The sequence below is a fragment of the Barbus barbus genome (genome assembly GCF_936440315.1).
Source record: "Barbus barbus genome assembly, chromosome: 17".
In the NCBI taxonomy this organism is placed as follows: domain Eukaryota; kingdom Metazoa; phylum Chordata; class Actinopteri; order Cypriniformes; family Cyprinidae; genus Barbus; species Barbus barbus.
The window spans coordinates 11514047-11586135 of NC_136745.1; the positions used below are offsets into that span (position 1 = coordinate 11514047).

The 72089-nt window shown below is 35.8% G+C and overlaps 2 protein-coding genes across 4 annotated transcripts; both read right to left on the reverse strand.

Moving 5' to 3' along the window:
- Nucleotides 1–2578: 2578 nt before the first annotated feature.
- Nucleotides 2579–37139, reverse strand: LOC306883239 (nucleophosmin-like). Its single transcript, XM_079438363.1, has 11 exons — nt 37034–37139; nt 36578–36660; nt 35816–35935; nt 32528–32621; nt 32005–32102; nt 30796–30881; nt 30630–30687; nt 26656–26739; nt 12631–12738; nt 9288–9362; nt 2579–4715 (listed from the first exon to the last, which is right to left on the reverse strand). The coding sequence occupies exons 1-11, from the start codon at nt 37080–37082 to the stop codon at nt 4671–4673; spliced, it is 900 nt and encodes a 299-aa protein (XP_079294489.1). The 5' UTR covers nt 37083–37139; the 3' UTR covers nt 2579–4670.
- Nucleotides 37140–40821: 3682 nt separating this feature from the next.
- On the reverse strand, nt 40822–52509 carry LOC306883006 (T-cell leukemia homeobox protein 3-like; the record flags this gene model as incomplete). Of its 3 annotated transcripts, XM_079438053.1 has the most annotated exons (5): nt 51735–52509; nt 51503–51617; nt 45295–45532; nt 42750–42930; nt 40822–42255 (listed from the first exon to the last, which is right to left on the reverse strand). In XM_079438053.1, the coding sequence occupies exons 1-5, from the start codon at nt 51981–51983 to the stop codon at nt 42244–42246; spliced, it is 795 nt and encodes a 264-aa protein (XP_079294179.1). In that variant the 5' UTR covers nt 51984–52509. The 3 variants fall into 3 exon arrangements, with proteins under 3 accessions (XP_079294179.1, XP_079294178.1, XP_079294177.1); XM_079438052.1 differs by having other exon boundaries at nt 51503–52509; XM_079438051.1 differs by lacking the exon at nt 40822–42255 and having other exon boundaries at nt 42714–42930; nt 51503–52509.
- Between the last annotated feature and the right edge of the window lie 19580 nt (nt 52510–72089).

The window sequence follows — 72089 nt, forward strand, 5'->3', positions numbered from 1 at the left end:
AGTATTTTAGAAGTTAGGATATTTGTACTGCATGACCTTTGCACCTAAAGCATGCCAGAATAATAAAAATTGCGATGCATATTCGCCAGTCATACATAAATGAAACAGGACATATTTGCTCAATAAAAGCAAGGTTTATTTGCACTGAAAAAAAAATCATGGATTATTATTAACTATATGCATATCTTTAAGTTTATTTTAAATAATCATATATTCAAAATGCATACATTTGTTCAAATAATTACATTTATTCAGGTAAAATGTAAGAAAATGCAAATATATACCAGCAATATTCAATTAGGTAAATTGTATGGGATTGAACAAATTTGATTTATAGGTGAGAAATATATAAACCTGGTTAATGTGTATTTGAAATTTACACAAATCTTATTTGTGACTAAAAATGCTTCATATTAGGTTTATTAGTTTAGGTTAATGTGTAATCCAAATGGATGGAAAATTTATATGCAATTCAAATACACAAATCTTTCATTTAGGCCCTTTTTGTGTATGTGTGATGTGTATGATGCCTACAAAAGCAGCTTGCTAGGTTTTGGAAGAGATGGGAGCCCATTGAGGAAGGGACTAAACTGGTTCCACTGCACCTGTAACCATAAAAGAAACTAGTATGCCAAAGTATGCTATATGCAACCATAAACATTTCAAACAGCAGCACACTACATTGATTTCACATGACTCATTATGTTGCATGCTTAATTCAGTTGCCATCTCAGAAGTTAATACTGATATTTTGCGATTTTTAATCCAATTTTGTGCAAAAATATCCTTATTTTTGGCATCCTGATCAAATAATGAGTCAAGAAGGAGACATTAAAGATGACGGATGACATCACTTCCAGTTCATTCATCTCAATGGATGGAAGGTCAAGTTGAGCGCATTGCATTGTGACACAGTCTTCCCATGCAACTCTGATTGTATATTGCACATCAGAGTATTACATACATACAAAAAATCTGCATGATGTTCAGAGTTCTCACACCGCTTTCTTTCAAGGAAATCTCAAGAAAATCTCATTTCTACACTTGATTTTCTTACCTGTATGCGGGAGGATCATGCACTAATTTTACTACAAGGCGGCACCAGTGGCAGTCAATGCCTAAATAAGAAAAGACAAAACCAAAGAACAAAAACACTTCATCATTCCTTTCATAAGAATTAGGTGGATTGAACTAAAAATATAATTTAAAATCATAGGAGTTTCAAATGACAAGAGGATTGGGGGTGATTTCTCTAAACCCACTCATAAACATGCACCTGAAAGTTCAAAGATACAAATATTTTTAAGGAAATTTGCATTCAAAGTCCACTGAGCTTAAAAAAATAATCTCAGGGGCCTTTGAAATCTCGAATAGGCCTATATTGAAAATGTAGAGTAGGATTTACTTGAAAAAAAGCTAGGAAAAAAATTACACTTATAGAAACTTCTAATAAGCTTCACAATTATTTACAAAGAAATGGCCATTTCTTACAGTCTATACATCCTAAAATGCACAAAACCATAATAGGCTAAGATCATGCAAGGAAAAGGGTCTGATAAATCCTTCTGATACATGTTCTAGTGAACACAGAGATGGTAAAGAGCTGACGTTTGCACAGTTAAACACTAATGTGCAACAAGGACAGCTGCATCTGTCCCATTATTAAATGGGATCAAAATGATTTCTGTTCCCAACATGATTTTGCTGACACTGTTGTTTGCGCAGTCATGACTGGACACTTCAGTCAGACAGCTGAATCAGAAAAATATTTCTTAATTCTTATTAACCGCTGATTGGAATAGCTTCAGGTGGAATTTCTGTAAGTTCTCCTTCATCCCTGATTCTGCCTGGAGTGTGTGCTGATCTGGAATTCCTCACACTTGGGAAACGGGGAATTCCACACAGTAATACTTCAAGTCTTGCCCCCCCCCTCCTCCTCCTCCTCCTCCTCCCTCACACACACCCTGTCTGCTGAGCTCACTTCCTGCTGACTCTGACAACAGGAAGTAGAGAAGTGTCAGCAGGCATAATGAAGGGGCGTCATCCAGGTGAGAGGCTGATTAATTGTCCCTTACAGTATAGAGGGAAGGAACTTTCCATAAATCAAAATACACTGTCATCATAAGCCATTATCGCCACCCTGTGGTGAATGCATGAAGAATAATTTCATAACTAGCAAAGCAACTTCACGACAGAACTTACAAGGAAGGATCAAACAAAACCGTATACAAAGACATTAAGAATAATACAACTAAAAAAAAATCAAGTAAAAGTACCTTGCTTTTGGAGACTTTGTGACGGATCTCTTCATTTTAGACACTCTGCTGATGAATGTAACGTTCTTCTCTTCTAAACAGAAAGCATCTGAAAAATGAGAGCTGTAAAATAATCAAGTGGTATGTATATTTTATGGCAACTAATAGCATATGTTCCAGAGACATCATCATAATGGCCACGAACTGGACCAGGTTCCAGAGTTTAGGAAACATGTTGATAAACACTTGCATTTTCCCACAAATCGCTGCAGACATTGAGAAAAAAAGAAGAAAGCGCAGAAAGAAAATGCAACAGTATGTTTCAGCTGACACTTTATTCTTTTTGTTACAGACAATGATAGAACAGAAAACTCTTGTTTCTTGAAACAAGCCAATCAGGTGAACACATCTGGTGGACAACTAGGTTGGAGACTTTCAGGAGCAGGAGAAATGACTGCTGAGGTCGAACAAAACCGTAAATTGGTGCTCTGTAAGGTCTTTGTTGGCGAGTGTAACGAGAATTTAGAGCATCAGTATCTAACATTTGCTTCATCAGAGCTGCTTTTGATTCAATGTTCAGAGGTTATGCAGGTGTAATAATCAATTAAATAATTAAATCAATTCACACCTGTTCTTTGTAAATGAAATGATTATAGCTGGACACAAAAATTAAGATACATACGAATGAGGCATTGCACTGAACATTTTCAGATTAGAAAGGTGCACAATATACTTTTTTTTTGTGTTAGTCTAGCCCGATGTCTTGTTCTGGAAACTTTATGTGGTAAGAACATGATCTCGCATCCGACCTTTGATGTTAGCAGTCACAACAACACCTTATCGGTGCACTTGGTTACCTTCATCCAAAGGTGGAATATAGGCAACTTCACAATTCACAGACAACAATTTGTTATGCAGTATTTATTTCACAGATTAACTAAAGCTGGATTACTTCCATTTCCATCCAATAAAGGAAACCAATATAACATCGCAAGCAAGCAGAACGATGCAACACAATTAAATTGCTATCAATGAAATCAACATCAACAAACAAGCAGCACTGTGCGACTGCATTATAAACCATTTTGTTGATCATAATGGAACAATATAGTTTTTTTCTTTAAATGCACTGCTTGTTTGCAGCACATGAATCGTGTGGGAAAAAACCATGCCAATTTCACAAAACAAAACTAATTAAAACAGCTCAAGGACTGATTCTTCTGCTTTCAAAAAAACACCTACATATATTTAAGGGTTTTATCTAGTAGCGCTAACAAATTAAAATGGCTTAGTGAAAAAATAAAAACAACTGATATGAAAAAAACATAAAATAGCGAAAGCATGATTTTAAAGTTTTAAATCAACTAAACATCTTTTTTTATATATTTAATGACCTAAACCATGGACTAACATTCATCTTTTTAACAAGGTATAATATTCTGGCCATGCTTCTCAAGAGGATTTTTACGGGAGAGTCTATAGCACTTAAGATAATTGTAAAGTTTAAACGTTGAAGGCCATTGGAATTGCTGCAAGACAGAATCCTGAGGGCTGCACGGAATACTGTGAACTAGACTAAATCTTCAATCAGACGAACACTCAGAATGCGACTGAATCTTCAACATTATTATACTTCAGCTGCCATCTTCATATGAAGAAATTAAGGGGACGATTTACAGTGATTATGGTTTCAAATATACACAAGAAGCAAATTGGTCTTGGGCTGGTAGTGAAAAAACTATTTCGCTTAAGATAATGTTCAAGTGTTGTTGTCTCTTTTCTTTTTTAAATGGCCTCATAGCAAAAAAAAAAAAAATTTTAATAAACCAGCACCATTGGTTTTATATTTAAGTGATGCTCACAAAAACACCCAGGATCAAATTTTACCCAAAAAGCAAAAGAAAATAGAGGAAACTATATTTTGCATTAAAAAAACAAAGCCTATTTAATGATGCATTACCCCCCCCCCATTACTTTTTTTGTGCATTATGATAACTGCGGGAAATGTTGAAAAATCCTAATGAAAAACATTTGTTTAGTCCAAAACAGGCTTAATTTACTTCATGCAAAATACAATTTCTTTAGAATTGTGAGATGAAATATGACCTGCACAAGTTCTTGATAAGATTTAAAGAGATTCACCCTTAGTTTGCTTTTAAAATTATAACTGCCTTAGCACAACATCTCATTAATTGTTCTTCTAAGAAACCACTGTGGACTTGACAAAAAAATAAAAAATCCATAATTAAAAATAACATATACAAATGCCAATGCTGAGGTTCCTTCTGCTCTTTCCATCTTTAAAGTGAGAGAAGAGCAGGCAGATCGCGTTCAGACTGCACAGCTGAAGTGCCGTTACTGGCTCAGCCCAGACTTCTGCTGCACCGGGACGGGAAGGGGAGCGCAGAGCAGCCATTACTTTTTTAGTGATTGTAAAAAGTTCCAAAGGTCTTTGATCACCTGCAAGAAAACAAATGGGGGGAGAGAGAAAGAGAGAGAGGAGGGGGAAAAGAATGAGTTGGTGAAGCTGGAACAGAGTTTCTCTGATGTAGCGACTCATTTGGATGCTTAATAATTAGAGCCGTGTGAGTCAGTTTGGACGAAAAGCTCCACATTAGTGGTGCGTCTGGGGTATAACTACAGCGCCGAGACCAGAGGAAGGGGGTGCAGTCGTTGTACATACCAGAGGGTATGACTAGTGCCTCTCTCTGACAAAGACATGTCTCACACCTCTTTGCCTGCTGTGCTCCCAAAGCCATTTTTGCTTGAAAACACACTCTCACACACACATGCTCCACCCGTTGTACATCTGAGAGGACACCTGCGCTGCAAAGTCTGACACGCTTCAGCCTTTTTTCTAGAACAGACTCACAGAGTGCAATGCATCAAATACACAAAAACATCTAAACTCTGTTCCAAATCCTAGTGAGCTGCCTTGCTGCATACTTTCCAAGGCAGCATCCCAACTGAAATGGGACCTCAGAAGTGATCTGGAACATAGGCAGCAACACATATACATAGTGCTCCTCGAGTGAAGTGCACAGGAGACTTTACTCAGTTCATTTGCTAGCAGTATAAAAAATAAGAAACACAAAAATTGCATATAAAACGTTGAGATAGTTGAGTCTTGATTTGTGGAAAATACTACAGTATAATAGGATTACAGAATCAAGAAGTTGTTATGTAAAGCATAAATCTGTCTATTGTACATGTATTATTTTTTCAAACAGATTTCTTATTACGTTTGTTTCCTAATTAAAATAAATATAGAAACTGTTATGGGTGTGTAATTTACTATCTTTATAGTGTGACTTCCAATGATATTGATATTGGCTATCAAAAAAAAATCCATAGCGGTCGACAACTATTTACAATACTTTTTAAAATGCTGTCTATATATGCAGCTCACTAGGTTTTGGAACAGCAAATACTGGGACCATTAAGCAGGAGAATGTAAATGCGAAAGAAAACCAATTTTCACAGCTGTAATGCCATAAAACAAATAATGGCATGATGTAGTACTTGTATAACATACAAACTGATTTTTAGGGCTAAAAAGGGTCACGTGTTTTAATGTGCGTTCCAGCAGCTCAAAAAGCAGACACCAAAGACATGGGTTTGATTCCCCAGAAACTGAGAAATACATAAACCTTGAATTTAAGTCGCTTTGAATAAAAGCGTCTGGCAAATAAATGAACTTAAATTTAAAATATGTTTAAATGGATAAAAATAAGATCACAAAGAAAACATATTAGGGTACAATGAGACCTGGATGTGTTTTTGTAAGATCCACCCTGTTGGTACCACTAACAAACACAGACATTTGGACTCTCTCGTGTGTAATTCATCCTGACAAAAGAGGAGCTACAGCAGACATGATAGTGCGCTTTAGTTAAAAGAGATATTTTTCTCTTTTGACCCAAACGTGGCCATTTGTGAGGGCTGCTTTAGACTACTGCAATATTTCAGGTCAACACCCAGCCTGACACATAAGAATGCAAAAAAAGCTCTAGACTAAAAGAGACAGCGAGAGAGGAATGAGTGAAGGAGGCCTAAAATATACTCCAATTGAATGTACCCTCTAAAAAAATGGTGCTATATAGCACCAAAAGTGGTTCCCCTATGATTACGATCCAATAACCACTTTTAATGCTATATAACCACTTTAGTGCCTTTGTCAAATGGTGCTATGTAGAACCATAAGAGGTGCCATAATGCATTGTATTTCTTCAACAAAAATGATGATAAACAGCACCAACAGTGGATCTTTGGCTCGTAAAGAACCTTTAAAGGGGCTTAACAGGTTCTTTGTATGGCAGTGGTGCTATAGCACCTTAAATCACCCCAAAAGAACCACTGAAGAACCATACAGGAGCTTAACAGGTTCTGTATATGGTAGCGGTGCTATATAGCACCTCAGTCATGCCAAAGAACCGGTGAAGAACTGCTGAAGAACCACTGAAGCACCAAGATGTGGTGCTATGCAGCACCAAAAGTGGTTCCCCTATAATTACGAGCCAAAGAACCACTTTTAGTGCTATATAGCACCATGAGTGAAGATGGGATTATTTCACTTGTTTTTTTAACTAGTAACCTGAATAATAACATCTATATTGGCACAAATATTTCAAGGTAACTCTATCGCCCTCTTAAGGTAGGGTTATTATAAGTAACTGATGGTATATTTACATGACAACGATGTTGAAAAACTTTACAAAGTTTTTCGTTTGCATTGTTACAACACAAACGAAACAACGCCCATTCACATGCTTGCATAGACCTACAGCCAAAACACATAATATGTATGTGCATGACGTCAACATTTTCACAAATTAGCATTTTTGTAGTTTACATGGAGACAATAAGAGCATCAATTTAAAAAACTTATATTTTGAAACCCGTTTTCAAGAGTTTGCATTTTCAGGTCACCAAAACGCCATTGTTGTGTAAATAAGCAGTCAAAACGCTGAAAAAAAGTTTTAGTGGCCACTAAACCTAAAACCATGAAAACTAAATTTCCGTTACTTGAAATAATAAAGTCAACTAAAATAAAAAAATAAAAAATAAACAAACTTATTTTTATATTTTATGTTTTATTTAGTTTAATTTGATGTACTAAAATGAATAAAACTGAAATAACAATTAATAAAAAAAACTGTATTGACAATTTAAACTAATAAAAATGATTAAAGGCAAAACTAAATGACTAAAAATGTTACTAAAAATTAAATATTAAATAATATTTACTAATTCCTGAAATAAAATAAAACATAAAAATGTAATGTATTTTATTTTAGCTAGTTGTTAACATTTCCTTTTTGCATTTAGTTGATCTTGATGTACTCAAATAACTAACACTGAAAAAACAACAACATAAAAACTATACCAACATATTGCGAAAAAAATATTATATAAACAACAAAAATCACAAACTTACTTAACATGAAAAACAAAAAAAATTTAACTAATTCAAAATATTAATAAAATCTATATTAGTATTTCAGTGGCACTAAAATAACACTGCCTTGAGGTTTGTTACTTTCCAGTAATGCAAGAATAAAAACTAATTCAAAATATTAAAGGGGTCCTATTATGCTTTTTCGCTTTTTGAATTTTAGTCAGTGTGTGTGTGTTTAGGCATAACACGATCTACAAAGTTACAAATCTCAAAGTCCACTCCAAAGGGAGATATTTCATTTTTAAAAAATCCCCTACAACGAACGGCTCGTTTGGACTACGAAGTTGTTTTCTTGTATTTGTGACATCACAAATTGTAAATCCCGCCTACGGAAATTTGAATGGTTGGGGGGTGGGGAGAACGTTTGGTTGAGCTCTGCACGTTTCAAAATCGAAACCCAAGTGCGGGTGTTTTTATATCACTGTATTTCTGATGGAAACCAACTGTTTTCAGAAAATTTTGGATGTAATTTTCATATCATCTTGCATGTAATGTCTGATAAAGCAGCGTTTGTGAGCGGAGGTCTGCTTTGTGTACAGCGTTACCGGGGAAACCTCGAGCTCTCCTGCTCCAACAGCACCTCCTGCTGGCAGAGAATTAATTTGCATATATATGCCACCACAAATCGTGTAAATCTGTGGGACTATGGTATAAATAAATTCAACTGTATAACAGTTTCAGTGCAATTAATTTTATAATGTTAGAATTAAAGAATAATAAACATAATACATATTACCGTTGCACTTATCTGTACATAGTCATTGCAGTTATTTTAATCTGTTGTTGACATCCTATCTAAAACATGATTAAGGCAAAAAAAACAAAACAACAATAACATTACCACTTTACTATGTCTTGCAATATCCGTACATGCAAAGGTTCTCTTGTTCAATATTCTCAAGGTCTGAATTCATATGGAAATATTGACGAACTTGCTGTTCTGGCAAGGGGCGGGGCAATACTGAAACGCCGTCTTAGCTGTTCGCCAATCACATTCACAATGCACTGGGACAGCTAACCAATCAAAACACAATTTGTTTTTTTGGAAAGCAGCCTTCATCAAACCCGGAACTAATCGAGCCGTTTGTGTCAGGCTGGGGAGAAAGAGAATAATGTAAATTATGTGAAAAATAATGCGATTTTCGAACCACCAAGCATGAGAGCATGTTCTAGTACACCCACAAAACAAAATCAAGACTTTGTAAAAGAGCATAATAGGACCCCTTTAATAAAAACTATATTAGTATTTCAGTGACACTAAAATAACACTGCCTTGAGGTTTGTTACTTTCCAGTAATGCAAGAACGCATATAACTATGTTGAACTGGACATAGTTAAGTTTCCCTTTGCATAATAGAGTACATTTCAAGCCTGATGCTTCTGTATCTCTTCACCGGCTGAGGAATGTCTCATCTTCTGAGCTGAAGCGTCTTTCCTACATTTCCTACATAAAAGACGTCTTAGAAGTGTTGATAAATTTTGTCAGGGCCATACATGCTTTTTACACAACGTGTGAACACTAGAAATAGTCCAGCCAGAGGGTGACAGTGCTTTATGAAAGCAGCGATACTCACTTGTTTATCGGAGATCCTGAAACAGCTTCTAGCGTAGTTCTCAAACTTCTGTTCCGTCTTTGGAAGTGGCCTCCCCTGTTTCAGAGAAACATATTTTTGTAGAAATGAAATGACCCTTTGTAATCACTTGTGTCTCTCTGCTAAGTGTTGAGATCATCCTGACTCGAAGCCAGAGCACTGCTGCCGTGATGAACAGGGTGAGTCGTTGGGTGTTGGACGCACTTCAGTGAACTCACATTTTTTGTGGCCTTTACAGTAATTCCAGTTCCCCTTATCTACAGCAGACCGAATGAAATCACACGGACACAAATCATCATATCTGCTCAACACAATCCATCCATTGTATCCTTCCAGTTTTAAACTAGATATTACGGCACAACATACTATTCATCTCGCTCTTCTGTTTCTGCCATTTTTAAGAAGTGTACAACTAGCGTAAAGATGTCTATAAGGAATGTTAAGGGTTTTTTCAACCTGCTGTTGATTGTAGATATTGAATATGTAGATATTGTTGACTAGTCCCTCAGTATGTGCACTACCATTCAAAAGTTGGAGGTCAGTAAGAAATTAATACTTCCATTCAGCAAGGATGCATTAAATCGAGCAAAAGTGACAGTAAAGACATTTAGAATGTTACCAAGATATCTACACTGACATTCAACATTTTGGGATCAGATTAGAGTCTCTTATGCTCATCAAGGCTGTGTTTAATTGATCAAAAATACTGAAATAAAACTGTAATATTTTGTGAAACATTTATTGCAATTTCTAATATTGGTTTCCTCTTTTAATATACTTTTAATATAATTTATTTATGTGAGACAGAGCTGAATTTTCACATGTCACATGATCCTTCAGAAATCATTCTAATATGCTGATTTATTATCAGTGTTGAAACTGTTGTGCTGCTTAATATTTTTTTGGAACCTGTGCTAATTTTTCTATAATTCTTTGACAAATAAAAATGTTACATTTATTCAAGCATTTCTTAAAAATAGAAACTATCACTTATTATCCATTTAACACATCCTTGCTGAAAAAAAGTATTAATTTCTTAAAAAAAAAAAAAAAAAAAAAAAAAGGGAAGAAATTTGCTGACCCCTTGTCTATTTTGAATAAACACTGTTCTTTTTAAACTTTTTATTTATCAAAGCATCACAGATAAAAAAAAAAAAAAAAAAAAAAATCCAACACATTATAAATCAGCATATTAGAATGATTTCTGAAGGATCATGTGACACTGAAGACTGGAGGAATGATGCTGAAAATGTAGCTTTGCTTCACAGGAATAAATTATATATTAAAGTATATTAAAATAGAAAAACTGTTATTTTAAATTGCAATAATAATTCACAAAATAAAAAAAAAAATCTATATTTTTATCAAATAGATACAGCCTTGATGAGCAGAAGAAACTTATTTAAAAAAAAAAAAATCTTTGATCCCAAACTTTTAAACGCCAGTGTATTTTAAATAAATGCTCTTCTTTCGATCATTCTATTCAAAGAATTCTGAAAAATTTTCAGAATCAATAATCATAGTTTCCACAAAAAAGATTAAGCAGCAACATTCTTTTTTTATTAAGCACTCTTTTCAACATTGATAATAATAAAAAATGCTTCTGAGCAGAAACTGGCATATTAGAATAATTTCTGAAGGATTATGTGACACTGGAAGACTGGAGGAATGATGCTGAAAATTCAGCTGTGCATCACAGAATTCAATTTCATTTTAAAATATATTCAAATAGAAATTAGATTTTTTTTACATTTTAATAATTTAGAAATATTACGTTTTACAGTATTTCTAACTAAATAAATGCAGCCTTATGCCAAGTTCACACTGCACGATTTTAGCCTGATTTTTCACTATTTCACCATCGCGCAGTGTGAATTATCAAATCACCGATGCTCTGCCGACGCCAGTGAAATATTTGGTATGCTAAATATCTGGAGCTGTCAGCGATTCACAATCCTGCTGTGTGAATGAGTTCTAACTGAAAAATACATCGGAGATGACCTACAGCCAATGAGAGAGCAAGATAAAGGGCAGCGCTAAGTTCGGGGAGGGCTTTTTTTTTTTTTTTTTTTTTTTTTACAAAGCGATTAACGATAACGCCATTTACAAACAACGTGCCTACATTTTTGCATTATACAGAACAGGTATGCTACATGAAGATGAATAAGGGGCTAGGGTTTTTCCTGTAAATAATATTCTTCTATAAAGGACAATAGATTTATTGCATTTTTCTTTTTCATCAATTCGAGGGCTTTTATAGGCTATAAGAAATAAACTCCTTATAAAATGCACAACACGTTGGTTTCACTTTCAAGTAGGCTACTTGAATATGTTTATATATAAATTTCCCAGCAGAAGTATGTTTGTTAACAAGTCATCTTTGTTAATTATTGTGTGTTCTGGGAGGACTTATAGACCATAATATCAGCGTGATCTTGCGATATTAACTTATCATTTCTCGTGTGCGTTTGGCTGTAGTTTGCGGACCAGATTGTAAAGTCATGAAGTGTAACCTCCTGTCGCCGATCGTGCAATGTGAACACATCAGCGACTGAATGCTACCCCAGATAGTCGTGCAGTGTGAAAACAACGGTGATCCGATGACTTTGAAAATCGTGCAGTGTGAACTCGGCATTAGTGAGCATAAGACTTCTTTAAACATAAGATTTCTTTCAAAAAACACAAAAATGTTACCAACCCCAAACTGTTGAACAATTATGTAGGTGGTGCTGACGAGACAAGCGTTTTGCATATATTTATAATAGACTTTATAATAGTTTACCTTGTGTAGTTTGTTTTGACAAACTGAATAAAGAATGACAGCATATCACACGTGCGATAAATTCACATTATGAAAAAAATCTTATAGCATCTCGCTGCATGGTGTGTTTGCATGCAGTCTTTTAACATTTAAAGGATCAGTTTCAAAAACATAGCAATGTAATGAGAGCCTCACAAAGATCAGGAGGCTCTTATGGATCTGAGGATGTGAGGATGAAGAGGGTTAGTGGTCAGGGGTGCATTTTGGAACTGATTGAGGAAGTGAGCAGGTAGACTCAGAAAGACTGGATAATCCTGATATGGTGATGTCATATAGCTGGTCATCCCCCCTCCGGCCTTTAACTCAGACACCTCATTAACATTTGACCACCTCATCATCTGCTAAGTCGACGCACTTATTGCTGTTAACACACAGCATGTGTGTGTGTGTGTGTGTTTGTTTGTATGTATATATGTCAGAGCTAAAGCATGTGTGTGATTACAGAAAAGTAATGCATTCACATGTAGCAGAGAGACAAATATCAATGTGAAAGGGAATATGTACCTCTTTAGCTGCTGATGAAAGTTTGCTTTTGACCTCGCTCAGGTTGGGTGTGCTGGGAGACTTCCCAGAAGGCCCTGCTGCAGACTTGTCTTTTGCTTTCTGTGGTGTCTGAAACAAGAAAAATGCTAATTCTTTGAATCTAGAAAAGTTAAAGTTAACTTATTTATATTGTAGTGCTTTATACAATACAAGTAGTTTAACAGCAGCTTCACATTAATAAAGAGGAAAATAACAGAATCAGTGATGCAAACTTCATCAAATATGAGACAAATCCCAATTCTGCTGTTCAATGTTGATTCAGTTAAGTTCAATAACATTGCTGATGTTGAAAAAAGGTCAATTATGAAGAATTGAATTCAGTATAAAGCACCTCTACAGCAGACAACACGGTCTTCATTCAGCTCAAGTTCTGTTTTCGTCTAATAGCATCAGATTTCAAAAATCATGCTAGATATTGACAACAAAAGGCCATGTACAATCAAAAATGTTTATTCTCATTCATAACAAACATCAGGCTCCTTGACCCATTTAGCCTTAATAACCAGTGGCCTAGTCTGGCCCACAGACCTCTGCACTAATGACAGCATCCTTAGACAAATTTGGAATGGGTACAAATGATCCTTTTATTGGTTCCATGCAGGAGAAAACAAGCCCGAAGCTCTTAGATGTGGCGGGGGGATGGGACGCTCTGCCAGGAGGAGGAATAAATGACTTGTTTTTCAGTGACAAGACTATCATTTCTAAACACCCTAATGTTATACAGAGATCAATACCTTAATGTATCAGCACCATTAACATCATTGTGTACATGACTGTGGCAAAAACCCCCAATTTTAAACTATATTAATGTCCATAAATATAATAGCCAAGGAGGATAAGCAAGGACCCTGCAGGTTTTCAGACCTAACTTCACTTTTCAGAGTCATTTTTGCAATTTACTGATTTTTTGTAAGAAACAACTGTTTTCAGAGCCCCACAACATCAAATGAGTGAGTACAAATCCTAGTGAGCTTTAGCGATAACTAAGTGAATATTAACTGGCTGCAGTGCTTTTTTAAAAGTAAAAATTGAATCATAATAGGAAAAAGAAAGGAAATGTGGCCAATGCCATTTTTATCCTTTCCATCACAGAAACCAAAAATATTGGATGCATTCTTCCACCTTCCACTTGTAACATTTGGACCAATCAGACAACTATTTGTTATATTTAACAAATAATCTCTTATGCCCCCTCACCTAACCAAAAGGTAAACTAAGAGGGTCTGTGGACCCTCCGCCGAAACGCATCTAACACCTAAGAAAGGTAGAACAGGCCTCTGGTTCCATGGCAACCCATCTGATAACACTTGTTTTATTGCTCAAAGAAGTGCGGGCAGAGCAACTCACTTCATTTCCCCTTAGGAAAGAGACATTATGCCATAAAAATGGACTCTTCTCTAATTAAATAATTAATTCATAGAAAATCCTTTCTTTGAATGAACACGCATATCTTCAGGTCATTGTGTATATTATTACTGTTCTTGTATATGGTATCCTGTTTTATGCATGCTTATGATAGAACACTAGTTAATATCACCTCACTTATACCATGTTTGGTCTCTATCAATTCGTCTTCAGATTATCTAATTGAGTGTGTATATTATATGTCGATACCTATGCAACATATAAGTGTTCTAAGAATCTTTAATAGTTTGTATATCAACTTCCAATCCAGTTCATATGCAAATTACCATGCATGGAGACAAAGAGTCGTAAACGTTCCCTCCAAAAGTCACCATAGGCTCTTTGACTCCCCAGAGGTGTGACCTCTATAGCAGATAAAGCTCTCACATCAGTGACGCCCGGCAGTCTGCGGTTCTGTTAGATCCTAAGAGGATGTGAGCTAAAACTCTTCTGGACCCTTAAGTTTTTGTGCCAGGCCTTGCGGCCTTGACTCTCCATTCAACAAAGGATCCTCGGATCTCAGCATATCTCTTTCTTAGCTCTTTTTTTCCCTTTTCTACCTGGGAAGAAACTCCCAATTACCACCGAGCCAGAATAACATCTTTTGGAGTTCATCACCCTTCAAACCCGGAAGAACTTGAAGAACTCCAACACCACCAAACCTTCAAACCATCAGAACTTTCATCCGAGACTGCATCCGGACACTCGTTCAAAGACCAAAGGCATTGCAAGTATCGTACAATTTAACTAAACGAAACAGAGGTTTAGTATAAGCCACAGACCCAGTTATAAATGGCGCTGATGGTTTTATTCAGGTGGTTAACTGACTCTTTTCACAGCTTCATTCTCTGGTTTCCTGATGGTTTCATCCATCAACTCTCATCTGCCCTTTCCCCATGTATGAGTGATTGTATGTTTGTTTGTTTGACTAGTTTGCGTTAGTGTTTAGTTAATAAAAGTTGTGTGCACAAATTACATGGGTTTCTGGTTCCGCCTTGCAAATTAAATGTCTCTTTATGATTTTGACCCTCGCTACATGCACTAATGCAGGGGTGCCCAACCCTGTTCCTGGCGATCGACTGTCCTGCAAAGTTTAGCTCCAACTCTAATCAAACACACCTGCCTTTAATTTTCACGCGATCCTGAAGACTTTAATTAGTTGCTTCAGGTGTGTTTGATTAGAGTTGGAGCTGAACTTTGCCGGACAGTCAATCGCCAGGAGCAGGGTTAGGCACCCCTGCTCTAATGCATTAATAGGAAAGTATTTTCTGTGGCCAAGCAAATATCCTTTCTTAGAGTTGATATGAACTTGCACTGAATGTTCGCTGGACGGACAGATCAGTTAATGGCAATTTAATTCTGCGATATAAATAATTGTAATTAATCATAATTAATTGTAATTATTTATATACAATGCCCTTTTGAGCTTATAATTTGCTACATATCGCACTAAGTTGCATATAAAATTTTCATCCATTTGGATTAGTTTTAACAAACTTTGTGATGCTTATTTGTAATCATTCATAAATGAAACTTAAGAATCAGGTAAGATTTCTACCAACAGACTAAATGTTTTTTTTTTTTTTAAATACACAACCTGGTTTATACATTTATCCTCAAATAATTTTTTTTCTCTTTTTAATCTCATACATTTTAACTAAATCGTGCTTTTTCCATGAATATATTTTAGCCATATTTTAAGGATGCTAATTGTAAATGTAATTGCTTTCACGTTTAAAGGGTTAGTTTACCCCAAAATAAAAATTCTGTCATTAATTACTCACCCTCAAAACCTTCGATCATCTTCAGAACACAAATTAAGATATTTTTGATGGAATCTGAGAGCTCTCTGACCCTCCATAGACAGCAACGCAACTGTAATGTACCAAGGTCCAGAAACGTACAAACACGTTCAATTTTGCGAAGCTACGAGAATACTTTTTTTGCGCAAAGAAAACAAAAATAACGCCTTTATTCAACAACTCTTCTCCCCCGAGTTTCAGTCTTCCGCCATTTTGGAGAGTATCACAACAAATACGCACGCTTTACCCCAAGCGTAAACAACGCCGATTACGCAGATTACGTTCTTGGGTACTCTCCAAAATTTCGGAAGACAGTAACTCGGGGGAAAGGAATTGTTAAATGTTATTCATGTTTTCTTTACGCACAAAATGTATTGTCTTAGCTTCGCAAAATTGAAGTTGAACCACTGATGTCACACTGACTATTTTACCAATGTCCTTTCTGGACATTCTGGACCTTGCTGTCTACGGAGGGTCAGAGAACTCTCGGATTTCATCAAAAATATCTTAATTTGTGTTCCGAAGATGAACGAAGGTCTTACGGGTTTGGAATGACATAAGGGTGAGTAATTAATGACAGAATTTTCATTTTGGGGTGAACTAACCCTTTAACAGATTTATGCTGATTCTGAGCTTAAATATGCTTATTTAAATAAAATCAAATATATGCAAATTATTAATATAAACTATGCCATGATTTTCGGCTGTTTCTTACCCGTTTCATTTATGACTGACTGGCAAATATGCATCACATTAAGGTTATTCATTTGTTCATGTTAATGCATTCCAGATGGATGGAATTTTATATGCAATTTAAATACGTAAATCTACATTTAGGCTGTTTATGAGTGTCCATGTGAATGATTTTTTAGGTTTTGGACACAGCTTGTGTTTGAAGTCAGTTTACCTCAAGTACACGCAAGTGCTGTAAGCAGATGCTAGAAACGTCTCCTGTGACCGCTTGTGATCGTCTTTAGGAGGGCGGATCTCTGATTTCGTGACTACATCGGATGGTAATTTTCTTTCAAAGCCAGGAAAGTTTACCAGGTGTAAACGGTGTCTGTGCTGGTGCTTTGAAAGTAAAATGTTTATGTGCTCTCTATACTCCGTCATAGTACAGAAGGTCTGAGAGATTGTGAGGGCAAATGTCTGTATTATTACAGCTTCACTAAAGAATCTGGTGTCCACTCTCTAAAAGAGCGGGTCTGTGTCTGTGTGCTCATTGGGCACAGGTGCGTCTCCAGCTTTCAGCAGAGAGATACTATCCCTCTGCAGACTGAAATAAGCTCTCTCTCTCTCTCTCTCTCTCACAGACAAACACACACTGGCCTGTTCATGCATGCAGCCCAGCCAGGAATCCACACTGATTGTAGGGTTAGACTGATGGACAGAGTCTTGTTTTACACAGTAAGTGAAAGAAAAATGGAACAAGGAAGAAATGGAGATGTAAAGCATGAAGACTTCTGGCATACGTGAATATATGAATGCTTCAAATTACCTCGGTGCCCTTAAACGTGAACCCAACTGAGACCATCTTGAGAGGTGGTGTGATTACATGTCTAATATCAATTTATTTTTTTTTAAAGCAGATACTTTTATATATATTTTAATACTTTTTATGGCCTCAGGAAATGGAACAAATGGAAGCTGAATTAGCTGAATTCATTGTTGTCGTTAACTAAAACAATAAATAAATATAATATTCATTCATTGAAATTAATTTAAATAAAGCTGAATTAAACCTAAATTATAAATATTAGATAAACAACAAACTTGAAAATTAGAGTGAAAATGAGTTTATTGCCTTGGAAACTAAAATTAATAAAACTGAAATAAACTAGAGCTAAAATTAAAATGAAAAGTAATTCAAAATATTAACAAATATATGAACGAATACTACAATAGCATATAAATCATTTTAAAATAATACTATACACACACAAACGCATTTTAAACAGTTTGCATTAAAGAAATTAATGCAAATAAATTTTCCCAGTCCTACTAATGAAAAAATAGTCCAGTTGAGTCCAGTTTAAGAGCCAAGTACAGTGTGAAAACAAAAAGAACAGAGTTTCTTTTTTTTTGTCTAAATTTGGTTCTTTCAAAAAAGTGAAAACACCACAAAACCAAAGCATCTCTAAATGCATCATTGTGTACTAGTTCAGCTTCAAGGCGAACAGGTAAACAACCCACAAGAATCCTCCAGAACTTTTGGTCCTGCTAGATGAAAGAAGAAAGTGAAGGAGGAACAAATTAACGGACAATGTCTTCCAGTCTTTCTTTGTAAGAACAAAATAAATAATCCCCTTTTCCTCTGTAGCGATTGACAAGCATGCGATAGATCAAAAGGTATCAGATTAAAGGACAAATGCACTCACAACACACACACACACACAGGACTGGCAGAAGGCCAGAGAGGCCCGGTGTGGTGCAGTCATTATATAGCAGGGCGTTTTTGTGTGTTGGGAAAGGACAGCTGTAGAGTCAAGACAGCTGACAGACAGAGAGTGCAGCGAGCTTTTTAATCTACGCCAGACACTGATTACAGATGCCAGGGGACAGCACTTAATCATTAGCACGCTAGCATTTGATGTAATCAGCTGTCCTCAATACACACAAACGCGACTCCTCTGAACCATAATCGAGCATGTAACTTCAAAACTTTACTGACCTTTAACAACCAGGGACATTACGAATGATCTTGCACATTGTTCGCAGCTCTATTACACTAATGCAGTTTTTATGTATGTTAGGATAGGTAACCGTCTCAGCTCCCTAATAGGAATCGATTTTACAAGTGTCCATAGAGCCGTCTTCTCAGGCTCTTCTCAGCATCCACTCTCAAACACTTGCATGCCCTGGCAGATTTCTGACTAAGTGCATAACAACTCAGTTAACAGCCACTTCATTTTCTCATTCTGATTGAAATATAATGATTATATTTTATGGCATAGGGAATGAATGAACTGATAAAATGCATACCTTGAATGCAATGTGGATAAAAGCACCTGTGCCAAATGCATAAATGTAAATACATAAATGTCATTCACATTTTTTATGTTTTTCAAAGAAGTGTCTTTTTCTCACCAAGGCTGCATTTATTTAATCAAAAATTCAGTAAAAATTATAATATTGTAAAATATTATAAAAAAAAAAATTATAACTGCTTTCTATTTGAATATATTTTACAAAGTAATTTATTCCTGTGATGCAATGCTGAATATATTTATAATATAGGCACTGTCACATGATCCTTCAGAAAACATTCTATGTTGATTTGCTGCTTAAGAAACATTTCTTATTGTTATCAATATTAAAAAAAATAGTTTCTTTTTTTTAAGGAAACCATGATACCTTGTTTATAAGGATTTTTGGATTAATTAAATATACTTTATAATAATTTGTGAAACTGAAATCTTTTGTAACATTATAAATGTGTTTACTGTCACTTTTAATGAATTTAATGCATCCTTGCTGAATAAAAGTAAAAAAAGAAAGAAAAAGTACTAACTCCAAAATTTAGAACTTTAAAAAATTGTAACTAATTTTAAAACGTCGTCGTGTGTCCATAGACCACAATTCACTTTTGTACACAACAGGCAGGTGAATCTGAAATTAGACTTACAATTGTGCATAAAACTGCCAGAAATTAGCCAATCAGAATAGAGATTGCCATTTGGAGGAATCGCTTACCATGATGCTCAATGAGCAGTCTGTTTGCGTTGCGGCTGAGGCTGACTAACATAAAACTAACTGGACTTTAGGCATGAATATTCTTGTATAGTTTATGACAGCGCACATGCCATTCACAGATGAAAGCATCTTAGTTCCATACTATTGTACTAAACTTGTTTCTACACGCAAATACAGTCTTACAGAGCATTCCACAACTGCTAGTGCATGTCAGTATGAAATGCAAGCGATTTTTCTTAATGCAGTCATACAGATATATAGTTCTCTGTTGGGAGAATGCAAATTGTTAAGCAATGCAGCGTCTGCCATGCTCTAATGACAGAGCACTCTGTTTCCGCTCGCCTCATGGCCTGCGGGGACACCCAACACCAAGCCCTAATGATTTCTAATGTCAGAGGAGTGGCCACCGGAAACAAGGATGCAGAGAAGGATGAGTAGAAGTGTACCGACCGGAAGCAGAAGTGTAAAAAGTGCCAGAGTTTGAGAAAGATGGGAGGATGTCTACTTGACTGTCTAATCTCGTCAGGTGTTTTAACAAGCATGCCTTGCACCACAACATGGCCATTATGGAATTAGCCAAATGTGGGTGCACACACAAACACAGCCCCCCGGGTGTTTCTATAAAAGTAGGTAATTAGTGCTCCTCACGTCAGGCATCTACGATGCTAATAACATGCTTACTGAGTCTTACATTGTTTGGTCAAGTGAACTGCCAGCGGGAACGATGGGAAACTCATTTTGACATTGTTCAGGGACGTTTCACACATTGTGTGGGTGCTTACGTGTTAAAGGTGGTCCGGGTTTGAATGCCAAGACCAAAGGTCACCCTGTAAAGGTTTAAACCTGTCCTGCAGGGGTGTGTTCCAGGGGTCAGAGGTTGGACATATTTCAATTTAAAGTGGTGAAAGTTCAGTCTCGCCTTTGTTTATCACCTGCAAAAAACTTGCCCACTTAGGTAATTGGTCATCTCGTTTGTCAAATCCCTTTGGGATGTGTGAAAGGCAAAGCCTGATGGACATTTTTGGGCATATTTAAATCTGGAACTCAATAGAGCGCAACGGTGACTGTCCACTTTTTAATGGTCATTGGTTTGATTTTTTTCCTCCATTAATTTTCTCCATAAAGACAAAACTGTCTTTAGAGCTCTGTGATGAACTGCAATACAAAAACATTTTATTTGATGTAAAAAATTATTTGACAAAGCTGTGTCCTTTTATAAGGTAATAGACTTCTCTTCCCATGGAACACAACGAATAATGTAATCAATTCAGAAACTGCAGTACAATTTAAACTTTAACTCAGTCCTTGCTGTTATTTTAGTACCTCTATATATAGTAGATATGCTATATTTTTTTGTTAATTCAAATTAAATTTAAATTTTTATATTTTGTATTCATTTAAAATTTAAATGGTCATTTTGTTAGTTATTTTTAAATATGTCTATAGTATATATGCATTATTTTTGTACTAAAACCAAAATAAAAAACTAATTAATGAAATAATTAAAACCATATTATTTTTATTTATTTATTATTTTTTTTTGTTTTAGTTAAGTACTGAAATATTATGCCTTTGAAACTAGCAAAAGTAAGTTTACTTTTTGTATTTTATTTCAGTTAACATTTAAAGTAGCAAATGTGTTTAAGCTTTTAGTTGGTAAATGATGCCAATGCTGCTTTGATAACAATTACAGCTTCAAGTCTTTTTGGTTATGATGGGACAAGCGTTGCACTCCTAGATTTGGGGATTTTCTTCCATGTTCTTTCTCCCCGATTGCTCAGTTTGGACGAGCTGTCAGCTGTAGGAAGACTTCTGGTTGTTCCTAAATTCTTCCATTTAATAATTATGGAAGCAACCTTTAATGTAACAGCCTTAAGCAAATTTGTGCCTCAACACAATCCTGTCTGAGTTCTGCAGACAATTCATTTGACCTCATGGCTTGATTTTTGCTCCGATATGCATTTTCAGCTGTTAGAACTTATATAGACAGCTGGGTGTTTTTCCAAATTGGGTCCAATCAATTGAATTTGCTACAGATTTACTCCAATCAATGTGTAGAAACATCTCACAGAGCATCCAGAAAAATGGGATCCACCTTGAGTAAAATTTCAAATGTCATAGTAAAGGGTATGATAGTAAAATTTCAGCTTTTTCTTTTTTTTAAGCTATCACAAATTTTGCTTTGGCATTATGCCTTAAGGAGTGTAGAAAAAATATTTAAAGCATACACATAAATAAAAAAATGTATGATAAAATTAATTTTTACTTCAGTAACCCAATTTGTGCACTCAACTTCTCTCTCAAGTTCACACTGTTCTTGCGTTCTGTGTGGATGACTGCTATTTCTCTGGATGTCTTTGAAGAACTTTTACTGTGTGTAGCGTTCCTACTCCTTCATCTTTCTGATTCAGCTCCACAATTACAGTGAAAGAGAAAAAAATCTACATCAAAGAAAATTCAACCCCACACAACTGCATGTGCACCGGTCAAAGAAGGAAAATATGTGATTAGAAGAAAGTCTGGTGAATGCATTTCAGATTCCCAACATCAGTCACCCTGCCAGAAGGCCGTGGCTTTGTGAGTAGTTTGTTGTTTTAAAGCAGACCACAAATGACCCTTCAAATTGGGCGTTTTGGGATTGTTGCCACCAGCAGCTAGTTAAGAGCGCTTCACCATTTCCTTGCATGGGAAAACACAATGGCCCTTTTCCATGACTTAAAAGAAAACCTTTGAATGTCAAGATGTTTTTCTCTAAAATGCTTGATTATTAAAAGTGCATTAAGTGCATTGAAAAAAAAAAAAAAAAGATACAGAAATAATGGCTTCGGGATCGTCGTGTCCTCCCAAGACTGGGCGGTTTTCAGCTAATCACAGCTGGAGTTTTGAATGCTGTTGCACACATCTATCTTTAGGGGTACTGCTGGTCTAATTCACATTTTGCTTTTGGCGGTGTTGGCTGATCGTAAACAAAGACAGGCCATCTCATTATCCCGTGGTTTTCTCTGTGAGGCTGCCATGTCGTCGGCGTCCTAAACTGCACCTGGACGTTTGGTAAGAATTACCTCTGGCATCCACTGGTAGACTTTGGCTTTTGGTTGGCACGGCTTGGAAATGGGACACGGACTGAATACCAAAACCTGAAACCCAGACGGCTCCTACATCTTGCCGTGACCCAAACAAACTTATCCTGAAGCAGACCTGATCAGTATGACAGTATATACAGTGACCATAGAAAAACCTTTCCATGTACATCAGAACTTGTTTGTTTTCTTTACCAAAGTGTTACATACTGTGAAGCGGTTTTTGCACTAATGCCAGACTTCATTTATTATGAATAATCTTATCTTTTGGTTTGCATCCATCAAATACCAAATAAGATAAAATAGGTTTTACATTTCATTTGAAAAAGAAACTGAGTTTGCTTAATTATCCACATATAGGCATGGATATTTAATATTAAAACCATTTTACCAGCCAAAAATGGCTGTATTGTGATATTACACCATTACCAATTACTAATAACATGATTGCTTTGAAGATTTTTGCCATACTGGCCACATCTATTCTGAACTGTTGCTAACTTTGTATTTTTTTTAGTGCTGTCAAACGGTTAATCGTGATTAATCGCATCTAAAATAAAAGTTTTTGTTTGCATAATATGTGTGTTCTCTGTATATTTATTATGTATATATGCATACACACACATACAGCAGGGCTCGCAAAATCGCTAGCCCGACGTCCCGGGGCTATTGTGTTTTCCAGTCGGGCTACCAAAATATATCATGTCCTGCCCGACGGAAACGCAATGACATGTGAAATAAAACATCTTCATGTATTAACGAAGAGTGGCTTGATTAAGTGCTGGAAATAGCGGAGGATGGGCAAAGAACAGTAACAAAACTCTGAAAAATGAACAGTCACACACAAGAGTATTGTACAAACTGTACTTCATAACGATGTTTAGACAGCTATGGACGAATTCATATGTTCACTTTTTTTTTATTTAACACAGATCTCAGCTTAAGTTTTGCTTCAGTTTCTATTCTATTCTATCAGTTTAAATAGTTTGTTTTGATAATATATGTTAGGCCTATATTATAGACTCAAAAACAAGATCAGTTATCAGGTTTTTGACTTTGAGTCTCTTGCTCATCAAGGCTGTATTGATTTAAAAAATACAGAAAAAAACAGTGATATAGTCAAATATTATTGCAATTTCTAATATTGGTTTCCTATTTTAATACCTATACTTTAAAATAGCATTTATTCCTGTGATCAAAGCTAAATTTTCAGCATCATTACGCCAGCAGTGTCCCATGATCCTTCAGAAATCATTCTAATATTCTGATTTATCATCAGTGTTGAAACTGTTGTGCTGCTTCATATTTTTTTGGAACCTGTGTTACTTTTTTCTTTGATTCTTTGATTAATAAAAAGTTTAAAAGAACAGCATTTATTCAAAATAGAAATATTTTCTAACAATAGAAGTCTTTACTATCAATTTTATCCATTTAACACATCCTTTCTGAATAAAGCTTATTTAACTTTCTTTAAACTTTTTTTAAAGTATCTTTAAAAAAGAAAGAAAAAAAATTCTGACCCCAAAATTTTGAATAGTTTATAATGTAACACAAAATCTCTATTTTGACTAAACACTGTTCTTTTTAACTTTTTTTTTTTTTAAATATCACAGGTCCCAAAAAATACTGTGTATATATATATATATATATATATATATATATATATATATATATATATATATATATATATATATATATATATATATATATATACACTCACCTAAAGGATTATTAGGAACACCTGTTCAATTTCTCATTAATGCAATTATCTAATCAACCAATCACATGGCAGTTGCTTCAATGCATTTAGGGGTGTGGTCCTGGTCAAGACAATCTCCTGAACTCCAAACTGAATGTCAGAATGGGAAAGAAAGGTGATTTAAGCAATTTTGAGCGTGTCATGGTTGTTGGTGCCAGACGGGCCGGTCTGAGTATTTCACAATCTGCTCAGTTACTGGGATTTTCACGCACAACCATTTCTAGGGTTTACAAAGAATGGTGTGAAAAGGGAAAAACATCCAGTATGCAGCAGTCTTGTGGGCGAAAATGCCTTGTTGATGCTAGAGGTCAGAGGAGAATGGGCCGACTGATTCAAGCTGATAGAAGAGCAACTTTGACTGAAATAACCACTCGTTACAACCGAGGTATGCAGCAAAGCATTTGTGAAGCCACAACACGCACAACCTTGAGGCGTATGGGCTACAACAGCAGAAGACCCCACCGGGTACCACTCATCTCCACTACAAATAGGAAAAAGAGGCTACAATTTGCACGAGCTCAACAAAATTGGACGGTTGAAGACTGGAAAAATGTTGCCTGGTCTGATGAGTCTCGATTTCTGTTGAGACATTCAGATGGTAGAGTCAGAATTTGGGCGTAAACAGAATGAGAACATGGATCCATCATGCCTTGTTACCACTGTGCAGGCTGGTGGTGGTGGTGTAATGGTGTGGGGGATGTTTTCTTGGCACACTTTAGGCCCCTTAGTGCCAATTGGGCATCGTTTAAATGCCACGGCCTACCTGAGCATTGTTTCTGACCATGTCCATCCCTTTATGACCACCATGTACCCATCCTCTGATGGCTACTTCCAGCAGGATAATGCACCATGTCACAAAACTCGAATAATTTCAAATTGGTTTCTTGAACATGACAATGAGTTCACTGTACTAAAATGGCCCCCACAGTCACCAGATCTCAACCCAATAGAGCATCTTTGGGATGTGGTGGAACGGGAGCTTCGTGCTCTGGATGTGCATCCCACAAATCTCCATCAACTGCAAGATGCTATCCTATCAATATGGGCCAACATTTCTAAAGAATGCTTTCAGCACCTTGTTGAATCAATGCCACGTAGAATTAAGGCAGTTCTGAAGGTGAAAGGGGGTCAAACACAGTATTAGTATGGTGTTCCTAATAATCCTTTAGGTGAGTGTATATATATAATATTTAAAAAAAAAAAGCAGTACAACTGTTTCCAACATTGATTAAAACTCAGCATATTAGAATGAATTCTAAAGGATCATGTGACTCTGAAAATACTGCTTTGCTTCACAGGAATTAATTACATTTTAAAGTATATTAAAATGGAAAACATTTATTTTAAATTGCAATAATATTTCACAATATTATTTTGTGAAATAATATTCAGCATTTTTTATCAAATAGATACAGCCTTGATGAGCATAAGAAACTTCTTTAAAAAACTTTATTGATCCAAACTTTTGAACTGCAGTGTATTGTACAGTAAAAATGTTTTCTCAGGTAACCTAAAACGTACATCATTTAGTTACATCAAGGGTCAAATCAAATATAAATAGCACATTAAAGTTAAAAGTTACACACTTTTGTGTGCATGCTGTACAGGTCTGGTATAAAGAATGCTTTTGCTCAGGTGCCCGAAATGTCCGCCCAATAGAGAAAAGTTTTGCTCAGCAAGAAAAACAATTCGAGGGAACATTGCTCCCACGGGTCCTTAAATTTGATACAACTAAATTGAAGAGTTTTTAAGGTTTTTAAATACGTTAAACGGTATAAGAAATAATTTTTCAAATTGCCTTAAATAGATTTTTAAGAATTCTGCAGATACCTTGTAAATAGTAAAATAAAACTCTTTCCTTGATATTCGTTGATATTTGTGTATTGAAAATGTTTTTGATTGACATTTATGGTCTTTATTTTATTTGGGCTAGTTAAATTAATTTTCGGGCTACCAAAATCTGAAGAGTACCTGCCCGAAGGGCTACCAGGGATTTAGAAATTTTGCGAGCCCTGTACAGTATATATTTTGAAAATATTTACAAGTCCATATTTATATTAATATAATTTATATTATAAATAAATACATTTAATATATTAAAATAATATATACACATGCGTGTGTATTTATACATACACATAATAAATATACACAGTACACATATATATTATGTAAACAAAAACTTTTATTTTGGATGTGATCAATCATTTGACAGCACTAATTTTTTTTTTTACAAATCATAACTTACCTGTGTTTGGGGCTTCCCTGATGTCCCGGCTTTCTTGTCTGGAGAACCGTTCTGCTTATCTGTGCTCTTCTTCTTCTCTGGGGTCTGGAAAAATGGACAGAGAGAAAGAAAAAGAGATACACTGAAATCCCAGGTTAAAATGTGCAGAGAAAATATTTAACGCGTGTCAAAGACAGAGCCGCACCAGTCACCTGTCATGCTCAGTGTTAGAATCATAACAGCGGATAATGTTTGTGAATTGAGTGATTGTGACGGCTTTGCTCTTCAGAGATGTATCGCAATACGCTTCTCAGATGTTTATTCCAGTCGGCTGTCAGAGAGCCGTGATGAAAGAGAGCAGTAATTTGTAGAAAGCGCAGCCTGTCTAGTCACGGCCTAATGGGACCACAGGACACTGTCATTGCTCTATAACTCTATACCCCAGAGAGAAAAACAGACAGCGGAAGAAAGACGAGTAAAAAAGGTTGAAATAAAGAAATATGGATGGAGAAGAGTAAGAAATACTGTACACTTTCTATGAATCTATACACACACACTATATCAGGCTTTATAAATGTAAATCACCATCTTATAACTAATTATACAGTTGCTATTTTTCTCAGGAAAAAAGTTAGAGTACATTATAAGTCCTAATGTGTTATTTGAACACTGTAGCATACATTAATAATCATAAACAGACTTCATAAGTGTTTCCAGCAAAATAAACAGTGAGTATCAACAAGTTAAAGACCTGATAGATCTTGAGACGGCTAAAGAAAGAGAGTGAGAGATTGAAAAGCTGTGAGAAGAGAAGAAAGCATTCAGGATGGGGGGATGAGAGAGGATGTGGAGCGTGTGACAGAAGTGCTCGTCTGTCGTCCCTCCTCAGGGCAGGAATCAGTCCTCACAGAGCAGGTATGTACACGCTTTGATCTCTAAACACACATACAAACACACACGGTCACGCGCTCTCAAACATTTTAATACACGTACACACAGCAGGGTTATTAGGTTATATTGTGGTTGTCAATTTCAGTTTATTTCCACTGAGTTTTAATGTTGCATAAATAGTTGAGTTTTTAATTTTAACTACATTAATTTAAATACGTTTTAGATCAAAGGTCTTCAACCCTGCTCCTGGAGACCCACTGTCCTGCAAAGTTTAGCTCCGACCCTAATCAAACACACCTGAAGCAGCTAATCAAGCTCTTCGGGATTGCTTGAAAATACATTTACAGGTGTGCTGAAGCAGGTTGGAAATAAACATTGCAGGATAGTGGGTTGAAGACCTGTTTTAGATTATAAATAGACTACACATCAAAACTCTTTTTGAATGACAAAAATTATGACGTAACTCTATTGACATTTTCGTCAACGAATAAAAACAAGACGAAAATGTTAGGGAGGGACGATTTGGGAAGAGATTCATTCAGAACGAATCTGCTGCATCTGAAGGTTAGATGCGAACATATGAACTGGCGGGACTTACGCTAAAATACACTTGCTGCACAGCCATAAAACGTTCAAAAATGTCAATATGTGGGAGTACGAGGAGAGCAGACATATGCATAAATCTGACGACGCAAGAGAGAACTCAATTCGGTCCAGTTTTGTGAGCGCAGACACTGGAGCATACACACAGAAAGCGCGTCTCACAGCACGCGAGTACTCTTCCACGTCGCATGAACGGAGAAATACACACAAAATGATGTCGAAATTTCCGTTTTGAGGAGTATACACGTAAACACAGCTGTGAACGTAAGCAGTAGGGAGAACGTGTATCAGTACATTGCATCCATTGCATCCGTCACCGTGCATTTGGTTTTAAAGGGATAGCAGCCTAATTTAGTTGCTATTGTCCGAGTCATTGATGTTAAACAAGCAACAAAAGAAAGACATACAATCACTCACTGCTATTGACTGAAAAACTTTAGTAGCCCTAAAGATTAACCTAAATGTATTTATAGAAATAAATGTCTGCTTGAAAGAATGAAGAATATGGTAAACAAGTTGTTATAAAGAATGCTTAACTAGCCTATATAACCATTGGTATTTCATTAAAAAGACCATGTTCTTGCTCTTTATGAGAAGTGGTTTTATTTCATTTGAACAAAGGCATGTTGTGTATCACCGCAGTTAAATTGCAGTCTATCATGATAAAAAAACTATATCAAACCTATATAATGAGTTTGGAAATTTTAGAGAAATGCTTAATAAATGCACTGTAACTAAACCCATTAGATTTTAGCCGACTAAATTTACTGTAGATTTAGTCGGCTAAATTTAGATTTAAAACTAGACTAAAACTAAAAACAATTCAGATGACTAAAATATGTCTAAAACTAAATGGCATTTTAGTCAAAAGAATACGACTAAAACTAAATCAAAATTTGCTGTCAAAATTAACACTGCGGTTAACTCCTATCACTTTAAACGGTGCAAATTATTATTACTTTTATACTTTATTCTCAAATTATTAATGTTAACAACATTGCATGACTATGAGTATAGTGTGTATTAGCGTGTAGATTTTAATTTCTGTACAGTCTAATCTCTAATTGTCATACCATTCGAATTTCATATTTAGAAATTCTTTTAACCCAAAAAGCAAACTATGCTCCCTTCGAACTGGTTTTCTTTAAAATACAAATCTTTCGTAATCCCAGGCTATCTGTAATCAGAAGCATATTTAAAACTACTATTTCATTTCATTTCATTCACATGTGTTTCATGAACACATCATCCTTTCTAAAATCACAATCCACCATCAAAATGATACATTTCAATTATTCTAGTTGCTGTGAGAAAAGGCTAAACGATCTGCCACCTGCAGGATCTTCACATGTGATAGCCTACTAGCCGGGACAACTTCTTTATGTTTACAGACGTGACGTAATGATGCAATGCCATGCTCGAATTTCCCGCGAAAACCTACCCATACCACTCAAATTAGAAAACATTATTTTTCGGGCTAAAGTAAGGTGAAAACATGTGATCATTTATTTGAAAAAGAAATGTTTCAGTAACATTATAAATATATTTACTGTCACTTTTGATTAATTTAATACATCCTTGCTGAATAAAAGTGTTAATTTCATATTTACATTCATTTTCTGACCCCAAACAAGCAAGTGAGGGGTAGAGAGGTGAAGTCAGGCTGTCTGTGAATCTTCCCAGTGTACATGTGATCATTACGATCCAGACAGACCATGAATACAGACGGATGAAGAAAGGTTGCAAACAAGACATGATAAAGATGAGAAGTCACTGAGGTGACACGAGGGAGGAAGAATGTGTGTTATATGAAGAGACAGACAGAATGTAATGTGCTCTTAACGCTGATGGGATAATAACAGGTGGTGATGAATATGTGATGCAAAATCCTCTGTCTCAGGCAGAGACTGGCACCTGCTGGTCACATGGCTTCATTCAGGACAACAGTGCTAATGTTCAGCAATGTAACATAATACTGTTCAAAAGTTTGGGGTCAGCAGGATTTTTCCTGAGTGAATTAATACTTTTATTTAGCATTATATTGATCCAAAGTGACAGTAAAGACTTTTAGAATGTAACAAAAGATTTCAGTAAATTTAATAAAATGCTGTTCTTTTGAATTCAAAGAATTCTGAAAAACTAATTAATCAAGGTTTCTACACAAATGTTAAACAAACGCCGTTTTTAACTGTGATAATATGAAATGCTTCTCGGGATTTCTGAAGGATCGTGTGACACTGAAAACTGAAGTAATGATGCTGAAAATTCAGCTTTGCATCAGGAATAAATTACATTTTAAAACATACTAAAACAGTATATAATAATAATAATTTTACAATACTACTGTATTTTTGATTAAATAAATGCTGCTTTGGTGAGCATATGAAACTCCTTTCCAAAGCATTAAAAACCTTTTTGACCCCAAATTTTTGAACGGCACTGTAATACACAGCATTTCCTCTTTTCTAATTATAGACATAGAGAGAAACAGCAAGACTCACTTTTTGAGGGGTTTTGATGGGGCTCTTTTCAACAGCCTTTACCTCTTTGTCATCATCACTAAAAAGAAAGAGAAAAATGAAGACATTTGTCAAACAAATAAAAATATAAATGATCCTCTCCTTTCAACAGAGCACAAGTTCACACTGAACAAACATGAGTTCTCACTCGTCATCATCATCATCATCGTCGTCGTCATCATCATCATCTTCATCACTATCCTCATCTTCATCTGAGTCCATTTTCAACTTTTTCTGAAATGACGGAACACAATCATTGGAAACAGAACAAAGAACATTTTTGATAAAATTGAGCATTCCGGCAGTAAAATCTGAAGTGACTAGTGAGATGCTAGAGACAAGAATAATCATGCTATTTTTATTAATGCATTAATTTGTGTTTTATCTTGTCATTGCTGCTATTCAATAAAAGCAATAAGCCACTAAAAATAAGTGTGACAGTGATTTTATCATAGATGAATCACAACAACACCCCTTAACCCGAGTAAAAACACTGTGACAGCTACTCATGGCTTTCTGCTTCAATAAGAATTCTGGGATCATTTCAACACTCTGACAAAAGATTTCAAACAGACTCCCTGTGTATCACATCGATGACAAGCTGTTGCTTGTCTCAGACACTTATCTAGAGGATTAAGTGTGTATTGAACAATGTGTCTCTTTACTGAGATTCCACAAAAGTCAACAGGGCAACCTCATAGTTTCTCTTTTAATGTTTCTGGACACTTAGTTAAACCCTTTTCATTTCTTATTTACAAAAGAAAGAAAGAAAGCACCACATTGTCTGTGATAAATACACTACAAAAATGATCATCTTCCTTATTATTTCTATTTTTACCAGTACAAATATCTAAACATTCTTAAATCAAGATACATTTACTTGAGACGCAAAATGACTTAAGATATTAGGTCTCGTTTTCTGAAAACTTCATCAAAATTAAGTGAGTTAATGCTTAAAATAGAAAATAAAATTTGGTGTAGAAATAATATACTTCCTTAAAAGTGAAAACCAGATTATTTTTCGTACTCCATTGCTAGATTTTTTTTTCTTGTTTTAAGCATGAACTCTCTTAATTTTGATACATTAAAAAAAAAAAAAAAAATGTAATATCTTAAGTAATTTTACTTCTCAAGTAACTGTATCTTGATTTAAGAACATATAGGTATTGTACTGGAAAACAAGACAAGAATATCAAGTAAGGTTTTTGGGTTTTTTTGCTGCGTTAAGTATCCATCTCTGATTATCTTAAAGGAGTTTTATGTGTACTGCACCACAAAACAGTCATAATTTCATAGTGTTTTTTAAAGAATTGTGTCAACAGCATTATCTGTTGAGTGGTATGAGGTGAGAGATCACCTGAGGCACTTTTGCAAGGGTCATGTTGGACGGTCTCTTCACTGGTGATGTATTATTCTCCTCCTCTTCCTCATCCTCATCATCTGATTCCTTCACACCTGAGCAAACCACAGAGATCTCCAGTCATCAATAACTCTGATTTAAATCAAAACAAAACTTCACATGTCCACGTTTTGTGACTAAACCAATCTGACATATATAAGTGGAAGCATGAATGCTGCACTTGTTTAATATCCGGAGAATAGAACTGACATGCCTGAGAGTGTCTGAATAGCATGTGCAAACATATGGAAGCGATTATATCAGAGAAAATGGTGTCACATGGTGCTGGTTAATTCATTTTGAGTCCACTTTCACTTTCAGATGGCTGGATTACTCCCATGGACGTCGCAACAGGTTGAGAGGATCATTTCATCAGAGAGAAGAGAAGAGTAAAGAGAGGCAAAAGACACATCTGGGAAATGGTTTTCCTAAACTGGTCGTGTTCAGTCCTAACAAATGAGAAAAGGCAAAAGGTACTCACTGACGAAATGCTGACCACTGATGTAGACCGGCCCCCCGCCGGACCGCAGGCGAAAGGACACAGGAGGCGTGACCTCAAAACCTCCCAGACTTAGCTAGATGGTAAATTGAGACACACATATTGTTGTATAATCCAAACTCAGTGAGAATGATCATAATCATAAGATTAACACTTTTAGAACAAAAAGAGAAACTGTTTAGAACACAGAACGTAGCTTATTACGAAAAATCAAACATCTTGAGCTTGCCACACAGAGGCTCTGTTTTAAAACTTAACCTACACAACCATACAAAAGTTTGGGGTCAGTCATTTTTTATTTATTTTTTTTGAAAGTAATACTTTTATTCAGCAAGGATGCATTAAATTGATCAAAAGTGATGGTACATAAATTTATCATGTAATAATAATTTATATTTCAAATAGATGTTGTTTCTAATAATTCCTAAAGGAATATATCCTGGTTTACATAAAAATATGAAGCAACCGTTTTCAACACTGATAACAATAAGAAATGTTTTTGAGCAGCAAATCAGCATATTAGAATGATTTTTGAAGGATCGTGTGACACTGAAGACTAGAGCAATGATGCTGAAAACTCAGCTTTGCATCACAGGAATCAATTATATTTTAAAATATATTAAAATAGAAAACAGTTATTCCAAATTGTAATAACATTTAACAATATTACCATTTTTACTGCATTTCTGAGCAAATAAAAGCAGCTTTGGTAGAGCTGCACGATTCTGGATAAATTGAGAATCACACATTTTTTTGTCTCAAATAGAGATCACGATTCTCCCAAGATTCCGAACTAAACAAAATACTATCTATTCATTTGAATGAATTATTAAACATTTTTAATATATATATGTATTTAAAATATATTTAATGCATCCATATTTTATATTAAAATTACGAAAAAGTGGTTTGAATGAATGATTGAATGACTCATAAAAACTTCACTTGTTTCATTTCTGGATAAATCAGCATTTTTGAACAAATCTCTTGAATGAATGATTCAATGACAAGCACATTTTTAATGCATTCGACACAAATGTTATTTGAAGCACCAGTTACTTTCAAAAGGGGATTGGATCGCTACCATAGACATCAATGTTTCTATCTAAACTATAAACGTTCATCCCAGTATTTTTGTGATAATATGAATGACTGTAAGACAGAAATAATACCGTGTAGTTTTAAAGACTCTTTTTCAAAGGTTTAACACACAAGGGTGAATCGTTGTCATTTAAAAAATGGGATCACATGGGTGTTTGAATCGAGATTGCGGTATCTTTTAACGATTAATCGTGTAGCTCTGAACTTTGGAAAGCATAATAGACTTCCTTCAAAAGCACTGAAAACCCAAACTTTTGAACAGTAGTGTAAATTATTGAATATTAAAACATATACTACTAAGTGTTTATTATCAGACAATTTTGTACTAAAATCAGATAATAAATGATTCCCACCACAAACGACCGAACAAGATTGGTTTCTCAGAAAGAATTCACAACTGACATCCGTCCTGATCATTCCATGCCAGTACATCTGAGACAGGCCTTCAGCTAAACATCAGCACAATTGCGCAACTCGCAAAATACAAGCCACGGCCAAAAATTCTGAATGAACATTCCACTGCGCCAGGCAATGGCACTTGCATCGATGGCAACCAGATGTAAACAGCTGAGGGCGCGATGGTCTGCTTAATGCTTTAAATGACAGCTATGTAACTGTTGTAATTACGTTGAATGGCGAACAATCCCTCACGTCCAAAATCATCTCAGATGATCCGTTTCAACACAAACGCTGACTGATTAGTTGATTGTCTCCCAAGAAATCGAGACAAAACCTTGTAATTAAGGTACAATTATTGCTCGAGTCACATATCCCGGGGCGTTTTCTAATTTTGGGATTGAATAAACTGAATAAAATCAAAGATCTTACAGACAGGGTTGAAATAACACAAAAACAGGCTTACAGATTTGGACAAAACAGCAGCTATGCCCTCAAATAGATGTACTGAAGTGTCAAAATGGATATGCCACCATTAAAAACTCCACCCACTGTACTAATCAAACCAGCAGTTGGTATCTACCAGAACACAAATAGAGTTGCAAACCCTGCGTTCTGATTGCTCTGAGCCATAAAACATAGATTCCTCCCAGAGCTCTTTGGAAATGCTCACATTTTCCATAGCTGATATAAAACAGAGGCCAATATGTGCTGATGTCATGGAGAGCTTGTGCCTGCTGTCCTGATGATGCAACGATGGCCCAGCCCCTTCCAAAAACAATCTGTCAATCACAACTTGACCAGCCTCGGCACAGCTGGAATTTTTATTAGACACATACTTCCAATACCATAAAACACCCATAACAGGCATCCCTCCACAGTATAAATCCATATTCAAGATGTTACTGAGGGCATAATAACAACTGGCTGCTAGTAATCTATTTTTATTTTACAAATCAAATTAGAGCAAACTTGTAGTATCATCTGCAATATTCATTTCTACCACACTACTTGAAAACTTTGTCTATCGCAAAAAGTGATTTGAAGTGAAAGTCTCTAAATATGGAGAACCTACAGGCAAAAACATTGTTGTTTTTTTCATGCACTGATCAGTTTTGCCATTTTGGTCTATTTGGTTTCTCATAACGTGTGTTTTTGCAGACTAGTGGAAGGACAACAAAGAAAATACACTTTAAGTGATCTACTATACATATTTTTAAAGGCTGTTTTCTCAAAATTAGTTTTTCTCCTGCAATGAGCAAGAAATCTCCTTTTCAGTAACACTTACATAAAACAAACTTTTTATTCCTATCCATATTCATAGAGATGTGTTCAAATATCGTATCATTTGTCAAATTCCCCTCTATAAAACTTTTGGCAATATGTACTTAGAGTTATAAAACTCGATAAAACTGCTTTGGAAGTTGTGAGTTGTGAAGATTATATGATCTAGGAACTTTGTAAGTGTGTGCTATTGTAAAGACCTCGTTTTCATTTACGTTAAATTCAATATAACATCTAAACTGACTAAAGTCTACTATCATAGTAAGCACGCGTAAAATGCATAACAAGGACGCTGTAAAATAAAGAGTTACTGAACCGAAACGAATCAAGTGAACAAAAACAGTCACTGCACTTTTAATTACCAAAGCCTAGCAGAAGAACTTATGGATGATATAGTTATAATTAGGTAGATGGATACACAGTTGAGCATTGCACGTTTCTGTTCATGATACATAAAACTCTGTAAAACATAGAGACTAGAACACTTACACAAGGCAGAACAGACGGCTTCAGTACAGCAAGAGTGATTTTGGTCGTTTTACCATCGTAAGTCAATCCTTCTATCTCCACGGTGTGGAATTTATCCTCCGCCTCAGCACCCAAACACACCTGAGAACACACGGGAAGAGAAGAATCTGGTTTTTTAATGTGAGTTTAAAATTATTAATCTACAACAGAGTGCATTAGCACAGTTATGATGAACAATGACAACAATATTCCTAATACAGAACTGAAAGCAATGTTATAGAATAGAATGTGAATAAATCAGGATAGAATAATATACTGAATAGAATAGAAGTTCGTTACTAATAATTCTATGAACTTTAAATAAAAAATTTAAAAAAACAATAGGTGAGTGGATTTAGAGTTTTAGTGAAATTATTTATAATTAAATGAGATTTACAGGAGTTAAAAAAAAACATTAATAACTTACTGCACACCTGATTTCAGGAAACATGAAAAAAAAATTCCAGGAGTAAAGAATCAATTAGGGTTTAATATCATATGTGAAAAAGAACAGAATAGAACTATAGAGAACAAGAACAAGACAGAATATTGTTATTTTTTAAGTGCTACAGAATATACAGGACAAATGAAATAAAATAGATTAGGTAAGAATAGAATCTAGACTGCACCTCACAACTTCAAAATTTATTTTTAAGGTAGTACTGATTAAACTATTCCATGCAGGACTGAATATCTGTAATAGTGAGTCATTTTAATAACATTTGATTATTTCATCTTCCTCACCGCTTTGAGTGACAGCTGATGTTCAGCCTCATCATCATCCAACTCAACTTTGTGCTCTTTCTTATCAGCTTTCAATGAGCAACCTGTAGGAAGAAGTCACAAATTATGTTTTATTTATTAATGTTGTATACATGGATGATTTTCCCCTACAATTTAAATTTTTACAAACAACATCCTTTATAAAGGCTGTAGACACGAGATCATAATAAACAAACTGAGAAAAGAAATATTCCTACTCCTTTTGACCAGAATATTTTTAAAAGAAACTACATTTGCGCTCACATCAACATCAGGCTATAAACAAAGGACAACTCTATGCATGAGGCTAACTTAGCTGTATTAGCCACAACTCTTTTATTGCACTGCAATACTGCAGGAGACGCATGTCATGTGAATCCATAATACTGATTATCGCATATATATGATTAAGCAACATGAGATTTTATTTCAGCTCACCAAATAAATACATCTGAGGTCGGCTGAGATCTTTAATGTTATCCTCCATTTTTGCGCCACAGAGGGTCCTGTTAATCGTAGTTCCGGCGTGTGGATTGGCACTTGAATGGACGAATGAGAGTGCAGAGTGGGCGGGCTTTTGCACGAGTCGTCCAATAGCATTCGATCTTGGTGGTAAAATAAACTGCCCTTTGTTTGCGTTTTCTTGCTTTAGTACCCAATTTATCCGCCAGATGACGCCATATAATAACTATTCAGTACACTTGCCTCTGTTCGTTCATTCATCCTTACAATAATATGTACTATTAATATAATGAGCCAAATGCTTTATTGTAATGATTTAATGCAACTTGACATCCATCCCAATTAAAATAATAATAATTGGAATTATTGAAATCATTGTCATCATTTAAATACCAATAAAATGATTGTCTTTCCAATGTTTTTTTCTGCAAAATAATTGTTAGTATAAGATCAATTTGTCTTTGTAATTTTGTAGCACCAGTTCATTTGTTCATAAGCTTGAAAAACTAGATGTTAAGACCATTATAGAATATTCTACTCATTTTTACGAACATTCATTCTAAAATTAATTCGAGGTCAGTTACTATATTAGCAGTTTCCAAATAGTAATTTATTATTTTTTAGAACATGTCTGGTTTAGCTTATAACAATCAGAATTTTAGGACCATAATACGAAATTATACTCAATTTGTATTAACATAAACTATAAAGCTGCCTCACTCAGTGAGTCAAACACCGAAGCATCGATTCGAAACATCAAAAGATTCATTAAGTTTCCGACGCTCTGCTCTAAGCGCCTTGTAGTTCAGTGTCGCTTCTCGATTATTTATTAAACTCTTCAGACGATTTAGTTGATTTCCCATTCACAAGAACAAAGCTTTTTGCTTTGTTAGAGGTGACAGCCATAAAAACGTACGAAGATAATCGCTTCCACCCTTCATGCAGGCTCTTGGTGAAAACAGTTCAGAACAGGCAGCACTTTAACGTGAGTGACCCGTATACACATAAAGACATGCCGGTCTGGTTACACACCCCAAAACACATGCATGCCTGTCGGAGCTCTCTCTATATAGTTGCTGGACCCTGTCAACACTTAAAATCTTATTGATTTACATGACAATCAGAATTGCATCTTATTTTTTGGCCATGCATTTAAAAACATCTGCACCAAATTGCACATTTTTGCTGGGTTTGGCCCCAGAATTAAATTTTTCTTCAGGTATGAGCTTCTTATTCTCACTTAAATGTTCCATTGTCTTTCATACTTTAGGCTAATGATGATTTCAGTTTTCAAATATTTTCCTAACTTCTCGCTTTCACAGAACCAGCTATCTGATTTTCACAAACGCAGATCAGCCATTTAGATGTGTCCGTAAAACTACAGGTATATCAGATGTGTTGTGTGTTGCTTTACTGTGGCGACGCTCTTGGTGGCCCGACATTTGATAGAGATTGTTCCACAGATATTATGAAAAAGCCTTATTATGTTACATTAAATTGAATTGTCGTGAGTGTCCCATACTACTCCATTCCTTTCTTGATAAAAAGAAATAGAATTCGTTTGAAGGACTTGCGTTACTAGACACATAGATAGCCATCACTGCATCTGTATAAAGATAAAACATCAATACAGTCTATTTAAAGCACACCAACACTAATAGAAGAACATTTTTGTATAAATGGTTTCATAAAGAACATCTGAAGAAACTTTCTGTTCCACAAAAGTTTCTTTTTGGCGAAAGAAAGTTCCTCAGGTTATAAAACGGTAAGAAAAGAACCTTTGACTGAATAGTTTCTATGGCATCGCTGTGAAGTAGCACCTTTATTTTTAAGAGTGAGGACATTTCATTCAAGATTTTGAGAAAAAAGATTGATTTATAATGGCAAAATACTGGCTGATTTGTCTTGGATCAGCTGCCAAATGGAGCTGTCAAAACTTAGATATTTAGATTATTGTATGCATGATGCATGTTTTTCACCCTTCTTGTATGTTCAGGCTACAACTTATTGTTGTTTCTAGAGGACTGTGTTTATGTGTTTGTTTGTGTTCGTGAAAATGCAGTGCGGTTTATCTTTGAACCGTCGGACATCCGCTGTAATCTGAAATCACAGACTTATTGTGAAGAAATGGAGGCCATATAGGTCATATTGGTTTGTAGCGTCTGTGAGATAAACAGGAGCCTGTCTAGGAACATTGAGTGAGATAGGAAGTGTGCTACTTTAACCTCTCGCTTCTCGCTCATCTTGTGTGGCAACATTTTATTGGCTGAGGTGGGGGCCTCAGGTAGATAGGGCAAAAAAGCATAAAGGCACATCAGCAGGAGAAAGAGAGGCTCAGAGCACCTGTGGACAAACACAATAGAGAGTTTAGAAAACAGAGGCCGAAAGGAATTTCAGCAAAATGAGCCAAGTCACGTCGCAATGGCAGAATAGACAGGAAGATGAAAGCGACTGGAAGACTGACAGAGGAAATGAGGGTAGGAGAGGCGTCACCGCAGCAACCGACTCATGCTGACAGGATCTTAACCAGGAGAGATGGCATCAAACTTGGCAAAACAAACCAGGAGTGCGATGGCAAAACAGACAGTTGTCAAATTGTTGTTTTGCTTATGGTATAGGCTGATAAATTTGATGACAGCTTTATAATAGAAGAGAATACATAAACAAAGAGAAGTTTGATCAACACTGTAAGAAAAGAAACAAATCCATAGAAAGACGGTTAATGTCCTACATGGCAGATAATTACGTTTTCCGTTAAATTTACAGACATTTCCCCTCAAACCTAAAACAAAACATAATGCAATGTAGTAAATAAATAAATGAGGAATGTTCTTTCATATTAACATTACATTGGGCTGTGCTTTTAAGGCCTTTTTTTGAGAGTGAATACATTAATATATTATACTTTTTTTAAAATTCCATTGAAATCTAATATTTTAAGTAGGCCTATATAAATCTAACATTAAAACTTTTTATGTTTTGAAAGTGTACTTAATAATTAAAATGCTTGTGCTTACCAATGAAAGTATAACAGTAGTATTGTGAAATATTATGGCAGTTTAATATAACACTTTTCTGTTGTAATATATTTTAAAGTGTAATTTATTTTACTTTTATTCCAGTCTTCAGTTTCACAAGATCTCTCTAATATGCTGATTTACTGTCTAATTATTATCAGTTATTCCTGGTTCTCAATTATTATTAATGATTATTGTTATCATCAATGTGGAAAAGGACATTCAGGGTTTTCTGATAAGTTCAAACAACATTTATTTGAAATAGAAATCTTTTGTAATGTTATAAATGTCTTTACTTCGACTTTTTATAATTCTAACGTGTATTTGCTGAATAAAATTATTAATTTAGCAATTTTTTTTTAAAAATCCACCCAAAAACTATGTGTATATTTAAGACGTTTAATCAAGATGTTATTTCTACATCTACATCATCTGACTTTAGTTAGCAACCTGATTTGGTCAGATTCATTCGATCATATTAAATTATATTTTTGACTTAAATACAAGTACACTGTAAAAAAAAAGAAAAGTTGAGCCAACTTAAAATTTTAAGGCAACCAGCTTCAGCAGATTTTTGGGTTCTCTCAACTTATTTTGTAGGAGATTCTCAACTTCTTGTTGTATAAACTTAAAACAACAAGTTGAGAAAACTCAAACCTCTTTTTTTTTTTTTTTACAGTGTAGTTCATTTGGATGTCACAACAAAGGTTACTTGAAACAAACATTTTATAAAAAGAAAATCTATTTAAAAAAATTTTTTTATTTAAATGTCTGCAGTAATTTCAGAAACAGTTTGCAAGATTTTAATATGTTTAATTCATTGCCTGAGACCAAAATTGGAAAATGATTATGTGTTATGAATTTTAAAACAGACCAATCACACAAATCCAGCAGAATTATTGTTCCCATTGAAAGATGCTTGTTTTCCAGAAGCTGCAGTTTGTGCAACTGCTGGTTCTTTTCTGTAAGCCACAGGCTGTAGAGCGCTGTAATCAGTTTAGCGCTTTAGCATTTCCTGGGAGATGCAGTCGTGTGTAGAACAGAATGTAAAGGCTCATTTACTGCGAATAAAACTGCTATGATTCCATGTCCCCTCCCTGTGTTACGTCTACTGTGGTATAACCGATGAGGAAACTGCTGTTTGGACTGCTGTCTTGGCTCACAGAGATCCCATCAGTTGTTTACGCCCTTATGGTGTCTGGGTGGACATGGGTGATGAATGCTTTCAAAATACTTGTCAAAGACTTGTTTTTTGTATACAAACTGTACTCACAGGTTCTCACCAACAAGTTTTTACAAGTTGACAATGAATGATGATTTGGGCTAAATATAGGTAGTAGTAAAATTCAAAGAGGCATGTTTTTATCAATGTTAAAATAACCCATTTGTTCTTTGTTTTCCCTGAAAAAATGGTGGTGGTACTATCAAAATGTTGTTCTGTTTTAGCATCCCAAACAGCCCAATATTGGCTCAACCAATTGAATGAGTTTAAACTCTTAAATATAAAGATTCCAACAGGTATTTACTGTAATGTCAAAGAAGAACCGTTTTTGGTTCCTCAAAGAACATTTCAATGAACAGTTCTCAGCCATCTAAAATCTAAAGAACTGTTTTCCACTATAAATGCAATGGAAAGATTCCATAGATGTTAAAGGTTCTCATATTGAACTATCAATGCCAATAAAGAGTCTTTATTTTTAAGAGTGTAGGAATAGCATTATTTGTGCTATTCTATATTCGGTAGTTGTGCAAAAATGACACATTTCACCATTTATAGTATTCTAAATTAATTTTACACAGGATGAAACAGAAGTCTTAGAAGTCACAATTCTTTTTAATATAAAACACCTTTAAACGTCACGTCATGAAGAATCCATAGAGAGCGCCTCCATAACTGCTTCCAAAGTGCGTTTTAGGAAGGACTCCAGCTTGACAGAACTAACATTTTTAGTCCATCTCTTCATACAGGAAATGTAGAGAACATGCATCACAAACACATCTTACAAAGTCCAAAGAAAAAAAAAGAAAAAGAACAAGAATGAACGAGTCTGGGGTTGAGTCAGTCTCCTTGATGCCAAATGGCACGTAGACAAACAGTCGTCTTGATGGGAGAAATTCATCAGACAGCTTTGCGGTTTTGGGTTGGAAAGGACATAGCCCCTCCCTCTCTTAGATGGGTAGCTGAAGAAAGAGGAACGAGAATGTAGCGTAAGGGACGAGCAAATGACCAGGCAGATTCAGGTGGGAATGAAAATGTGAACTTGGTATGCTTGTGTTTGTTTTGATTCCACTTTAATTAGGGTTTTTGTTCCATGCCAAGACTTAAATATGCATGTTTCTTAATGATAAACAAATACAGAAAAATACAGTTCTGTTTAATCTGTTTTTGGGTTTTTCTAGCCGTTTTTATCACAATCAATCATCGAAATTGAATAGAATCTTTCCATATACAAGTGTAAAAGATGTTTTTGCACAGCTAGATCTCTTCTACCATCTCACAGAAAAAAAAACGTATGGCTTGGTACAGATGCTCATGAAGTGAGTCCAAGTGAGAATGTCAGAGATCCGCCTAAATTAAGTTCTAATTGGCGTCCTATAAAATCCTTTCTCAATTAACTAGCACACATGAGAGTTGTGGGTCAGACCACAGATGCAACTGAGGTGACGGACGTCACCTTGTTTTCTTCTGCCCAAGGCTGTAAGTTCTGCAGGGCGTAAAGCGAGGAGTTGTGTAGGCAGAGAGGGTCTTGTTGGAGCGGCTGACTCAGGGTCTTCTGAAAGGCCTCCTGTTGTAGCTGCAGCATCAGACGGTTGGCTTGCTGTCGCTCAGCCTCTCTCTCCTCAGCGGTCTGCCTCCTGTCATCAGAGACGCATGATTGAAGTCAAATACAAAAGCGGATTATGTCAACTAACATGTTTATCTGGTGCAGGTCCTAGGCTGGTTTTAATTACCTTGAGAGATCTGAGCTCTCCGCATACACAAAGGACATGTCATGCCTTTGTGAAAAATAACAATGTGTGCGTTATGACTAAAGTCATTTTGAATGAAACGCATGAATGTTAATGGTTCTGTACATTTAATAACACCTTGAATGTACACGTGAGGAGCCTATTGGAGCTGTCAGCGTAAAGATGTGAAAGTGAAGTGACATACGGCCAAGTATGGTGACCGATACTCGGAATTCGTGCTCTGTATTTTAACCCATCCAAAGTACACACACAGCAGTGAACACACACACACCGTAAACACACACACGGAGCAGTGGGCAGCCATTTATGCTGCGGCACCCGGGGAGCAGTTCCTTGCTCAAGGGCACCTCAGTCGTGGTATTGAGAGCTGTACATTCACTTCAATTCCCCCACCTACACAATTCCTGCCGGCCCGAGACTCAAACCCACAACCTTTGGATTACAAGTCCGACTCTCTAACCATTAGGCCACGACTTCCCATATTTTCCCATATGTGAGTATTATAATATAACAGTACATGACAAAACAATGAATAAATGTTATGTTATTGGTCCAGGGACCTGATATGTACTTTGATAGATCAAATATGATTAATCCTTCTACTAGCTGCATGAACTTAAAGGGATAGTTCAATGTATCCTCGTTTACTCAACCTTGTGGCATTTGACAGTGTGAGTTTCATTGTATAAGAAAAGATATATGTATATTGGGTAAAAAAAAAAAATGAAAACAAAGCAAAGACAGATTTTAAAGTTTTGGGTGAACTGTCCCTTTAACATCAAATTTACCACAAGTTTCTTCAATTTGAATAAAAAAAATTTGATTTCTTATCCCTTTTTCAAGGTTAGAAAGTCATTTCGAAACAGGAGTAACAAAAACAGGCAAATTTTGTCAAGTAAGATTAATTAATTTATCTTAACTTTTTTTTTTGCACCATCAAAGGGATTTTCTAAATATTTTTGGGGATGCTTATAGGGTAATTTGTCATTCAAATACAAATGTGTATTGTTATTTTTCTTGAAATAAATTAAGGAATTACCATACTTATAATATCCTATTTTAGTATCACATTTAAAATGAGACATGGTTCACTGATCACTAACAGCATGGAAAATGCAAACAGAAACTGTGTTCCTTTCACTCCAGGTTTTCCAGGTTTGTTGTGATGTAAAATATTCGACTGTAGTCTAGAGACACTTTGAGAATGAAGGATGTATTTGTGTGTCGATCGTACGGGTAACAAGCCTGTGATCAAATGAGCCAAGTGCAATCACATTACAGTGATGCATTTAGCTGTGATGTGTGGCTAATGGACGCCGGGCGGCAGGTATGAGACCCTCATGGCGGACAGATTTTGTCATGGAGGATGAAGTCAGGATGTATGATTTCATGCATTCATGACATCTGAATTTATTCTGAAATAAACTGTGTTCAGTGTTGCTATTGATATTCAGGTTTGGTTGGTATCCAGTTGTGAGGTAAGATTTACCAGAATTTCATTCCAAAGTGACCGCGCTAATGAATGCTTCCCAGCAGCTTTCAGCAGATACAGATAATTGCTGAATTAAGAGCCCCATAAATATTGATGAGTAGGCATACTGAAACAACCATAATAAATTTTTATTTGTTAAAGGCCATGACTCAGCTTCATTATAAATAAATCACATTCAGCCAGCTCTCCTCTGCCTATTGCAGCCTGTTGGTAAAACCAAAGGTAAGTAAGCCTGCTCTTAATTAGATTGGGCACTTATTTGCTCCAAAAGAGCCAACAGCAAAAGGTTGAGTAGATTATGGGGAAAGTATGGACATGCTCTCAATTATTCAGAAGTATAGGTTCAGTACTGCATGGACAGCAAGTTTCCACACAGCCTTTTAAGAGCTTGAATGTTTCTGCTTGGTCAAGGCAATTGGTGTCCAATGTAAAATAAATAAACAAATAAACTGCAAACCTCTGCAAATTTACAGTAGTATTTTTCCACTAGGCCTTGAACCCCTTTTCACTTAAGATCAGTTCTGACTAAATTAGCTGCTTTAGCGAATTATATAGGCTATAATCAGATATTGCCAACAAAACGAATTTGAAAGCCTTGGATTCAGATGTAATCGAAATAATTCATATAGGTTAGGCTACAGCAGGATTTTAAAGCTATATCGCCTATAAACTACTCCTATGGCTAATATTTTTTTATACTTGGACGAGAGGTTGTGTTTAAAAATAATCAATTTTAAATCGAATATGTTTTCACTCACCTCCATTTTGTTCTTCTGTTTTGAAACCAGGTTTTGACCTGAGCGTCTGTCATCTTCAAGGCCTTGGCGAGCGTGGCGCGCTCCGCGGACGCCAGGTACTTCTGCCGATGGAAGCGTTTCTCAAGCTCACAGATCTGCACTCGGCTGAACGAAGTGCGGGGCTTTTTCCGTTTCGGTGGAGTTCGGTTCTGGTACGGATGACCGATCCGTCGTGTCACGGAGAACGGTGAAAGAGCAGCTGAAAAAAAGCAAAAAACAGGATTTAGGTGTGTGTAGGTGAAAAATATTTGCATTCAATAAAACTGTAAAGAATAATTTTCACGAAGAGCCAACCCGATCTCATGAAAATGCGTATAAATAGCAAGCGAAATAAAAACAAAACTAATTGATAAGCAAAAATGGAATGTGGCGTGTATGCTACACGATGGGTAGGATTAGGATTATGGGGTAGATGCGTATCATATACACGCCGACACATTTCGTATCATATCCATGCGAAAACTGCGTATCATATGCACGCCAAACACGTGAGTATCATATAGGCTACACGCCAACGTCCATTTTTGCGTATCAATACCACGAGTTTTGCTTTTATTTGGCGTACTATTTATACGCATTTTCATGAGACCGGGCTCAACATACATGTATATTCTGGAATATGGTTTTAATGTGATAAAAACAAACATCAAAATGAATAATATTGATGGCGCGATATTTCGACGCGCACTTAGAACCTTAAATAGGCTACGTTTCTAACAGTAAGGTTTTATGTGGTTTCCTGAACTGAGTGCTCTTCTGTCGAACGTGAATTTTGAGCGTCTTTTTTTAAAGGGAGGTCATGATGTCCATCACCTTTAGCTTCAGCACATAGCCACACGGACAAATCGTATTTCAGGTTTCACACAAAGTGCTAGCAGCAGTCAACTCAGGCTCATTTCTCATTCATTCCTTCTGTATTGTTTATCCATTATTCATGGTTTTACAACAGAGGTCTTGATTTTTGCATTCAGAATTCTTTGTATGCATTTATTTGAATTTCTCTCACCCCCCACCCACCCACTACACTATAGCCTATGTCTCGTTATTAAAGTATATAAGCATTAAAGCAAATAGTATTTGCTATACATATATCAGAAACTGTGTTTTTGATGTATTTATGGGGACCACAAATGATTCCTAGACATGACTCCTTTCCACTAAAGGGTAGCATACTGGAACCCAATCAAGGCCACTAAATTGCGGTTAGGTGTCTAACCAACATTGATTTGGTGACGGTATGTTGTCCTAATGTTTTGTTTGTGCACCTGAATGAAACAAAAATATAAATGCATCACAGGTTGCACGTTTATAGTGCACAGGGATGTTAATTTGCACATTTCGAACAGCATCTGAATTGTGATGCTACATTAGCAGCTTGTGGCAAACTATCCTTACCATTTGGTGAATAAGGATGTACACATTCAAGATTAAGAGGACCAAATGTATCAAACACTGGAAAAACAGTAATGCCCCTCACATATGCTCCTTACATCCTGAATATAAATTTTCATATATCAGTATGTTATTAAAATGTATAAAGATTTATCTTTATCTTTATTGTTATCTTTTTTTTTTAGTAGTAAGTAACATGATTTTGTGTGATATGTTCTGCAAAGCTATAAATGGGAAAATAATTTAAATATTGGCTTCCACTGCACTGTATATATATATTCTGTATTGAAACATATCTGTTTAATTCAGCAGAAGCCAAAATTAATGTTGAACATCTGAAGAAAATGTTTACAAGGACAGTATCTGTATAGTGTAGATGCAATTCTGTGCAAATAAAAATAAAGCAGAGAGATTGCCAAAATATTATATTGCATCATTTATATAGACAAAGATGTTATAAAATGAGAAAATTAAATTAAGGAATTAGACCAGAATAACAAAATAATTAGAGATCACTCAACACTTCACTGTGCAACCTGTTTTGAGTATACCAAGAGAGTGACCTTGCTCCATGTATTTTGTTATTCTTGTGGCTGAACTTGGGTCTTGCAATGGTTGGCTGGCCATGTGTGAAGACAGAGAGCCAGTTTTCTGTTTGGCAGGTTGGAGTTCAGATAATACCATGTTTGGAGATCTGTAAATGTCTCTTCTTGGCTACTCAGCTATACATTCATTCACGTTCTTGTGTAATTCAAGATTCGTCAGTGGCTCTCAGAAGAACTTCTCAACAGTTCACACTAGTCACACTGGGATTCCTCAAGGTCTGTCATGAGGTCAGTCTGACATTGAATCTGTTTTGGGCAACCTCAGAGATGCAACTTAATATATCGTTATAACTGATAATAAAAATAAGGTGTCATGATTTTATTTATTTGGGCTAGATATTTTATTTTGATCACAACATTCCTAATGCTGAGATCATTAGTTTATTTGTCATATTTTATTAGACGAGGAAGTAAAAAGGCTTCTGATTGGATTAAGCGCATAGACTCTTCATTCCTTGCGTAATTAGATTTTATTGCTTTTAATTAAAGCGCTGATCTTGAATGACAGGCGGCACGCGTCATCATCATTTAAGCACACGGGTAATGATTCTAGAACGTTTGACATGAACATTATCAAGAGCAATTAATTCATTTTCTAAAATGTATTTTAGATGGCACACTTAGTTTATGTCTCCGTAGCTAAAGTGGAATGTTTTTCGACATGGTCACAGCTTTGCTTATTTTTGTTTCTACTATATGTCAGGTGTGCAGATTGCAGAACGAACTAATAACACATTTCCCAGGAAGACTCCTCCGCAGATACATATGTGGGTCAAATGGAAACAAAAACAATCCCCGTATTCAGTCTCGACAGCAGAGGGAATTCTAAATGATAAGTCTGTGTAATAAAATTTATGGTGAGCACATCAAAAAATCAAAGCTTGCCTTAGAGAATATGCGGCCAGTAATAAAATCAGTTATACGTGATATCACCTTCATGCGACAGCGCCTGCCTTTCCCATTGCGCATATTACCTTTGTAGAAATCTAATAAATATACATGTAATGGATTCAAAGCGCGATATTGAAATATAACATGGGCATTTGTCGCTATTTACGCGCAGTGAGGCAAAACAGAATGTGCCTTTAAATTTTCTCTCATGCTGGGAATTGAAATATCGAATAAAATAAAATAATTGTCAGGAAAAGCCATAAACCGTCCACTCGAGAAACTCGTCGTCCCTTCAGACACTGTCACCCTGGCTACGCGGCCTAGTCTCAGTTTCATAGTCATTTGTATTTATGGGTGGGAAAGATCATTATTGTCATTTCAGATAGAGGGGCATCCACATGCAATTTCATTTTCCAATTTCTCCAAGGCCAGTGATATCAGATTACGACCATCACCTGCCCCTTGTTGTGATGCAGCTGGACCCAACAGCCCCCACCAGCGGCGGTAATACAAATAAATGTACCTACTGATGAATATACTGTTATGCGAATCAGGGCAAGAGACTGAGCCTTTTCAGAAACAAATAAAGACCGTTTATATTAAGACAACGACACGTGCGTTTTTCTCGTGTCAATGCAGATTGTGGTATATTTGAAAATGGTCGATTGTAGCATTTACTGTATTCCCAGAGTTATATTTATACCTCCTTGCACGCCGCAGTTGTTACCAGTGCTGTTAACAGCAACAGAAAAGCCGTGTGTAAAGGCCGTTACCATCACCAGAGCACCTGTGTTTATTGACCGGAGAGCGACTGATCTGTTTATGCATTTCTGGATTTTTATAAACTTGCAAACTGCCAAGGAGTCAATTAACAAAAAAACATGTGGTATAGCCTTTCATCGCCTCCCAATCCGGCATGATATGTCCGGCCTGCAGTGCATATCGAGTCTCAGGCCTGTCCGTGCACCTTTACGCGTCGTGACACTTGTGGTGTAATGCAGACATGCAATTCAAGCTGACGGAGAAAATTGTTGGAAAAAGAGAAACCTATTTCAGACAGGCATCGTGCGTGACTTGTGCATTACGACTAATAAGTGGCTCTGGTTCCTTTTGGATGACGCTGGGAGAAAGGCACCAAAATAATTGCAATTTTTAAACTACTATTGTAACATAAATTTAGTACTATTTAATGTAAATATCTTGAAAATGAAAAGACCGTCTAAGAGGTGTTTGATGTAAATGTAGTTTTTTTCGTGGTTTCAATAATTTTTTTCTTTATATATATATATATATATATATATATATATATATATAGAGGCCTATATATGTGTGTGTGTGTGTGTGTGTGTTTTATATTTTGTAATGTTTATAGATAATCAAATGTACAGTACTGAACATACATATAATTTAGTTAAAAAATCTGAAATATGTCCTGCGTTACCTTATATCCAGAGCAATTCAAAGGCACGGAAGAGATAAAATATAGCTAATAAACGAGTGGCCCAAAGTGACTATGAGTAAAATTGATAAGCATATTTACAAAAGAGCTTTTGCAGTTGACATATCATTCTCTCATTTGAATAATTAATGAGAATGGGGCGGAATTCTGAATATTTAATGCGCAGAAATCCATATTCTTCTTCTTCATTTTCATCTCACTATGAGTGACGTCATTTGAAGACGCGAACTGACCAAATGGAAAACGGATGTTACGAATACAGACGAGGCACAAATAACATGATGCATATATTTTCTTATTCATGATTTTGAATTTATTTACTAAAATATTAATTAAAATTAAATAAAATAAAATTCTATATTAAAACTATAAGAGAGCATTAATATAATACAAATATAATTTTCATTTTCTGTAATCAAGCATAGGCAAGGCTATTTTTCAGAAAAATCCTTTATTTATTTATTTTTTTGTGTCCCACTTGGAAATCCTATCCAAAATCGTCCTCTGTTGGATCTCTTTTGGTATTGCCTTTGCGTAGATTAAAACGATTTGTCAACATGCCATTACACATTACTACTTGCTGTGGCAACATTTAGCTCCCTGCAACCACTGTATCATGATTCATTTGTCCTATAGGCCCAGAGAGACAGTAGCTCAAGAATATAGACGTGACTTGGTGTCATAAAACCATTCCACGAGAAACTGTGATTTTGAAAGCCACTGTGTTTTTATGAGCAATACACACGTATAATATCCACAAGCCGAGATGATGCTGGTTCTACTGTGCGCCTGAGTTCAATCCAACATCATGGCCTCTGAAATAAAATGAATTATTGTGCTACTTTAAAAGATTGTCTTGTGTTACTCCGATGTGTCGAGGGGTAAAGCTACTGGAGTGTTTAAAGGATTTCCGATATTAATTCAAGCACAATGATGATGATGTGTTTAGCAGAGAAAAAGAAAAAACGTCGATTTAAATATAAACACCTAATAATGGTAATAAAAAATAATCCTCTATAATACAAAAAAATATATAATAATAATAATAATTTTAGAGTAAACTCCATTTGCCTCTAAAAAAGTATTCTAAAACAATCTTAAATTATATGGGCCTAATTAATATTTCTACGTAGAAATATATATGGCATTACATATTACTGTAGCCTATTTAAACGTGAATACGTAAAATGAATCGATTGTTGTATTCCTTATTTTTAAGTCATTTTAAATAAAAGCTTCTACTAAATAAATAAATGTAAATGCAAAAGACCGTTGTACATTAAAACACAATTTCTTTAAGATAAGGCACCGAGTCAAAACATATTTTAGTAGAAATGGGGGTATGAAAAATAAGAGGTTTTAGTTTTAAAATCCATTATATCTTACAGTAATAATATATAATTTATTATTGTAATCTTGAGACGTATTTTTCTATTTTAAAAGTAACAGTGCAAGTAATTTCAGTTCAAAACATACCGTAACAGTTATTTTTATATGTTTGTTTCTATTAATTGGACTACTGCTTTTACAACGTCTGCAATTTTTTGTAATTTGTCGTCTTAATTTAGCCTATAAGAAAATCACTGCGAAATCTGCAATTTACATTTAATCTGCAATTAAAAAAAAAAAAATCTTTAGGCTACGTACAAGAACGTTCCGAGCTAATAAAGCAATTTTCTCATTGTTAGCAGATTGACCTTAAAAGTCAGAAACAAATTAATCGTCCGTTTTTGTTGATGTTGGTCATAACTATACATTTTTTTCTAACATAAGCAAGACTTAGCCTACTTTTGGCAGTGCTGTAAATATTTTCAACTCTTACCGGTCAGCCGATCTTTGGCAAATCTTCTGCTGCTCTCCATCCAGGGGAACGAGAAGCTGGCGGGGCTGCCCATGCTGGGCACCGTGGGCATGGTGTGTATCCCCGCCGCGATGCCCTGTGGATGAGCAGAAGTCGGCGGGTGAGATGCGGGTGGCATGGGTCTGTGGGCCGGGACGCGGATGACACCACCTGCGTTCCCTGAGTTCACATTAACGTTCATATTCATGCTCACATTCATGTTCATGTTTACGTTGTAGGAACCTGCAAGTCCCGCCGCCATCGAACAGGCCGGATTGTACACGCTGTTGTAGCAGTTGGCATAGACGTTCGGCGCGAGCGCGTAGTCCGGGTCTCCGGTTCTGCTCGGCAGCATGCAACTACTCGGCTGGTCCGAGCCATTGAGAATCTGATCTATTCCAAAGCTGATGGGTTCGTGCTGCTGGTGCGTCTGGTTCACCTCTTCGATCCCCGTGTGCTCCATCGTCGCGGTTCTTTCTGTTGCGCACAGCTTGGAAGGTTGCGAGGTTTAATTCCTAAAACTTCAACGCAACACGATTTATTCCCAAAGGTACAAAATGTATTTTTAACAAACAAATATTCTTCCTTGAAGTATTCAGAGCCCATGCAATTTTATATCGTTACCATTTGATGTACAAAAACAGTGAAGAACAGAAATCACATTGACTCCTTCACGATTAATTCAGCATTATCCAACACTTTCTTGCATTGAGTGCATCTTGCATCTTTTTCAGTTCCATGATGATGCCTAAAAAAAAGCAACTCGACAGTAGAAAGGGCTCCGCGCTCACTGTTAAATCCCGAAGTGATGAGTTGCCAAGTTGTAGCAAACAACCCGGACGCGTTTCTGGAGTGGTGCCGTACCTCACAAAGGCGCACGGCCCAGATTTGAGCTCATCACTGTTATCTAAAGTGAAGTGTTAACTGTCCTATACGTGCATATTAATTGTCGTGAGCTGAATATGTCGTGTTCACGCTCCTCTTGAAGTGATTTCGAGCAGGTGAGACAAACCCCTTCAGCCCAAACTCTGTCACGCGCCTCTCCATTGGCTCTTGCTCACTTCTGTAAAGACAATGCCTCGCGCCCGCACCCCTCTCTTAAAGAAGCCGCTTCTGTTTTTCGCCAGGGCTGTTGTTTTGTCGTTCACGTTGGAAAAAAATATGTTTCATATTCCTAGAAAACAGAGCAGTGTAGTGGAATTATTAAAAAGTGTAAGCAGATGTGACATAAGTAGTTTGAAATACAATAATCATTTTTTTCTTCTTCTTTATTTTTAAGAATAAGCAGCGAAGTTTTTTTTTTTCGTGTTTTAAAAACATTAATATTTTGGAGAAAATAAAAACATTTGTATGCCAAAGTAAAGTCAGTTTTGTTGTCATGTGACAGGAAAAACAACTGTCATGACTGTGAGCCAAGGTCAATTTTATCACATACAATATCAAATTTTGACTTTTGTAATGTAAAGTAATATTGACTAAGAAAACGTATTGATATTGATTACTGATATTGATATTCTAAATATTTTTTGTATTATACAGTTTACGTTTTTAAAGGTGCAAGTTATTTAGTTTTACTTCATGCTTACGCCACTTTGAGTAGGCCTACTCAGTAACTATTTTTATTTATTTATTTTTTTCCATCCAAATTTTTTATAGAATATGGTATAAGGACACCTTGCATGGACTCTTGTAAGAAAGTGAATTGTCAAGTTAAAATACACTGAATTTGAGCAGGAATACTACTGACATTGGGTTGTAATAATAATAAAAAAATAATTAACAGCAGGCTTCATTTCTTGAATGTTGTGAAAATAACACATCAAAATAGCTTGTAAACCACAGGGTTGATGCTGTACAATATCCCAAGGAATAAAGGCCAACATGTTTAGATCAATTCAGAAAAAAGCTCTTCGGGTTTTGTCAAGTGTACAGAAACATGCAGCTTAACGCATGGCAATGCGTTTGCTTAATCAAATGAAACTGAATTTGATTGAAGTGCACTAGCCTTTGGCTGCGTAAAATAAAGGCTGAAGCCAGAGAAGCATCAGTTGCCTTTAGTGATGCAGAAGCCAGTGTGATTGGCGCAAATAATTTAACCTTTTTTCGCCCGAAGCTACAGTGGAAGATTCTCCGCTTTCAATTCAATAAAAATGAAAAATGGCGCATAATAAAACCTGAAAGCAAGGAAAACGAATTTAATATATCATCGTTTTATTACGTACTTATTTCAGCTCTCGCACGAATAAAAATATTTCTCCGTAGCACAAAGTGGCTAGAGGGAAGCATAAAAATCAATTTTCTGAATACAAAGCTGTATCAATAATAAGCGCTCTTGTGTGTGTCTCAATAGCAGGAAAACATGTTGTTGGTTCTCAATGATATGAGTCGTGGCTTTTTAACAGTGTTGTGCAACAACAACATCTCATCGTTAGGCTACAGGCCTATCATAATGTGGGGGGGTTTCTCAAACATGAAAAATATGATCGTTGTATTTCTAATCCTTGACTGAAGACGTTTTTCAGAAATGATGATTAGGTTTCGTTGGGCAGAGTGATGATGGCGCTCATACGAGCAGCTATAGAGCATCACGGTCTTAAAGGCCCATCCGAGCTCATAATGATCAGACACGACCGAGTCTGTCTTCATCACGAGGCAGTTAAGAAATTAAGAACGAACTCAATCATAATTAACAGTCAGGATTAACTATTATTCCCTGGTTTTCATTTCCATGAGTTCGCCCTAATGCCATTTTCTGTTCTATATACATATATGCAATTATAGATCTAATTTCTTGCACATTCATATTCCTCCAGCAGTTATTTTCCCGAAGATTGCTTTATTTTAACCACAGTTATTATCGGACTAAATGAACTGTGCTGAAAATATTTTAATTGCGTTTCTCTCTTGCTGTTATTGAGTTGAATTAAATTCCAGAAGCAAACGGTACCCCGCGTTCTCCAGTTGTTTTCGTCAGCACTGAATGTTAAATACAATTACATTTTCGCGCGGAGGCAAAATATTATCTAATGGTTACTAATTGGTTTAAATTGTAATTATTTTTAACACTAAGAAGCGCTCAAATTATTGAACCAGACAAACCGCGCCTACCCAACTCTTGTTTCATTTCATTAGGTGCAAAGAAGTGTTTATTCTAAAATCCATCCAATTAATGTCCTGTTAAAACATTGCAATGTAGAATCAAGAATCAAATTGCTATTTTCAGATGAGAAAATCTGAAATGCATGCCGGGATATTGTGAAAGCCAATAAAACAAACTTCTAAGCATTCCTTTGCATATTTTCTGTATATTGTGATTTTGAAATAACTAGGCTAACTATGTTTTAACAATTTGGTTTTTAAAACCTAATTTAGTTAGTGCCTAAATCTTTCTAAAACTGCCTTCCCACCGCGGTCTCCGGGTTGAAAGCCTAATATAAAAGCCCTTATAGCTGGTTGTCCGCAGGCGATGTCTTGACAAGGTTGTTGAGTGTATATAGGGTCATTGATCAATCGGAATCTCCAGGCAGTGCTGATAATAAAGTATAAAGACAAAGCGAAGACAATTTTTTTTTGTCACAGTTCGCCTTTCAACATTCAGTGGCCCGCCACCCTCCCGGGTGTAACCTGTTTCAGTGCGCTTTTGGAGATTTGCAAACAACTGCGATAATGTTTGCTCAATATGGTGCCACAGGGATTGGAAGGCGATACCAAGCAGCACAGCTCATGACAAATGGCGATTACAACGCTACATAAAGAATGAGATGAGTCAGTAGCAAAGCAGCTACTCACAGCCTCTTTTTTGCCAGTTATTTACACTGGCTGTCAATCTATGCAAATTGATGTCGAGACATTTTTTTTAGATTTTAAAAGAGAAATAATCGAACAAAAACTACGTGACAAACAGCCATTTAAATGTGCCTGAACACCTGCCGGTCGTGTTCAATATGAACGAGGCACGTTGGTTTGAAAGAAAAATCCCACCCATCACAGCTGCATCCATCTATAGATTATGAGGATTGACTGTGTAATGCATCTGTTTTTCACTTTAAATGCAAGGCGATCTTTTACACTTTACTGCTACTGTTAGTTTGGTTTTGCCGTTTTTTAAATAAACACTGCAATCTGTTGCGGAACAAGCCAGATTAAAAATATAATTTATTCATATATTTATAAATTATTATGAATATAATTTATAATAAAGTCTAAAAAAATAGTGTTGTTGTTGTTGTTATTATTATTATTATTATTGGTATTTTATAAATAATTTGTATTTATACAGTATATTTGTAATCAATAATAAATATAATGCTATTATTAATAACATTATTATTGCTACTATTCATATCACTAATAAATAACATAATTTTATAGTATTAAATAATGTATTTTATATAATAATATTGTTATTACCATTTCAAAACTATTAAAAATATATTTATACAAATGTAAATTATAAAAAAAAAATATGCTATTTGCATGGTCAGTCCTATAAAAAATATTTTGTTTATTTTTATTACCACTACTAGTACTACTGTTATTAATAAATAATATAATTTATATATGATTGTATTATAATTATTATTATGTATTATTGTAAGTTAGAAATTGTAAATGTAACATTAGTAGTAGTATGCCTATTATTATTATTATTTAATTTTATTAAGTGTAAGGTTCTTAATGTAATTATGTTAAGTTGTAAATGGAGAATTCAGGTCTTGAGCTGGTGTCTTTCAACACAGAAATGGCGCAACAGCTCTGGCTGATCCCAGCGCCTCTTAGTGTCAGTACATCCTTCAGCATTTCCTCGTGTGCATCTTGGCCTTGTGCCCCTCAAATGCATGTGTGTGCGCGCTTGTGTGTGTTTGCTTGTGTGTATGCGCGCGCCGATGAGCCTGTCAAAGTGGGGATTCGCATCCATTGCACCATTCTCCATCCCTCCCATGACTGTTGTGCTTTTGCTGTAATTAGGTTGAATTCAGAGCAGATTGAATTACGTTATTCTGCATCTCGAGCTGCAGTCCTTGACTTTCTCTCTCCCCCGGGAGAACCTGGCGCCTCCTTGCCCGATCAGACGGCTTCAACTGGACGGACCGCCAAAAGGGAAAAGCGCTAGGAGCGCACCGGGATCTCCGATACGTCATCTGGTAATGTGGACTAAATGAGAGGTGTGAGGGCAGGGGAGCAGGATAACATCGCAAGGTCTTGTGTGACCTGAAACAGATAAAGTGTTGGAATAATGAATTGTTTTATTCGCTTTGTCGATATGAATTTTGCTCGTTGGGGGGGGGGGGGGGGGGGGGGGGGGGGGAAGAATTTTGTTTCGCTTTTGGATGTAGCCATTTTATTTCTAGCAGTAGTTTTCACGTTTTGCTTTATTAATATTATTATTATTATTGTTGCCGAATGATTGAATGGAATATATAAGAGAAAATATACTTGATATTAAAACGGAATTCTATTGCTATAGTCTTTTTTATTATTATTTATTTTGTTGTTGTTGTATTTTGATTAACTTATTATCATAATTGTTTTATCCACTTAAATCAAGCTTTTCGTATTGTTCGATAAATAAACTATTTAGGTGAGATAACGTGTTTGCACGTGTTTAAAATAAAAATAAAATACAGTTTAAAAATGTAAAACGAATGAATATTTTTTCTTTCTTTTTTGTAATCATTCTACATTTCCTTACAACGGTTCGGGACATTTCTGACAGTAAATGTATTCCTCTTGTACAGGTCGTGTAAACAAATTAAAACATGCCTCACTAAAATATATGTATTTGTGTAGTTATTTGTGTGTTTGTATTTTGGTTTATTAATTAAATTAATTGTCAAAAGTGATCTTATGGAATGGAATCTTTGCACAGATGTGAATTATGTTTTCAGTATATTTATATTTATACGTGCCATGCATTCTTTTGTTCAAGTTTTATATATATTCATGATTGCATATTTAATGAATACATAGATAAAACCCCATTTAGCATTATATGAACATTTTTAAATGTTAGGAAATATAGGACACAATTCCCATATAAGAGTGGTTGTTGCCTCATTTGAATTAAGTTTTGTCTACGTTGTTGAAATATGGATTGAACACGAAACCAAATTTAAAAGGGATATAGTTTACTTATTGATAACGAAATTAATCAAACATATTTTGATATGGTTCTCTGAAAGCAGGGGATAGATAGATAGATAGATAGATAGATAGATAGATAGATAGATAGATAGATAGATAGATAGATAGATAGATAGATAGATAGATAGATAGATAGATAGATAGATAGATAGATAGATAGATAGATAGATAGATCTTGTCGCTGTTTTTACTGAAGAGTTGCAAAACAATGAAACTTGTTTAATTGAAACGCATCTGCTTCAACCATTATTGTGTATCTTGTAATCCATCTTTTGTGTCCTTCGTTCCGATCGCGTTTCTACACGCGTCTCGTTGAAGTGTCAAATGCGTAATTAAGCGTATCATTGGCTTTGTGTTGTTTACAAACCGCGAAAAGTAATTTAATTTCGTCCACCAGCCGCCACCGGCACCGACTCAGTGCTGATGCCCTCGGGCTCCGCGCGGAGAGGGACCTTCTGCCAGCCACCTGCGGGGGTGGTAACCCGGGGGAGGGGTGGCATGGGCCAGCTTAATCAAAACAGACGGGAAATGTTCAAATGTATGTAACAATAACAGTTTGTTCATTCTCTTTTGTTCCTTCTGCAAGAATCGCGTCCTAAGCATTCTGCGCATGACATGAGCAGACCAGTCTCTGTTAATATTCAAATGGCACATGATATCCAAATTTAAAACACCATGAGTGCAAATGAAATGCTAAACATCTCAAAAAATATTTACTCAGTACCTGAACTACAAACATTGTTGAGCCATTGTGTAGAATTTTTCGATCATAAAAAACACACATTCAGGTATAAATTGGTATAAAATACAATTGAAAAAATAGTAAAATAATAATAACTTATTTTTATTTATTTTATTTATTATTATATTTGTATTAATAATCTTGATAAATGAAGTTTATTGTGTATATGAGAGAGAGAGAGAGAGAGATGCACACACACACACACACACACACACACACTTCATTAACTCCATTTCAGACATTAAAAAAAAATATATTACTTGGTATATCTTAGAATAAAATAGAATTTGCATTATTTTATTTATAATAATAACAATAAAATAACTATTCTTATTATTAATGATTTAATTTTCTTAATAATAAACCAAACCTGTATACATATTGTTCTTCTATTTGATTATTTTCAAAATAGTTAATTTAGTGGTAATAGTTAAATATATTATTTTATTTATTTAGAAAATACAGATAAATACATGGTGGAGCAGGAGTGAAGAGAGAGAAAGAGAGGGAGAGAGGGGTTTTGGTAATAATGATGTACCCTCAGGCTTAGTGCTGTCTATCATACAGCCCCCCTCTTCTTGCACTCTCACTCTCTCTCTCTCTTTCTCCATCCCTGCACAGTCTCAGCACAGACAGGCCTGTTGTATTAGATGCGGGGGGACCCAGCGTCTGGGCCAAAACACAGGCAGCACTAGCCTCCTAATTGATGACTCCCTTTGAGTGAGGAAAAACACTAGCTGAGATTGATGGCCTTGCAATTTACGGGCTTTGGAATGAGTCCTAACAGCATTAACTCAATAAGGTGTCTATCAAACTGGCCTTATAGCCCATCCTATGACAGCACTGAATGACTTTAATTACAAGGCATTTGCATGAAATATTGTGAAGACAGTGCATATATCTCAGGGTAAAAAAGGGGTGCGAAATAATACATCATCATTTGCACTTTGCCTTTATCAGAATAAAGAATTTTTAAGATAATGGACGTGAATAATTATTTTTTTTTGCCTATATCAAGGTAAAGGTACTTCATAATATGACTAATATTTGTGTAAGACAGTGTCCGTGTCATTATAATTACAAGCATTTACTCAAAATACAGATTACGAATATGCAGTAAGTTAGTTTTGCACATGTAAATAAAAAGTAAAATTAACACCTTAAAGAAATAATTCACCCACAAATGTAAATTTACTGACAATGTATTTACCCTCAGTGCCATCCCAAATGTAGATGGGTTTTGTTGATTTTTCGTCATCATTTGTTCACCAATGGATCCTCTGCAGTGAATGGGTGCCGTCAGAATGAGAGATAAAAACATCACAAGGATCAACCAGTAATCCACACCACTCCAGTCCATCAATTAATGTCTTGTGAAGTAAAAAGCTGCATGTTTGTAATAAACAAATCCATGATTAAGAGATTTTAACCACCAGTCCAATGTTTCCTCCAGTGAAAAGTTTGTTTCCTGTTGTCTTCTCACATTAAAAACATGATTGTTGGACATGTTTTGGACTGTTTGGACTTGTAAAAGACTGACTGATCTGTACATATTTCTCTCCTGATTCAGACGAGACAACTTTTTCACTGGAGAAAGCAATATTATGCATATAGGACTCTCATTTTTGCCAGAAGCAATGGTTTGTACTTAAAAACACCTTAATGATGGATTTGTTTCTTACAAACACACAGCTTTTTGTTTCAAAGACATTAACTGATGAGCTGGAGTCTTGTGGAATATTGTGTTGTTTTTATCAGCTTTTTGGACTCTCATACTGACGGCACCCATTCACTGCAGAGGATCTATTGCTGAACAAGTGATGTAATGCTAAATTTCTCCAAATCTGTTCTGATGAAGAAACAAATTCATCTACATCCTGAATGGACCAAAATTAAATATTTAATTTCACAAGACCATGCTTTGATAACTTCATCCTCATGAACATATTTAGGCCACACTATATAGGCAATTGTTTTGTGGGGTTGCTTTTATTGCACATTGTTATTTTTATTTTTATTACTATAATCATTAATTAATACAACATGTTTTTACATGTTCAGCATGTAAAGTGTTACCCAACATTATTGTAGACTCCCACTGTAATGGTTATATGTAAAGTCTAGACTGGACTTCAATAATCTGGCCCTGTCGTCTGAGGGTCCTGTTTAATTTCGTGCCATTTTATCTCGCTGTTTCCAATAGCTACAGTCAGTCTTTGGCGAGTCCTGTTTTCCCAGCCATCTCAAACGAGTAATTGCATTTTCCATTTTCTCTCACGACAATGGAGCATCCACAGCGTGCGTGTTATTAATCATAATGAGCTCGCACAAATAAGCCCTCATGCATCACGAAAGAGAGAGAGGCATTGGAAGAGTTTGCAACTTGCAAGCACAAGCATTTTTCCTCCATTTTAATGGATTTAAAGTAAATGAATGCGCTTTACTTTCATGTTCACTTCATTTTCAATCATGTGGAAGAATGTTCCACATGCCCTACCTGCATTTTAAGCATGCAACGGGTATTAGTTATACTGTAATGAAATACGTTACAGTGTTGTTGCATGATGTTGATGCAACAAATTCATTTTATCATTCATTTAGCTCTGAAATAGTTCAAAAACTGCTGTTATTTGATGTAATGGTTTGGGATAATTCATCATACAGTAATTTGGCAGAAAAGGAACTACACTGTAAAAATGTTTTTTTTTTAACTTGTACAGTAAGTAAAACAAAGGATATTAGAGTTAACAAGAAAATACTATTTCAGCTTTCTATTTTTTTTTAAATAAAAATCACGTTTAATAGTGTTACTTGCCATTTCTGTTAGTGAAAACTTTCTACACCATTTTTTTTTTCTGTGATTTAATTAAATTTATATATACATACACACACACACACACACACACATATATAGATTTTAGATTGGGATTTATGGTTCTCGTGGTCTTAAAAACCTACAACTCCAAAAAATTCAAAGATAATCTCTCCACAAGTAAAATGTATTTACAAAGGTAAAATTATTTATTATAATTTTTAATGGATGAGTTTGAATGGATCGAGAAGATAAAGCATCAACAAGTGTCCATCATACTACTTTACTATAAAAAAAAGAAGCTCAAATGTAAGAGAGTTTTAAAATTTGCTGAAAATGTATTTACCCTCAGGTCATCCCAAAAGGTTTTGCTGATGTTTCGTCATCATTTGCTCCCCAATGGATCCTCTGCAGTGAATGGATGCCATAAGAATTAGAGTCCAGCTGATAAAAATGTTGCAAGTAATCCACACCACATCAATTAGTCCATCAATTAATGTCTTGTGAAGTAAAAAGCTGCATGTTTGTAATAAATCCATGCTTAAGAGATTTGAGCACCAGTCCATATCCATAACAGTGTTTCCTCAAGTGACAAGTTTGTTTCCTGTTGTCCTCTCATTTTAAATACATGATTGTTTAGACCTGTTTTGGACTGTTTGGATTTGTAAATACTGCCTGATCTGTACACATTTCTCTCCTGATTCAGACAAGACAACGTTTTTACTGGAGAAAGCAGTATTTTTGCCGGAAGCAATTATATGTACATAGAAACACCTTAATGATGGATGTGTTTCTTACAAACACACAGCTTTTTGTTTCAAAGACATTAATTGATGGTCTGGAGTCATGTGGATTACTTGTGAATTATTGTGATTTTTTATTATTGTGATGATTATTGTGATGACACTGCTCTGGGTGTGTGTTCACGGTGTGTGTGTGTTCACTGCTGTGTGTGTGCACTGTGGATGGGTTAAATGCAGAGCACAAATTCCGAGTATAGGTCACCATACTTGGCCGTATGTCACAATTTTTTTTTTTTTTTTTTTTATCAGCTTGTTAGACTCTCATTCTGACGGCACCCATTCACTGCAGAGGATGCATTGCTGAGCAAGTGATGTAATGCTAAATTTCTCCAAATCTGTTTGAAATATTATTATTATTAAATATTTACACCTTTATTATCAAAAGTAATAATGAAGTATGAGCAGGTGTGTCCAAATGTTTGAGTGTTAGTATATATATACTATATAAACTCTGCTTAACTTTTAAAAGAAGGGTCGTTTGAGGAGACGTTTTTCATGCAGGCCATCATTGCTGTTCATTTGCAATCCGTTTTAGAACAGGCCTAAAGGTGTGTTAGCAAAGTTCTTGATCAGTCCATTTCATGTATGTTTGATTAAAAAGGTGCGCAGATCAATAATATATATTATCCTGGAGATCCCGAGGTGAGATTTTAGCTGATAATGTAGTTATCTAGAAATACGGCCACTTTGAAATAATTTATTACGGTTCAGGGTAGGACCTCCAGGCTGAGTCTAATAAATCTGAGAGTAACAGCTAGTCTGCTAGTAGCCTCTGCCCTGATTAACTCTATAAGAACACACCATCTGAGGACTTCATTATGTCTTCACAAACACCGCCAAATCGATCCGGTCACCCTTTCAGTGGCAGAATCAGTCGTAGTGGAAGCAAAAGGACAAATCTAATGAACATTATTTGTGTTTAGGCTTGCTTTGCTGCCCTGTAGGAGTGTCTGGCATGGAATATTTTGTACCCTCTCTAATTAAGAGGGTTAAAATAAACTCAGCTTGAGCCCTGCAGTGGGACGGGGGAAAGGAATGCATTAACGCCTAACGAGGAAATGATTGCAGCTCAGAAGAGGGAAAAGACTGAACTGGTGTAGCAGAGACGACACACCTTTCCTACTTTCTAATGTCGTTTGAATGTGTGTGTGTGTGTGTGTGTGAAATATATGTATAATTTTTTTTAACTTTGTATTGTTATATTTATTATGCAGGTAAACTAAAGTGCAGAAATCCAGTTTCATCTAGGCATTTCTTCGCAATTATGGTTATAATTAATAAAAATATAAATTCATATAATGTTTTTGTATTTTTGTAATTTATTTAATTAATTTATTTGACTACAGTCTAGAAATCCTTTAAGTAAATTACAGAATAACCACAGTACAGAAAGTGAAAATTTATTTGCATGCTAGATTTAAGGATAAACTGTTTACATGTCAAATGAAACCATCTCACACACCAAATGTGACCTGTGGGACTTGGAACCCTTTTTTATGTCTTTTAAAAAAATAAAAAATCTTGATGTACAGCATAGAGGTTTCTGGGTTGTTGAAAACACAAGCACATTAAGGATTTTTTTGTCATTTAAAAACAAAATAAAAAACTCTCCGATCATCAGGCTGTAAAACGCTTCTCGTCATTTGCGAGTATGTGCTTGTTTGCCTGTAACTGAATTTTTATGTTTGTATTTTAGGTGCGTGAGATTATATGTTTGTGTTTGCACGTTTGTGAATGTGTGTACAAGCCTCTGTGTGTTTGCACACGTGTGAGCGATCAGTCGGGTAACTCATGTCAATAGAAGTTTCTCACTGCAGGTGAACCCTGTAGAACTGTACTGCTGTTGCAAACTTTGATGAGTGATGAGTGATGACACAGCAGTAGATTGACAGCGGTTAAAGGGTGAGTCTGAGCTCTTTTGCTCCACGCTTCACCTCACCACACAAATACTCATTAAACGGACCTGTAGCTGCCAGAATATCTCTGCACATCAACAGGTCTGATCAGCCTCAGAAAGTACCGATTCGATGGAATCTGACGAATGCCAAACACGCTCAAGAAGGGGAATCACAGTGCCATTTTTCTTAGCGATTTTTAAGACATGCTGTTCATTGATGCAAAACCACACAGTAATGTTGTTGATGAAGTCGATGAAAAGAATTAACATGATTTGGACTGCGTATGACCTCGGTTATGAGTGATGAGGGATAGTGAGGTCAAAGTTCATTCTGCTTATTCAAAGACACACAAAAACTTAAATACATGTGAGCACTTTTTTCTTTTTGATATTAACTTATTTGTAAGACTAAATTATAGAAGTCCATTTCTGCCTCAGATTAAACATTTTGGGAAAAAAAGCTCATTGTGAGATAAAGTGTAAAATAAGTGGTCACATTGAGAGAAATAGTAGCAATCGTGAGATATGAAAATGTGGTATACAAAGTCATATTGTGAGATTTGTGTGTGTGTGTGTGTGTGTGTTTATGCATGTTCTCGTGATGGCACTAATATCTTGTGTTTTAGTGTTTATTTATGTTTTTTTTTTGACTGTTAACTTAATAATGAACTTTCTACTGACATGTATTTCTTTTAGGTTATCATGAAAACGTATATATGCATATATATACTGTGTAAATGTGTGTGTGTGTGTGTGTGTGTGTATACTGTGTATATATATATATATATATATTTATCGTTTGACAGCACTAATATATATATATATATATATATATATATATATATATATACTGTATATATATATAAGTGCTGTCAAACGATTAATCGAGATTAATCGCATCCAAAATAAAAGTTTTTGTTTACATAATATATGTGCGTGTTCTATGTATATTTATTGTGTTTATATAAATACACACATATACAGTATATTTACATGTGTGCACATTTATATATTTATGTTCTTATATTTTATATTATATATAAATATATTTATTATATAATATAAATATAAATATATTTAATATATAAACATAACATATTTTTCTTAATTATATACATTATATATATATGTGCATGTATATCTAAATGTATAATTGTAAACGTTGTTTTACATTTTTAGGCAAGACATTCAACATTCAAAGTATCATCTCTTTCCTGAGTGCGTGGAGATTTGTTGGAGTGCATGAGTCAGAGCGCAGGTCTCTGCTCATCCACTCAGCAGATACGTGACGGCTGACGCACCCTTTGAGGTGACCGCGGTGAAAGGCTTTGACTGGCAAGATGAAAGTTTGTGGATTCCAGAGTGCTGCTCTTTCTCATGTTACAGAAACGAGGTCAATCCACTTGTCCCGACTGCACTGGAGCGCTGAGGCCCGGGCCTCCATGATCTCATGCTGGCCAAAGGGCATTTTCATCTGTGTCTGGGCTTACATTTAGCAGCCATGTTTGTGTTTGCAGAGTCTGAAGAATAATCCTCTGAATCCATTGTTGCTCTACAACTGGCTTAGCTATCAGCGCTACTACTGTTACAGGCCGACGGATCCCATTTTTGGAAACTTTAAGCTTTTCTCACCCCTCGTGTTTGTGGAGACATGCAGTTTCTTCACAGGCGCTTCCAGCCTCACCTGAAATCCGATCTCGCACATCTGCGCTTGCTCTCCGAGCCCAGATTCTTGGCTACTGTAGCTAAAGGCTTGTCTTGTTCCAGTGTAATGCAACTTCAATACTCTTCTGCTTGGACCTTCCATAAAAATGTCAAGGAAGAAATATCTGGATCAAGCCCAAGTGAAGTAGTGTTCATTTGCAACACATTGATGTGAAGCTGTCCAGTCGTGCAGGCCTCGCTCGGTCCAGGAGGAAAATGCATTAGTTGCAAATGCAGAGAGAGAGCAGCAGAACACGCCTCGGTAACCAGATACAAAATAAAGGAAGTACCTTCGATATAAAGCCTGCAGATTTATGAGAGGGTTTAAATATGGCAAGTTGATTAGCTTGATTCGTCTGTCTCATGTTGTTAAAAGAGAGGTCAGTGATCCGTGCAGGTGTTGCAAGACACTATCAGCATTCTTTGACTAAGCCCAGTTCTCACACAGCTGCATGAGCGCTGCACTGAGAGAACTGGGCTGTGGTTTGCTTAAAACCGGTAGAATATGACCTTCTTTTACAGGAAACATGTTTGCTGTTTAGTACTCTTGAGTTGGTTCATTGCATATCGAGGAATTATTGATATGATATTGCAGGATCCTTAGAAAAGGTACCTGAAAATAGCTGCTTTATTAGCGATGATTATTATTATGATTGAGATTTGTGTGTAATTTTTTTAAGGTCAGCGATTATGTGTTTATTGTATCTGTTCTTACTTGTATTGCTATTATGATCTAATGTATTTTTCTATGTAAATGCACCTTTAGGCCAAAACAAATTTCCCTCTGGAGACAATAAAGTGAATTAAATAATAAAATAATTCAATGATAGGAAATAAATAAAATAATTCAATAATAGCAAAGATCCATTAAATTGATAAAAAAAACCTGAAAGTAAGGACATTTAAAAGAGTTCTGTTTCGAATGAATGCTCTTTTGAACCTTCTACTTTCTATTTGCACTTTCTAAATATATATCACAATTTCACAAAAATATTTAGCAACACAACCATTTTCAACATTGATAATAATAAGAAATGTTTATTGAGCAGCAAATCAGCATATGATGCTGAAAATTCAGCTTTGCATCACAGGAATAAATTACATTTTAAAATGTATTCTCTCTCTTTCTCTCTCTCTTTCTCACATAGTGTATTTGCTATATGCATTTAATTTTTGGTATCCAGCTTTTAAGAGTACACTAGCTTATGTATGACTTCAGAGTTAAAAGATGTAGACTAATAGCCACAAAAATCTAAACCACCAACAAATCCTGATTTAATTACATAATCATAAAAATGTGTTTTTGTTTCAAATGTGTTTTATTTTAAAAGGCATTTTAGATGCAGATTCATAATAATCATATATAATTAATTATATTAGCATTTGGTTTAATATCTATCTTTAATGTAACTTTTCAGCTTCTTTTTCTTTGTTTATAGCATCTCCGCCTCATACTCAACCAGCATGGCTCATTCTGTTTTTGCATGCAGAGGTGGATTTATCTGCAGTAGATTATAATAAAATAACAGTGGAATAAACTGGTGTAAAATGTATAAAAGCAGGTTTATGACCTGTCATCTCGTAGCAGCTTAAAGTCTGTAACTCAACCTTTTGTGCTCTTAAACTTCACACGTCTTCAGGTTCATATAAAATGAAAGACACTGAGTGGATTCAATATAGAAATCAGAGACACTATATGCAAACCTCTCTCTCTTTTACTCTTTCATCCTCCGTCACGCTGACAGGTCTGTTGAGAGCTGTAGGAGGGCCGCTCAGACTTCTGCTGTCTCACCCTGTCAGCTGTCTCACCTCTCCAGTTGTTTCGTCGCCTGTCGGTCCCACTACTGACAATTTAATTCCAAAGCACCCCCCTGCACCTCTTTCCATATCTTCTTCCACTCGTCAGCCCTCGAACCCATGCAGACCCTGTGCTGACAGCTGAGGATGCTGAGTGCTCTTCAGTCAGTGTGTGTGTGTGTGTTGTGTGTGTTTGTACGTGTGCATGCATGTACATGTATGCTTGTGTGTAAGCAAGTGAAACGTAAGGAAGCTGCTTGTCTTTTGTAGTGTCAGAGATCAGAGGAAAGTAATGAATGACTAATAGAGGCATTATCTGTTTCATACACCCTCATCGTGGCTCCGTAAGTATGTCATAGTGAAATGACTTTGGTGTGTTTGATAGAAGCTTGGAAGGATATTTTGACATTCTTCATCTTGAAGTGACCTAGATTTTTAGAATAACAGGTTTGGATTTCGGAGTAAAATAATGTCTGTTCACAATATTTAAATAGACTTTCATGTTTTGCTCTACATGAATTATAAACAGTAAGACCTCTAGCATGCATTCTGGTGCCTTTATGTTTCAACATATACTGGGGGAAAAAATTTAAGTTAATTATAAATTAATTTTGTCTTACTTTCCAGTTAAAATATCTGAAAAGAGTATTGTATTATGTATTTTGTCGTATCACACAGGCAGATTTTTCACTTTGATTATAAACATGTTATCTCATGCAGTGTTGCTTCTTAAATAAATTGATCTTGTTTTAAGGATTTTTTAGAGATTTGTTCCTAGAAAACAAGGGAAAATAATTAATTTGAATAATAATTAAAACTCACTAAGATGTCATTTTGAAGTAAAGGAAGTAAACCATTTGATGCATAATTGTGAGGTTCAGAGAGAGTGGAAAAAAAAAAACATAAATAAAAAGAAAAATTATGACTAACGGTTATGGCTAAATTAGATTGTATTTGGCAACTTAAACAAGAAAAAATTAAGCAATTTACCAATGTATAGCATATTTAAATAAACACAAAAGTGTAAGTGAATACATCTTGCAGGTTTAATATTAGTGTTTAAAAAAATATCCAGATTTATTTGAAAATACTATTTAATGTTTTATGTATTTTAATTGATTTCTTTTTCGTTCTTTCTTTCTTTTTTGACATTCATCTTTATGATTACATAGTTGGAGTACTATGTAAATACCATGATATATAAATTAAGTACCTTGGTAATCATTCAGTATCATGGTGTGTATCTGTTATAATATTTTAGTGTTTTCTGATACCATAGCTGTACCATGGTACCTCTATACAGTTGCTTCCAGTAAGTGTAACGCCAGTACACCCTCATCACACACACACCTTAAAATCATTAAAGCACTTACGAAAAGCCAGAGAAGGAATGTAAACATCACTTCATTCACAAAGCCTTTGGATTTGTCATTCTTCCTTCTTTTCACTCACATTATAAAGGGATGATTAGAGAAGGTTGGGGTTGTTGTCTTTTTGTAATAATGGGAACCTCAGTTTCTGGAAGCAGCACCCACATATGCTGGTTTCCTGTAATCATCTGCACTTGTATTTTCTGAAATTTAAGCTGATGCTTGTCTCTAAAGTAGAACTGGAGAAATGCTTAATCATATTAATAATATGAAAACAAGACTTAAAAGAGAGTGTTATGCAAAGTGAGTCTTTGATTCGCTTATTTTATGATTCTATCATGACAAATCTGGTTTGTCATGATAGAATGACAAGGTTTGTCAAGGTTTTGGCATGTATACATGACAATGTTAAAAGGTTAGTTCACCCAAAAAGTGAGAAAAAGGTGTTTATAATGCTTGAAATGGTGAACTAACCCTTTAATGTGTTTGGTTTTGGTGGAATAGATCTGCTACGCTGCTGCTGCTGTGGCAGAATAAGTATAACGAGACTTGTTACTGCCAATACATCCACAGACATGCTGCTGCACATATAAGATATTAGTGAGTGAAGTGAAGTGACCCATACTCAGAATCCGTGCTCTGCATTTAACCCATCCAACGTGCACACACACAGCAGTGAACACACACCCGGAGCAGTGGGCAGCCATTTATGCTGCGGCGCCCGGGGAGCAGTTGGGGGTTCGGTGCCTTGCTCAAGGGCACCTCAGTCGTGGTATTGAGGGTGGAGAGAGCGCTGGACATTCACTCCCCCCACCTACAATCCCTGCTGGCCCGAGACTCGAACCCACAACCTTTGGATTACGAGTCCGACTCTCTAACCATTAGGCCACGACTTCCCACATATATGAATAACCCACATATATATATATAGCATACATGAATCACCCTGTAGCAGATCTATACAGGTGGAGCTGGGGAAGGTGGAGGGTTTCTGAAGTGTGCTGCAACTGCTACAGCAAACACTAGCTGAGCATTTGAATGTTGAGCAGCGAGCTCATTGGCTGCTGATAAGAAATAACCAATCAGATGCGCCATGCGATGATGTCATTATGTCAGATTGAGTTAGACCTATCAGACTGTGCCATCTAGAGTTTCATACCAGAACTCTGGATTTGTCTAAACCAGTAGTTCTCAAGCCCGGGGCTACTAGGGGGCCTCAAGTTGACTTCAAGTATTCAAATAAAGACAAGTCAAAAGAGCCCATACTCAAGTTTCTGTGATATTCTGGTCTCTAGAGTTGGCTCGTCTCCCTTCTTCGATGTACGTCTGAGGTATTTTATTTATGTCTGTTTTATTATTGCACAAAAATATCACTTAGTAAAATAAAAGCACAACTTTTGAGGTCAAATGTATGTCTATAGCACAAATATGTGCAGTCTGTATGCATGATTGTGGCCTTTAACCTGAATTAAGGAGAAGTTGTTCTGTACGTTGATGGATTGATCATATCCAGCCATTAACTACCGAGCCGTAAAGCTGTTTTTCCACACATTTGACTTCACACACTCACAACCATTAGGCCCTAATGAATTAAAAGACATCTCAGCACCCGGGAGGCTTTGCCATGATCAGTGTAGCGCAGATCCGCAAAAGCGATCGTCTTTTGTAGTGCCCTCATTTGTTACTTGGGAAACGGGAAGATTCTGATCTCCGGATGAACGCTCAGGATGTGAGGAACCCCGATGTTTTGTGATGGTTTGGTTGATAGATGAGGCACGGGGTTTTTAACTTCACGCCCGGCCCCGAAGGGCCCAAGCTGGGGGCGTTTGCAGAAATCTAAGCAGCACCACCATGGTTTTGTTTCACCGTGCTGGTCTTTAGCCACTCTGGTGTCAGCGTATCATGCAAACAATCTTCTGCAATTTGGTAAAACTGAGTAAGAGAGCCTTCTCATGCTTTTGATGGTGTTTTAAAGATGAGTCTGAACGTGTCTCATCTGATGATCCATTACAATCCTATCTCTTATTTGTTAATCCTCTGTAACATTTTGAGTAAATGCTGTTTGACACATAGGTTTGAAAGAGCATAAAACAGCAAGAAATAAAAAATGAGAGAATTAAATCTAGCTGAGCGATGACTAAATGATGATAATTATAACTCATTAGAGTCCTGATGATGTGAGACTCCTGTGAGGAAATTAACTAAATGGTGCATTTGGTGAACAACTTCTGGTGAAAAAAAATCTTGGGTGACAACCTTTTTGTGTTTGAATTATTTGCTGTAACATATTGTTTGTGCACATGGTTGTGTGTGTGTGTGTGTGTGTGTGTGAATGGGGGGTGAAATGTGTTTGGTCCAACACTGAGGCAATCAGGAGTCAATCTGTTCTGATTATGTCTGAAACATGATATTCCTGCAGCTGTGTTGTACCATCCTCATCCCACACACCTACCAACATGGAGCACACTCACAATCATGCACACATACAGTCACACACTTTTACAGACAATCTATTCTTCACAATGGCACATGGTTTAATCCATATTGTAGCTTATTATGGGCAAAACGACCACTTAGACAGGAAGAGACCGTCTATGCATTGTTTTTGTGTTTTTTCACTGTAAAAAAAAAATTATAAAAAAAGAAAACTGTACCTCATAAAATCAATGAAACCAATTTCAACAATTTGAACTATTTACAAGACTCAACTTGATTTTAAATCAGCAGAAAAGAAAGTAAATTTCTTTACTTTCAGTTTTGCTCCATTTAATGCGTTCTAGCTGAATTAAAATATAAATGTCTCTACAATTTACTGACCCAAAACTTTTGAATGTTCTTGTATGAACTCGCCAGATTCTTCCAAACCATATTATAGATGGGCTCTTGCCTGCATTAACTTTCTATACACTTCATTGAGAGATGCAGTTGAAACACAGATGAAAGTGCTGAAAGAGCAACCTGTGAGCGATGACATTTTCACCTGGGCAGCTTTTGAGTTCTTTAACCCCAGGGTCGTCGCTCGTCGTCTTTGTTCATCCATCATGTTAATATGGTAATGGTGTTATGATTGACTGCCGTGTGCATCGCTGTATGTCACAAGGCCATGTTCAGTATGAAGACCTCTAATCCCTTCTCCTTCTTTCTCTGTGTCTCTCTCATACACTCTTTCCGGCCTCTGTTCATTAAAAGCTGTCAGTCATCTCTCTCACACTGGGGTTTTGATCGCAGTTCGGCTGTCAGAAATGAAACACCTCGGCTAAGCGCTAAACGCTTCATCTCACGGTGCTGCAGCCAGAGTGA

Coding starts and splice junctions, on each gene's coding strand:
- LOC306883239 (XM_079438363.1), bottom strand. CDS start 37,082: ATGGAGGATAACATTAAAGATCTCAGCCGACCTCAGATGTATTTATTT. Junction 32,103..32,527: donor CAGTGGTCAGCATTTCGTCA/GTGAGTACCTTT, acceptor TGGTTTGCTCAG/GTGTGAAGGAATCAGATGAT. Junction 26,740..30,629: donor CCATCAAAACCCCTCAAAAA/GTGAGTCTTGCT, acceptor CCATTTTTCCAG/ACCCCAGAGAAGAAGAAGAG.